Source organism: Amblyomma americanum, chromosome 1, assembly GCF_052857255.1.
Source record: "Amblyomma americanum isolate KBUSLIRL-KWMA chromosome 1, ASM5285725v1, whole genome shotgun sequence".
Taxonomy (NCBI): domain Eukaryota; kingdom Metazoa; phylum Arthropoda; class Arachnida; order Ixodida; family Ixodidae; genus Amblyomma; species Amblyomma americanum.
The window spans coordinates 513,800,510-513,863,486 of NC_135497.1; the positions used below are offsets into that span (position 1 = coordinate 513,800,510).

Genomic DNA, 62,977 nt, shown 5'->3' on the forward strand with positions numbered 1-62,977 from the left:
TAGTACCTTAAATCCAAGTGACTCAAGGTCAGTAATGAGCTTGTGCAAAAATAGATGCAGTGCTTTTGCATCTATCTGTGCGACTGGCAAAATGTGAACAACATCCTTGTTGCTTGACAAAAGGCTTTGTAGCATGAACACATATGCTGTTTTAGCCGGATCGGAACTATTGGCTGTGGAACCTGTAACGAAGCCTGCTTTGTACTCAAAATAGGTTTGAAGATGGATCTCATCCATCATTAATGTCACAGTGCGCTCATGCTCAGCCATTGCTTGCAATACAGTTTTAGCTTAGTTCAAGAAACAAGGATCTTGCTGTTCAAGTGCTGGATTCTTGTGATATGACGAACACAGTCGTCGAATAGTGTCTGGGTGCGGCAGCTTAATTTTAAGCGAGCTTCTGATGAACCTGTATGCATGTGGAGAAATGGTATACAGCAGACCTGAAAACACGAGTACATCTGGTGGATATCGAGGCACATTTTTCAAAACAAGCTCGACTTGGCTTCGCACAAATTTCAGTACCTGTAAGTTCCATCCATGATGTTCTTGAGTAAAACACGTTTTTGGGCAAGTTGGTAACATTCTTGATTCATATTGCAGCGAAGAAGCACACACACACAGAGAAGGAACACGCAAAAAAACACGGACGAACGCTGCACTCACAACTGGTTTACTGCGAAAAGAATTCAAGCTTAAAATGGCTCACGCATCTGCGCACTACAGAAAGAAAACCAAAACAAACACGTGCCACGAAATAACATCTTATCGTATTGCCGCGAAAAGGTTGAATTCCGAAGCGAACAAAAAAACGGATGCATCACTAATGCAGCAATCTGCTTTTTCCTTTATGTGAAAGGCCTCCAGGAGTTCACGTGCCGTTTTATACTTGCTTCTGCCTAGGATTCGAACACTAGGCAGAACTCGATTGAAGATGGAATAGCCTGCCTCAAGAGTAATGAAAGGCATCTGATCAACAAAAAAACCGCCGTTTCAAAAAGTGACTGCTTATCTGCATCAACAGAATCTGGTTGCTTTGCAGTGCGACAAAGAAGGTGGCTTTGCCATCTTACCAGCAGCGATGTTTAAAGAAAAAGCCCTCTCCGCCATCCAAAAGAACTTTAACCAAGTCAAGTTTGACCCGAAGCGGTGCCGCCGTTCTGGAATTCATCTCCTGGGAGAACTAGGTCTCGACACTCTTCGTAAAGCAGTGGAAAAGACCAAAAATGGATGCTTAGATGTATTTTACACTGCGAAAACGCACAAGCCTGCATGTCCGTTTAGGGTCATAGTGTCCGAGAACGGCACCTGGCAAAAGCTTGTTAGCTCCTACCTTCAACGGCACCTTAACACCTTGAAGACTGAGGATCCGTTCCTCATCCGAAGCTCTAAAGAATTGGTCGTCAACCTCGAGCAGGGTCCTTTTTGCGACGTGAATGGTTTTTCAATAGACATAGAAGACCTTTATTATTCAGTACCTCATGGAGAGTTGCTCTCAGTGCTCCGAGAAACAATATGTGAAAGCGGGGAAATAGCCTTCCAGAACGGCGCGGGAACCAGCAGCGATTCTTTCCTGTCTTTGCTGGAATTCTACCTTGCGTCCACAGCTATCTTTTCCGAAGGACATTTCTATATTCAAAAAAGAGGCATTTGTATATGTTCCTCTGTTGCGCCTGTGTTATGTGACCTATTTTTATCCGCGATTGACAAACGCATTCAAGCTAATCTTTCTGACCTTCCTGTTTTAAAAGTGTTCAGATACGTTGATGATTTCCTTATTATTTTTAGAAAATGTCATGGAAGAAAATGCGATGTTGACAAGGAAGTGTTGAGAATTTTTTCGGAGCACGGTGCCGGGTTAAATTTCACGTGGGAATCACCTACAGATGGCCGCATTCAGTTCTTAGATATTGAATTAGATTTCACCAACCTTAATATCTGCTGGATGTACCATCCACGAACCAAAAAACGTCTGTTGCGCTTTGACAGCGCGCACTCTAAAGTTGTTAAGCGGGGCATCGTGTCTTCATGTCTCCACGGAGCAGCGACAAAATCCTGCACGCACCGTATGGCCGCCAGCATCCATGAGCAATTCAGGCGCCTGCAGGAGGCTGGATTCCCCGTAGTCCTTCTACTGGCAGTGTGTGAAAGCCTTCTGCAAAAGCTGAAAGCCCCCAAGGTTTCTTGTAGTGAGCAGGGGAGTGAAGAGATAAAAGGCAAGACTCCAGTCCAGGTAATACCATATTATCATAGGTTTTCACATAATTTCAAGAAGCTGGCAGCGCGTTATAATGTACAAGTAGTTTTCTCTGCCCCATGTAAGCTTTCCAAGGTCTGCACTAAGAAAATGGTTAAACGAGATGACTGCATGACGAAACATCAAAGTTTACGGAATGTAAGGCGAACGTTGTGTACAGAATTCCTATCAGTTGCGGGCGTCATTACATTGGGCAGACAGGAAGATGCTTCAATGACAGGGCCAGAGAACATAGATTATGCGTACGCAACAAATCAGGAAGTAACCTGGCCGACCATTGCAAAGCATGTGACACAGAGCAAGAGAGTGGATGCTATCCAAAAATAGATAAAACAGAATTCTTAACATCAGCTAAAGGAAAAACGGAGCGTGAAGTCATGGAGGCGTATTTTATAAAAAAAGCTGGGAAAAAGTGCGTCAGCGCACCTTCTATTCAATTATTGGACAGTGAAGTTGAATTCCTTGATGGCTATCTGTAGGTGTGAACCATGTCGACCATGTTTACGGTGTTGTGAACCGGAACGGTTCCGCTTTTCCTTTGGGTTTTCCTGCTGCTTCTATTCCTTGGCATTTTATTGACTTTTACTTCAGTTGTTATTTCCTTTCTCATATTTGCATCCCCCCCTCGTTGTTTTAGCGTGGAGCCCTCTACACTCGTGTTTTATACTTCTGGTTTTATCCTTTTTCTGTTTAGGTCTTTCTGTATTTTTTCATATACATATTTCATTGTTTCCTAGTTTCAAACTTTTTCAATTTTTTTCATTTGATTATGTATAGTATCACAGCCCTTATCTGTTTTTGGCCTAAATTTCTGCTATCTCGGTACTTTTCTGGGTACTTTTTGTCGCAAAATTAGGTAAAAATGGCGCTGAAAACTTTTGAAACGTCCTTAGCCACAGTTCCTAGGTCGCTGGCGTCTCCATGGTTGCCACGGTGACCATCGCTGCCATCGCCACGGTGGTTTGTTTACATGGTTGTTTAGCGCGCGGTGCATTGACGTGTGAAAGAAGTGGTGTCGTCAAAGGCATGGAAGGTTAGCGCAAAGGCGAGTGATATTGACCGCGCTAAGTCCGGACTTGTGCCCTAGTGCTGTCTTTATTATGTAAGCTTGCAGTGCGACCGGTTCCAGCTAGTGGTATGATATGGGAAGCTCGTAAAGACTACATTTTGCAAGGCGGTGCCTGCATTGAATGAGTGTGTCGAGAATTATGGTTTCCTTGTGTTCCGCGTAACTGATTCTGACCTGTACGTACTGATACGGCAACCTCGCATGCATAATGTCATCTCTATGCCCTGTGCGATGTCTGTATTCTGTCATCCCATTTGTCAGTTGTGCTATTTACCATGTTCCTATAGTCCTGCATATGTGCCCACCGGCGGCAAGCTATGCGCAAAAAAGGCACTTGTGTACCGAAGGAAGGCGGACAAGAAGTACTGCACTAGCCTGTGAAAGGACATATCTTCCGTCTTACATGTTTGATATGCCTGCAAAGTCTAACCACCAACTAGCCAAGCTGTAATGGATTACTTCGCATTGACGCCCATGTTGCGCAAAGCACACGGTAGGCCACAGCTGCTTTGCACGACGCCGCAGCGTTTCCCGCGGAGAGACCTCACGCAACGCGACGCATCGTGCCACATATGAGCTGTGGTCCCTACGCCGCTTTCTTCACTGATAGGCTTTTAGCGAATTTTGTAGTATGGTCACACCCCCTAACCTTGTAATATCTGTGAAAGCTGTTGGTGAAGTGTTTTTATAACCTATAAGTAGAACTTGTGAAAGTAACATGGTTCTTGGTGTATTTTTTCTAACGTTCAGCATTGGAATGAAGCCAGACAAGGCTAAAACTTGTTTTGCTGGCTCTGTCATTCCTGTAGTGGTTTGTGATAATGTGGGAGGCATGACAGGCTTTCAGCATCTGCGTAGCCAGAGTCAGCACAATGTGGCCTTAGGGTTCGCTTGGAAACGTTGGGTTATTGCATGGTAAGTAAAACATAACACAGAGAGAAAAGTAAACACTCTGAATGAGCAGTTTCTTGCACCTTCTGTGTGTAACATTTTCTGAGCTTAAATTCCTAGACACCATGAATGCATTCCAAATTTCACAGCTGTTGTTTCTGCTGCTGCAGTTAGTAAAAACGCAGACTGATAGGCTAGTTAGTATGGCATAATAAGGATAAAACAGCACAAGGGCGAGACTGTGTCTTATCTTCCTTTGTCCTTGTGGAGGTGCGCCGTTTTAGCCTTATTAGTAAAAGTATGCTGTACATATGGACGTTGGATGCCATGCATGCTGTAATCTGTTGCATGAACTTTGTGCTAGCATATGTAGCTAGAAGGGTTTCTTTTTGACGTTAGCGCTGTATAAGTGAATATAATTTATGCACGTACGTGAACAACATGCTGGCTTGGCCTTATGTAGGTCAATGGATCATTACGAAGTGCATGAGGTGTCACATTAATTGCATGCCTGGTATTACAGCATGTTGCCACTTTTGAGGGGAAAATCTGTTTTTTTTGGAATGGGTACTCAGAAGTGACTAGGCAAGCTACCTTTAACTTCAAATGAGCTTGCACCTTAGATGGCAGCTCTATGGGGCAATGGACGCTAAAAAAAAAGAGTAGCCATGATCTTTTAATATAAAGTGAAGAACCAGCATAAACCAATATCAACACATCATACATGTGACATGCTTCTGTGCATATAGTGAAGAGCTTAAAAATGCATGAAAATGTAAGCATGGCTTGTCTACTTATATTTGGTTATTCCTTGTAGAAGGAAGCATGTTGACAAATTTTTCTATGGTTTAAGGCAAACGTCTAGACTGGAGTGCAATTTCAATAAGGAAACAGTTACAATTGGCCACATATGAGTATGAAGTCTTCAACTTGGAAGGTCTGAAAAAACTGTGTGCCTTTCCTTTCTATCTGCATTCTATTTTTACTTCCGTACTTGACATGCTGCTGAATGGATGGATCTGCTGGTTTCTGAATTACTGGTTCTGTAACATGCACTGTCAGAACATATGCACACCACAAGTATGAGGCAACATGGTTAAAAGTGCAATGAGAAAAGAGCTTATCGATACATTTTTGAAGGTAGACAGCTCAGTTTGCTGATATGTTTAGGTGCGTTTTATATTGTTAAGGCCCAGTAGGTATTAAAGGAGCAGAGGCACCAAAATTTTAGTTGTTTTCTTTCAGTTAGAATGATTCGCAGTAGCTTGGAAAACCTAGACAACTGCATGGATTGCTCCAACAAGAGACAGTATATTTATAACTGTATTTTTCTCTCACACTGTTTAGCTTAAACAACCGAACGACGACTATGAAGTCAGTGGTGCGTTCAGGTCACGTGAGGCATGCAAAGACTGCAGTATTGTCACAACTGTGTTCGTTGTTATTTATATCAACTCGTACACAAACCTGCGAAGAGTTGGAATGACATAAAGTGAACTGGCAACGATTATATCTCAATTTTTTGCATGCCTCACGGGACCTGAACTGACGAAAAATTAAAAGGCTCAAGTGTGTAGCAAACCAAGAGCAATGGAAACCAAGGAGGGCTTTGGGCAATTGTAATAATTTAAATGAAGTGGGGAAATTGCCTTTTGTTAATTTTTACATTGCAGGTATAGTAAAAGTACACTATGCCGCCACAGTGGCTGAATGGTTAGGGTGCCTGACAACTGAGCCCAAGGACACGGGCTCAATCCCAATTGCGGCAGCCGTGTTTCAGTGGAGGTGAAATGCAAGGCGCCTGTGTACTGAGTGATATCAGTGCACGATAAAGAGCCCCATGTGGTCAAAACTAATCCGTAACCCTGCACTATGGTATCCCTTATAACCCTGTTGCCTTGGGGCATTAAACCTCATATTCCATACCATACCATAACTTTGGTGTGTGTTCTGTGTGCTTGGCCATTTAAGCTGCAGTAATTGCTAGCACTCTTGAATTTTGACGCCATCAGATGTGCGTACACGTACTCTCACCTCTCTTCTCACCAGATCGGCACCCATCAGGACCCTCTTTCTTCTCCTCCTCCCCTTCCTGAGTGCAGAGAAGCAGGCCAGATATCAATCTTTCTGGCCGACCTCTTTGCCCTCGTTTCATTAAATTTACCTATCTTAAATTTTCATGAGTATTTGTGTGTGCAAATGCACAATATGTGGTGTTGACGAGGTGCATATCAACTATTACATATGCATGCCACCCATGCTATGATTGGCATGCATGTGTGCATTCATGCCTGTCATGTAAATAAATGTAAGTAGCACAGGCTCCATACAGCGGCCAGAGAGCGCTGCGGAGCAGCACTGCTTTCAGCACTACCGTGGCAGGTATGACGATACTGGGAAGGCGAACACGCTGGCTGCACTACTTGCTCTCAAGTCCTTGCTGCGTTTTGTACATGACCGCCGGCCGTGTTCTTGCTGCATCATGCGCTGTGCTTTCCAATGTCGCAAGTGGCCTTTTCTGGTTTTATGCCTATTAAAGGCTTTTAACAATGCGTTGTTCCCACCGCTCTGAAGGGCTTAATTCAGTTGCGCTTTATTTTATTGCGGAAATTCACTCTTTGGCATCAGTGGAATGTAGGACTCCAATGAGTAGTGCATACCATGGTTGTTAAGGGACGATTATGGTGTATGAAACATGTCAGATACCTATCATCTCTTGAAGGTCTCTTGGTTGCATAGACTCGGCTAACTGTAGTAATTGGCATGCGTTCAAATTGCACTTTTTTGCATATTTTCACGAGGTGGTTAGTGTAGATGCTTGTTGACTAATTCGACACAAATTTGCAGCCATCGCTCTGAATATAAAATAAGATGAAATAAAGCGACAACAGCTAATTTGCACTATGGCGCGGTATGCGTAAGCCGCGCAACACAGGCAAACACTAAAGTTTATGGGACATACAGATTTAAAAAAAGCCCAATTGCTTGGCACTCGATCTAAGCATGCAGCCACAAACTGGAACATGTTCGTTACACTTCCCTGCACGAACTGCACAGTGCACCCCTCCTCCAGCAGGCGAGGAAATCCAGCTTTTTCGTGATTTCGATATTCAGAAAACTTGTGGGCGTCAGTACGTGCTATTGGCAGCAAAGGTTACAGGACGCAAGTTCTCGGATTTAAAAAGAAGTTGTAGCGCTACCTCTTACCCAGTCGCTAGGTAGTATTACCAGTGGAAGGAACGCCCCGTCATGCATTCGTACATTTCAGGTGATATGCTTGCGTGCTGAAATAATCCCACAGTGCTGAAATAATCCCACCCCCTCCTCGCATTACGTTAGCTTCTGATTCCGACAGCATGTACGTGTTTGATATGATCACAAACATCAAAGAAACTAAAGCACGGTGAGAAGCCACACAAACGCCGAAAGTGCGGTTAGATGCCCACAATTAGAAAGTAGCTCTAGCGCTATCAAAATTCTAAATGCATGTTGCAGGAGTTGTAACGTGTATGCAATTTGAAAATGTAGCTTTAAATGCGCGGCAGTATGACTGACGTTGAACTTGACAGAGGTTGTTGACTTGACTCTCCGTACTGCTACAGTCCACCTCTCGGTCGTGCAGCCTACCAGAAAACTTGCACATTTTGATGCCAAGCTTCCTGCCCGGCTGTAATAATTCTGGACGCAGCATAACCGGCAGTAGTGTATTTTGCTTCCTGAAATTTCTTAGGTCGTTTCCGCTAGTACTCGCAATAGTTGCAGTGCCGTGAAAGCATCTGAGAGAGTGCTGCAGCACACGGCGCTTCCACTCCCCCGCCCCACAGTTTTGTGAAAGCTGCGCTAATTGGCGCAGGGCTCGTGACCAAACTTGACTGTACGGAGCCTATAAGTAGTGAACTAGGCGTGGTGTCAAAATGTGTGTAAAGCAAAAAATTCTCGTGTTTACATGTGCTGATGAGTCATTTTCATTGTAATGGCAAGCATGATTATGTTGAAGATTGCAGCAATATATCAGCACACTATGATTTTGAATGGTCAAATCTTTTGACTTGCATCTGTTGCAGTGTAAAGTACACATTACTGCCAATTAACATGATTAGTGTGAGTGGTTTTATTGTACACTGTTGGGAGTGAGGCTTCCAGTCCATCCGAAGTGCTCTGATGAAAAGTACCTTTTATAATGGTACTTGTGGTTGCTTCATGTCATTGAAACTAAACTCGAATAACAAATTATGTGATTTTGAGCCGTATAAGTGAAAATTATGTGACCGCTTTGTTCATGACACTACATTTGGTTTGGTTCTATCCGCTACAATGATAGAAGACTGTGCTGCTTTGAAACAGCAAAGAGACATGCACTGAAGCCTTGGATGCGCAGCAAGAGACAAAGCGTGCATATTGTTGACCATGCAATGTTGACCCTTTTGTGTCGTACGTTTCCAGCTCCTATTACAGTTTTTTTTGCTCAATTTTCTTATGGGCCGATTTAGAAATCTGCTAAACATGGTCGCACGTCTCAGCTTTAGTCTAACCAGGCAGCTTTGGAGAAAGCGCACATATTTATAATGTTTTGGTTTTATTTTCGTGAATGACACTGCTGTATTAATTTTATTGGCGCTTCCTTTCAATGAGTGTGTTGATTATCGACAGCTGCATAAGTGACTATCTTATTTATAATGTAAATTCTAACTCATTGTTTTTTTTTCTAGTTTATTCCCAATATAGGCTATTTTTATTTGCGCCTCTTTGAGGAAGATCGCGATGATGATGATGTTAGCGCTCTTAAAGCGCCCCCTACAGTCAGTGACTGAGCTAAGAAGAAAAAAAACAACATGGCGGTTGTTTACGTGTTTCGAATCGCGGTCGGCGGTCGTTGCGAGTGAAGAATTCGCCGGCGTCGCGTCTTTGTGGCCTGTGTAGATATTTAAATTTGCCCTTTTTGTTTGTGACCAGCAGACCGCCCGTAGAATGCGTGTTTACCTCCCATGCGCCCCTAAAGGTGAGTGAACAGGATGCAAGCGCGTGCCGTCCAGTATTGGCGTCCCAGATCTGGGTGTTTCAAGCTCATTGCGGAAAAGATCTGTACATATAGCTCTTGTTATAATCATCACGATGCAGTGTGTAGGCTGTGATACGTCATCGCCGTGACTATCTCATGGAGCAAGGGTTGGAGAACGTTGCAGCATGTCTTTTCTAGCCCGCCCTCTAACAGTCCAAGGCACTGATCTGGACACCAAATGGCGACAGTACCGATTGACGACTGTTGTGGGTGCTTGTGTGCGAAATTGCATTGATCTGCCAGATCGCAGAGTGAAGCTATTGTCGGCAGAACAATCGCAAGGCTTACCCGACTGTAGCTTGCAACCACCTCAGCGGTCCCAATGCTTGGGACAGAGCGAAGAAATAAAGCTGCACAGTGCGAACGCTGGATTATCGAAAACCGTGCTTACGTCTCGTATAGTAGCTATTGGAATTGAGTATTCTGGAATGCACTGGCAATGCGTACTTCTGCTCTTGGGGCCGAGTGACCCGTCTTCCTTCATGGCGCAGGCAGAGTGTACTGAACGCGTGTGCACACGCTGAGCGGCGCATCTGAAAAAGTGAAAAGTGTTTCCATGTTCACTGCACGCTTTCATCGACGTAGGAGTTCTAAGGTAATCCTGTGAGTTCACGTTCTGTTGGTATACAGTCATATTTGGTTTGTGCAATCAGTGACTGCCCACATACTGTTGAAAAGCGAGATTTTTATTGTCTGCCAAAGATGATGTGGTGGCATGTATAAATTAATATAGCATAGTAACAATGTGACACTGAACACTTTTGTTAAGATGTAATAGCAAGTAATTTCGATGTTTGTGTAAGCCAGTGTGTTTGCCTTCATTGCTAAAGAGACTGAAGCAAGTGTTTGGGTGTTTATGAGTGGGGACAGAACTGGTGTATCAAGTAGGTGATAGACAGGTGCCCAGACCATGCATACTCTGATGCTATGTACAAGTGTCGCATTTTGTCAGACTTCAGCTGCGAGTGATTCTTTGTGTCCTGCATCTTTTTGTTCAATGTAAAGAAAGTTGGTAATAACAAAGCAGAGTAGCTCAGAATGGAATAGGCTTGGGCAGGTTGGTAATTCATTGTAACACAGTGAGCATAGCACGGGAAGAACGAGAGGGGACAAGCACTATTCTTGTCCTGTTTCCTCTTCGTCCTGCGTTCTTTCCGCGCTATGCTTACTGCGTTACAGAGCAGCTCAGTGCGGCCAGACTTCACGGGATACCAAGGAGGACACATTAGAGTTGGGTCATAGCGATGATAGGTTACGTCATTCTAATGAAAAGGGGCTGCTTTTGCTGAGGATGAAGCTTTTATAGGCTATAATAGGCCAAAAGGTGAAATGGAAGTGTCATCATCCTGGCCGTTTTTACAAGCAACCTGTGCCAAGTTTTTGAGCGCAGTGCACCAAAGCCAGACAACATTGCTATTCACTTTCTAACAGTAATCACGGAGCCCTTCTCTATGTTTATATCACGAGTTTGAATCGAGTGCTCGGAAAAATTTGTAAATCTGATTTTATTTTTGGTGAATGCAGCAAACATCAACATAACCAGAAGACCAGACGTTAGATGGAGTTGTGCTGGCATGGTCATACCTGCCAGCCTAATTTAGAAGACTGTCAAAAAATGGTCGCGCATCTTAGGGTTTAGTTGTAATCAAGCAGAGTAAGGAGGAAAAGAATCTGGAGTCGTTTTTGCTGTGAATTTCGTGACTAGAGGAAAGGGGAAAAGAGGGAAGGTAGTGCTGAAATTAACTAGTGTTCAGCGTTAGTAAGGCAAGTCAGGAGGCATGCTGGGTGCATTCCGGTAAGTTGCACGTTGTGAAGACAGCTGTGCCAGACTGCACCAAGCGCGCATCAACTCCACTGGCCGCACTGTGCTCTGCTGGTTTTGCACCGGTGGCTGAAGTGGCGGGCTGTGTGATTTTGAGCTTTGTTCGGAACTCCCTACTTGTCTGCAGATGGTATAGCTGTGAGCGAAGTTCTCAAGGAAGCCAGTGAAGTGCGAATGCATGTGAAGGCTGCTGGTGATACGGTATGTTGTAACCACCTGCTGGGCAGTGGGACTCGTAAGAGCTTTTGCATGACATGCATGCAAATTCGAGAGCCTATTGCAGCAAGTGCAGGAGGGCGGAATTATGGGAATTTTCGTGCTTTAGAAGAAAGTGTTATATAATGCCTAGCATTTGTGTTTTCAAACCTGTTATGAGCTCTGTGTGCTGTTGTAATGCTTTTGTTAATATTCTGTTCATCATCATCATCATCATCATCATCAGCCTTACTACACCCACTGCAGGGCAAAGGCCTCTCCCATGTCTCTCCAATTAACCCTATCCTTTGCCAGCTGCATCCACCCTTTGCCTGCAAACTTCTTAATCTCATCCGCCCATCTAACCTTCTGCCGCCCCCTGCTACGCTTACCTTCTCTTGGAACCCACTCCGTTACCCTTAAAGACCAGCGGTTATCTTGCCTTCGGATCACATGCCCTGCCCAAGCCCATTTCTTTCTCTTGATTTCGACTAGGATGTCATTAACCCGTGTTTGTTCCCTCACCCACTCTGCCCGCTTCCGATCTCTTAAAGTTACACCTATCATTTTTCTTTCCATGGCTCGCTGCGTTGTACTTAACTTAAGCTGAACACTTTTCGTTAGCCTCCACGTTTCTGCCTCGTAGGTGAGTACCGGTAAGATTATGCTGTTGTACACTTTCCTCTTGAGGGAAATTGGTAAACTGCCACTCATGATCTGCGAGAATTTGCCATATGCGCTCCACCCCATTCTTATCCTTCTAGTTATCTCCCTCTCATGATCCGGATCAGCTGTCACTACCTGCCCTAAGTAGACGTATTCCGGCACAATTTCTAGGCTCTCGCTGCCAATTGTGAACTGTTGTTCCCTTGCTAGACTGTTGAACATTACCTTGGTTTTATGCATGTTAATTTTTAGACCCATCGATCTGCTCTGCCTGTCTAACTCGTTGATCATGATTTGCAGTTCACCTCCTGAGTGACTCAGCAAGGCAATGTCATCAGCAAATCTCAGGTTATTTAGGTATTCTCCATTTATTCTTATTCCCAACTGTTCCCAATTCAGGCCTCGAAATACCTCCTGCAAACATGCGGTGAACAGCATTGGCGATATCGTGTCTCCTTGCCTGACGCCCTTCCTTATTGGAATTTTATTGCTGACTTTATGGAGGACTATAGTAGCTGTGCAGTTGCTATATATATCTTCCAGTATTTTGACATAAGGCTCTTCTACCCCCTGATTACGCAATGCCTGTATGACTGCTGAGGTTTCCACTGAGTCGAATGCTTTCTCGTAATCAATGAAAGCTATATATAGAGGTTGGTTATATTCTGCGCATTTCTCTATCACCTGATTGATAGTGTGAATATGATCTATTGTGGAATATCCTTTACGAAAGCCTGCCTGATCATTTGGTTGAATAAAGTCTAACGTTGCCCTGACTCTATTAGCGATTACCTTAGTAAATACTTTGTAGGCAACGGATAGTAAGCTGATCGGCCTGTAATTTTTCAAGTCCTTGGCGTCTCCCTTCTTATGAATTAAGATAATGTTTGCATTCTTCCAAGCTTCTGGTACAGTCGAGGTCATAAGGCATTGCGTATACAGGGTGGCTAGTTTTTCTAGCACGATGTCCCCTCCATCCTTCAACAGATCTGCTGTTACCTGATCCTCCCCAGCTGCTTTTCCCCTTTTCATTGCTTCTAAGGCTTTCTTTACTTCATCTTTCGTTACTGGCGGGATGACGCATTGCTGTGCACTGCTGTCTTTCTCATTGGCGCTCTGATTACATTGGCTACTGTACAGCTCAGTGTAGAACTCTTCGGCTACGTTAACTATCTTATCCATATTGCTAATGACATTGCCCTGCTTGTCTCTTAATGCATACATCTGGTTTTTACCTATGCCTAGTTTCCTCTTCACTGTTTTTAGGCTACCTCCATTCTTTATAGCATGCTCGATTCTCTCCATATTAAACTTCCTTATGTCGGCTACCTTGCGCTTATTTATTAACTTTGATAGCTCCGTTAGTTCTATTCTATCGGTAGTGTTAGATGCCTTCATGTTTTGGCGCTTCTTAATCAGATCTTTCGTCACCTGAGATAGCTTCCCGGTATCTTTTCGAACTGTCCTACCGCCTACTTCTACTGCGCACTCCGTAATTATTGATGTCAGGTTATCGTGCATTGAATGAACATCAAGATCATCTTCCTCAGTTAAAGCCGAGTATCTGTTTTGCAGCGCTATCCTAAACTCCTGTGCTTTCCCTCTTACGGCTAACTCGTTAATGGTCTTCTTCTTCGCTAGCTTCTTCCGTTCCCTCTTCAAGTCTAAGCTAATTCTAGACCTTACCATTCTATGGTCGCTGCAACGCACCCTTCCGAGGACGGCCACATCCTGAATGATGCCAGGTTTAGCGCATAGTATGAAGTCGATTTCATTTTTAATCTCACCATTGGGGCTCTTCCAGGTCCACTTCCTGTTTTCTCGTTTGCGGAAGAAGGTATTCATGATCCGTAAATTATTTCTATCCGCGAATTCGACTAATAACTCTCCCCTGCTATTTCTAGAGCCTATCCCATAGTCACCTACCGCGTGGTCGTCAGCCTGCTTCTTGCCCACCTTCGCATTGAAGTCGCCTATCAGTACAGTGTACTGCGATTTTACTCTATTCATTGCTGATTCTACGTCCTCATAGAAGCTTTCAACGGTCTGGTCATCATGGCTGGATGTGGGCGCGTAGGCCTGCACCACTTTCAGCTTGTACCTCCTATTCAGCCTAATTACTATTGCTGCTACCCTCTCGTTAATACTGTAGAACTCCTCTACGTTGCCAGCTATATCCTTATTAATGAGGAAACCCACACCTAGTTCTCGTGTATCCTTTAACCCGCGATAGCACAGTATGTGTCCGTCCTTTAGTACTGTATACGCCTCACCTGTCCTCCTAACTTCGCTAAGCCCTATCACATCCCATTTAATTCCCGCTAGTTCCTCGAACAGCACTGCTAGGCTAGCCTCACTAGCTAAAGTTCGAGCGTTAAACGTTGCCAGGTTCATCTGGGCGCGCCGTACCCGAAATTTTAGGCAAATGGACCACGGAGTAGGCACTCCTGGGACTGTAAGTGACCTAATTGGCTCTTGCATGGGTTTACACATGTGTAATACTAGGTGTTTGCATGAACCTGACAATGTCGGTTCAAGTTGGCCGTTCAGGCTTGTGTAAATGCTTAGTAATCGTTGGGTCGGGCTATGTCAACCAAATTGCAAGCGTTCTTTGCTCAGCCCCATCTTCTTGGCAATGTGCACACAAGCATCGTCAAGTCATAGAGTCAGATCATTCGGAAACTGTTTTGTACTGGCACTTCTGGGACAGAGGGAGCATGCCACAGTTGTGGGTGGCACTTTTGCATGTTCTGTCTTGCTTAACACTGGGCATTACTGTACCTACGCCGGTCCTTACTCACCAAGATTAAGTTCAGGAAAATTCGCCATCAAGTACAAGTGTTCTTGTTGAGGCCTTTTCCCGACTTACCTTGGGTTCCTGTAAACGAAGCTGTAGTAGTAGACTCCTGCCATACTTAGGCATATGCATCATTAGTGGAAACCACTGCTGTATGGTTCACTTGTGTCCCTTAAGGATACGTTTGTTGTTTACAAGCACATGATGTTAGCTTTATATTGGCTGCATCAACGAGATGTTGGCTCTGAATTTATCGTATGGAAGCTCATTTGCCATTTTGCTGGATAAATAATCATGTTCTTAAATGTGGCAGGTTTTGATTGCTGATATTAGCACCATTGCATTGCTGAGTGATAGTAACAAACTGGTAGTCGTGTTTGTGCAGTAACCTTTTCTGTGGCACTGCTGTGCCAGCAATAGCTCAGCAAGTCTAGTAGGCAAGTCTGATGCGTCTTGCAGAATGTTTTAGAAGTTTGGAGGCATCACAGAACACCTTTGTGTCATGCTGGTATGCAGAAGGGTTGAAATGCGGGCCAGTTGGTGCATTGTACCTTGAAAAAAAAACAGTCACAAAAGACAAGGGACAAGAGAAGGAGTGTTCACGCCACAACGACAGGACCAGTCGTTGGACCAGTCGTGAACACTCCTTCTCCTGTCCCTTGTCTTTTGTGACTGGTTTTTTTTCATGCTGGTAGTGTGAGGTGCTGTAACTTCGTACAAGTGAGCCAAATACGGTTTAGCATTGAAGTATTATTAGGATGGTTTTTGTTGGCTTTTCTCAGAAAGGAGCAGGAGGTATGTGCACACTTTTCATTTCTACACTTTTCACATCCATTTTAGAGCGCCACTCTTTGCCACCCGTTCTTGGATTCCACGTCGTAGTCGGCATTACACGCCACCTGCCACGGCAAGAGCGGATGAATGGAAAACTGGAAGGTGGCTGCCACGGGAAGATCCCGGAGGGCGGCTAGTAGCGTAACGCGCCACCTCCCAGCTGTGGCAGGTAGTAGCAAAGCGAAATGCCACCTATCACTGAATCTTGCCGTGGCAGGTGGCTCTCTTAAATTTTGTACCTTAGCATATTGCAAAACTAAAATACATAAACAGCTGCGCTTAAAATTCGCATTACCGACTATCGCAATTGGCTGTGTATACATACAACCTTTGTCCGTAAAGTTCCGAGACTTAGTCCATTAAAAAAAATGCGTTGAAATCATTGAAATCATTTGTGCAGCACCCCTTCGAAATAATCTCCCTTGCAGTCTATACACAGCTTCCAACGCTTCTTGAGGTCTTGGAAACAGTTGGAAAACGCTTCTTTTGGCAGGGCTGCCAGCTCCTATGTCGTGGCGCCTTGAATGGCCTCCCCACTCCCCATCCAGCGACCTTTTAGGGCTCTCTTCACACGAGGAATCGGGAAAAAATCGCATGGGGTGAGGTCAGGCGAGCATGGCGGATGGGGAACTACAGTAATGCTGTGCTTGGCGAGAAATTTTGTCACGCTGAGAGTAGTGGGCGGCCTTGCGTTATCGTGGAGAAGGCTCCATTGTCCAGATGCCCATAAGTGAGGGCGACGGCGTCGCAGTGCATCACGCATGTGTTGGAGCACGCGGATATAAAACTCCTGATTCACCGTCTGCCCTTGTGGGACGAACTTGTGGTGTACGACACCTCAGGCATCGAAAAAAACTATCAGCATCGTCTTTGTTTTGGTCTTCTGTCGCTGCACCATTCTCGACGCCGGAGAGCTTGTGGACCGCCATTCGGCGTTCTGCCTCTTTGTTTTGAGGATCGTATTGAAAACACCATGTTTCGTCTTCAGCAATGATGGTGTCGACGAATGCCAGCATCCTTCTCTGCCTCAGAGAGTAAATCAGCGCTCACTGATGCCCGCGTGTCCTTCTGGTCCTGTGTGAAAGAGTGCGGCACAAGTCTGGCATTCAGCTTTTGTTTCCCCAAGTTCTCACATAGAATTTGGTGGCATGTTGTTCTTACTAATGTCGAGAGCATCTGATAGCATGCGGATTGTAATGGTGCAGTCTTGCTGTATGATTTTCCTGATCCGAGCCACGTTGTTTTCATTCTGTGAGGTTTAAGGGTGCCCCTGCCTTGTGTTGTCTTCCACAGACGTTCTCCCCGAAACGAACCTCTTGTGGAACTCGAAAACTTGTGCCCGCGATAATGTCTCATTGCCGTAAGCGCCACGAAGGAGCTGCTACATCTGTGTGGCTGTCATGCCAAGCTTCACACAGAATTATAAGCTTACACGTCCATCTCTCCACATTCACTCACAGTAGAATGTGCAGACGACAAGTGACAACGTATTTACATGTAGTGCCATCTAGCGGCTCCCTCAGCAACTAACATAAATAGCTCAGGTTAGCCCGAAAAGATTGTGCTACACATGCGCACCAACATTTGTTTTGGGGAATTATTTCTAGAGAAGAAAATAAATCAGTCTCGAAACTTTACGGACAAAGGTATTTTTTGCCCGTGGTTTACTGCTGCTACAATAGCACACATGGCTCAGTCTGTGCACTCTACTGCGTGCTAGCGCGTGGTATGCTTCAAAAGCAAGGGTTCGGGCAAGTTGTTTGTTTTAGTTAAGGTTGGTCGCAGAACAAAAAGGGATGACACGGGAACCAGACGCATAGCACTGACCATCGAAGAGTTGAGTCAGTGCTGTGTGTTCGGTTCTCGTGTTTGTGCTGTCTTTATTCGTTGCAATGTGATCAACCTTAGCTTCAAAAGCAGTCTTCACACTCTGTACAGGGGGAGTGCACATGCAACTGCTGCACAGAAAAGGCCTTAATAAGGTAATAAACTTTGTCCATTTCGCGCTCGTGTCTGTGTACAGCACCTGGTGCTAACTGCTCGCTACACTGCACATTTCAATTTAGGCGCCAAATGTACTTCCTTGTGATGCATGGTGTAGCGAGTACTTTTCTACTTGGCATGTAACAAACTGTAGCTGTGATTCAAAAATATCATTGTAATGCGTCAGCATCAGAACCCCCATGTTGGAATAATTCGTCCATCCATCCGTCTGAAGCCTCAGGTGGCAAAGTGGAGAGAGTGGAAAGAGAAGAGAGGGTAGGTGGAGATGGTTGGCAAGCGGTTGACAATCACAGTCGAGGGGTGGGGAGAGTGGATGTGTCACAGATAGCTGGATTTCATTAGGTGAGTGGAGTGGGCGTGTCACGTGGTGATTGATGGGACCCATTCGTAGTCTGAACCTGTCAGCAGCTGCTGCGCTCCGTCTGGCAGGAACATAATGCTGGCGCATACTGTGCCGCATGAGTCACATTGATGGTCTGTGATTTATTTTTAGCCTTAATTGATCAGCATTTAACACATGTACCATTCGTGATTAAATTTTATCGGTTTTCATGCGGCACGGCAGGGACCAGCTTCGCGACATTCATGCGTATGCCATCTTCACGTTTGCTACAAGTAACAAGCTCATGCATTTTGTACTATATTTCATGATTAATTTCAAAAAAACCTAATTAATGTAACAGTTGTGATGACCCCATAATGCGCAGGTCCACACGGGACGGAGAGGCAAAGAGACACCGTATGGCTCAGTTTAAACAAACAGGTATATTCAATAATTACACATGATTAAGATTATACATCAGAGGCTGGGGCGTCCGAGCTTACGTGCCGAAGACTTCATGGGGGCGATGGAGTGGCTCCGGAGTTGGGCTCGAGCGGTTGCTGGCAGAAGCTGCACGCCGTCGGGCTTCGGCGCTGAAGGCCCTCTTGGCGAACGATGTCGTCCTCAGCTCAGACTGGACTGCATCCGTTTACATGTGCTTTTAAGCACTTGATTAACAAAGGACTAAGGGCGGTCATTTCCAGTGGCCCGCCCAAAGCATCAATTCTCCAATCCAAAATAACATGCGAGATGGGGACCACCCCTTGGGTTGGGCTTAGCCTCGAACCCAGAGTCTGTTAACAATACAAACTAAATAAACAAGAAAAACGCCACCACTCTCTCTCAAGTGAGAGTATACACAGGCTCTCTCTTCGGAGCTAATTCACTAGCGCCTGTCTTTCCACATTCTTGGCGAGTACTGCCTGTCCGCCATGACAGGTGTCCGTCACGGCCCTTCTGGGAATGCGCTTTTGTTCACGAGGCACGGCGGGAAGCTGTGGGTGCCTTCCCGGCGATAGCCCACGTCGAAAGGGGAAGGAGGGAAAGAATGTTGTCTTCGCGGTAGCGCATAGCGTCGGCTGTGGTACGGCGCGCTCTGGCCCGCTGACAGCTCCCTTGTCCTGGAATGTGCCCGGAAATTGGGGAGGATAAAGCCTGTTTCCCCGCGGCGGCGGCGGCGGGTCCGGTTGTTCTGGTGGTCACTCAAAGAGCATGGCTGGGTAATTGATGATGCCGCTGTCACGGCGGCGGGTCCCTTCGTTCTGGTCGTCACTCAAAGTGCATGGCTGGGTAATTGATGATGCCGCTGTCATCTGGGTCTCCGTCTACGCCGCGCCGTGGAACGCGGAACCTCGCAGCACACAAGGAATGTCACACTCGCTCACCCTCCAGAAGAATGTTCTCCGAACATTTGAGTCCCTGCAGCTCCCCTTGTCTTTCTGAATCGCCTCGCACAGTGCGTCCGACAAAACACTTTTCGCTGCACTCAACACCACTGCACAACACCAATGCCTCCGCTGTCATAACTGGCGTCTCCAGGGGCAGCACTGATCTTCTTTTACAGATAAACATGAAACTCAGCACCCAAGCCTCTCCTTTCTAGTCCAAACTGGACGAAATAAATTTACCACAGTTACAAAGGAGCTCCCACTTCTAGCAGGATCACGGCACAGACAAAAATATAGATAACGAAAGGAAGTAGGGCAGGTTCTGCATGCGCTCCGCATGCTCTCCTGTGAAGGTGTTACTTAATGACAGAAAGGTTTAACAATATATTAACTCCGATAACTTAACACATACGCATTGTGACATTCCGTGTGTGCTACGAGGATCCACGTTCGACGGCGCGGCGTAGACGGAGACCCGTGACAGCGGCATCATCAATTACCCAGCCATGCTCTTTGAGTGACGACCAGAACAACCGGACCCGCCGCCGCCCCGGGGAAACAGGCTTTATCCTCCCCAATTTCCGGGCACATTCCAGGACAAGGGAGCTGTCAGCGGGCCAGAGCGCGCCGTACCACAGCCGACGCTATGCGCTACCGCGAAGACAACATTCTTTCCCTCCTTCCCCTTTCTTTGTGGGCTATCGCCGGGAAGGCACCCACAGCTTCCCGCCGTGCCTCGTGAACAAAAGCGCATTCCCAGAAGGGCCGTGACGGACACCTGTCATGGCGGACAGGCAGTACTCGCCAAGAATGTGGAAAGACAGGCGCTAGTGAATTAGCTCCGAAGAGAGAGCCTGTGTATACTTTCACTTGAGAGAGAGTGGTGGCGTTTTTGTTGTTTATTTAGTTTGTATTGTTAACAGACTCTGGGGTCGAGGCTAAGCCCAACCCAAGGGGTGGTCCCCATCTCGCATGTTATTTTGGATTGGAGAATTGATGCTTTGGGCGGGCCACTGGAAATGACCGCCCTTAGTCCATTGTTAATCAAGTGCTTAAAAGCACATGTAAACGGATGCAGTCCAGTCTGAGCTGGGGCTCCATGCTTAGCATGTAATGTGATGCTACTTAGGCACTAACCTGCCCGGTCGATGAGTAAAGTAATGCAAAGTTTGTTCTTTTGTAAATTCAGTTCTGCTTTTTCCAGTTTAACTCTGTATATGTATGTTGTAAAATTATGCTCTGCTGTCATCATCTACAAGGTCGCCTCCTGTTCATCTTCCAAGCCGAACGACACTAGAGGAAGGGTTTGTGAACCATCCTCGAAGAAACGGACGACTACTGAAATTCTACTGCATACACGCTCAGGACGACATCGTTCGCCAAGAGGGCCTTCAGCGCCGAAGCCCGTCGGCGTGCAGCTTCTGCCAGCAACCGCTCGAGCCCAACTCCGGAGCCACTCCATCGCCCCCATGAAGTCGTCGGCACGTAAGCTCGGACGCCCCAGCCTCTGATGTATAACCTTAATCATGTGTAATTATTGAATATACCTGTTTGTTTAAACTGAGCCATACGGTGTCTCTTTGCCTCTCCGTCCCGTGTGGACCTGCGCATTATGGGGGTCATCACACTGGTGCCAGAAGTGGGGTCTCAAAAGCAAATGTCCTCTGAATGCTGTGACATTCATGACTTCAAAATTGTAATCAAAAGGGAATCACGGGACTGATTGTGGGACTTTTACCCCCATTTGAGAGGCTTGAGGCACTGGAGGGCTTGAAAAAAAAAATGACTGTATCTGAGGGAGCTCCCACTCCACAGCCGTCGCTCGGAGCAAGCATGCTGGCATTAGGAAGCGTCATTCCGACGTTTACGGGAGATAAGACAGGGGTTTCAATCTGCGATTTCTTTTCCATGCTAGAAGAGATTGGGAAAATGGGGGGATGGTCCGATGCTCAAATGCTGGGAATGGCGAGGTGTAAGATTGCAGGAGCTGCTCATGATTTTGCCTGGCGAGACGAAAAAGTAAAATCCACAAAATCATTTGCGGAATTTAAGAAGCTCGCGTTTGAGCATTTCGACACTGAACCACGTCACGTGCGAGTACAGAGGTTCCGTGACGCCGGACAGATGGTAGGGGAGGACGTGCGAACATTTGCGTCGCGGCTTCAGCGCCTAGCACGCGATACGTTAAGAAGGGAGGAGGAAGGAGACCAGCTAAGGAAGAAATACGCGGAGGATATACTTAAAGAGGAAATGACCGCTTTGTTCGTGGCTGGTCTGCAAGACCCCGTGCGCCGGTTCGTGCTCTCGCGCAAGCCGAGCAATTTCGACCAAGCCGTGGAGGCCGCATTGGATGAGGAACGAAATGAGGCGTTAACGACAGCCGCAGCGAGAGTACGCGTCATAGAGAGAGCGGTGCTCAACCCTGAGGTTGCTCTCTTGACAGAGCGGTTAGATCGCTTGGAACAGCTGCTAACTCAGCAGGTAGAACGCCAGGTTGAAGCGCGCGCTCAACAGCGCCTATTCGCGGGAAACCGGAGACCGCCACAAAGCTACAGGCGCGGTATGCGAGATTTTAAAGAAATCGTATGCTTCGCTTGCCAGGGTCGCGGACACATCGCCAGGTTCTGCCAAAACGTGCGCCGTGGGGAGCCACAAAGAGAAGCAGGCGAGACACGCCCTAAGCAAGCCTACAGCGGGGCTCCAGATACCGATTCAAAAAACTAGTTAGTCCTCCCCAGCCTGAGGAGCGTGGGGAGGGAGCAGTAGATGATGAGGTGGTGGTAGTTTGTGTGGCCGACGAGGCATGCCCTGTTGTGCGTTGCAAGTTAAATGGTTGTTGTATGGAATTGTTGATAGATACGGGGTCAAAGGTGACATTGCTTAAGGAGAGCAGTTTTAACACGCTTCGAAGGAAGGGGGACCGCGAGGTGTTGGAAGCGTCTGGTGGTATGGCAACCAAATTTGTAGGCATAACGGGGGATCCTCTTGGCATAAGTGGACTCTACCGGTTACACTTCTCTCTCGGCGGAATTGCATTGGAGCACCCCTGCTACGTATGCCCGGACACGGTGTCTCTGCCAAACGGAGTGTCAGGTATATTAGGGCAGGATTTTTTGAGAAAAGGGAAGGTAGTAGTCTCATTCTCTGAGGAAGAGGTTAATGCGGGCGGCTCAAAAGTTCCGTTTTTGAACAGGAGAGGGGCTGAGATTCGCATTACCGATATTGACACCCGTCAAACAGTGGGATCATTGGAGAAGGTATATTCGCGGGTTGCCGTCCGGCTGGTCGAGGAGGCGGTCGTCCTTCCTTGGTCGGAGCACATTTTGTACGCGTTTGTGCCTTCAGATGTAGAGAGCGGCGCCGTGGGAGTGCTTGAGCCGGTCGACTCTCTCAGCAATGGCCTGAAGGCAGCCGCGTGCCTCGTGACAGTTAATGACGCCCACAGAGTGCCCCTACGGGTGGTTAACTGTAGCCAGCAGCCACTGAGCCTTCCCAAGAACAAAACATTGGCTTTCTTCACCTCTGCGATAGAGCAACGTGAGCCCACCGATACGGTACTCGCAACTGTAGAGCATGCTAGTCCTTCGGCTGCTCCAAAGGTGTCGTTCGATCTTTCTCACGTAAAATCCAGGGAGATGGAGGCTCTGGCTGGTTTGCTGAACGACTACTCGGAGGTATTCGCCGCGTCCAACCTGGATTTGGGCTGCTGTGGCGTTATAAAGCACAGGATAGAAACCGGCACTTCATCGCCCGTTTACCAGCGTGCGTACAGGATTCCTTACTCCCAACGTGAGGAGATGGAGCGGCAGGTGCAGGACCTGATTGATCGCGGCATTGTTGAACACTCAAAGTCACCCTGGGGAGCACCAGCACTATTGGTGGAAAAGCCAGATGGCTCGTATCGATTGGTAGTGGACTACCGCAAACTAAATGCCGTAACTCGCATCGATCCATACCCCATCCCCAATATACAGGAGACGCTTTCTCAGCTGGGCTCTGCCAGGTACTTCACGGTAGTGGACATGGCGGCGGGATTCTGGCAGATAGCAATGGATCCGGCAGATGCCGAGAAAACGGCATTCAACACGCCCTCAGGGCACTATGAATGGAAAAGAATGCCGATGGGTCTGGCCAACAGCCCTGCTGTCTGGCAGAGAACCGCTGATGTTATCTTGGCAGGTCTTCTGGGGAGGCTGTGCTTCGTGTATATGGATGACATTATCATATACAGTGACAGTTTTGATAACCATTTGCGCGATATTGAGCAGGTTTTGGTGCGACTAAGAGCAGCGGGTCTCAAGCTGAAGCCCTCTAAGTGCCAATTCCTCAAAAACGAGGTGAAATACCTCGGGCACGTTGCTTCAGCTGACGGCGTGCGACCGGACCCTGAGAAACTAAGGTGTGTCTCGGATTTTCCATCCCCGACTAGCGTCCGCCAGGTCCGGCAGTTTCTCGGCCTGATCGGTTACTACCGAAGGCACATAGAGGAGTTCGCCAAGCTCGCTAAGCCGCTCACCGCCTTAACAGCCAAAAATGTCGCCTTTCGCTGGGACGAAAACGCGGAGAATGCTTTTGGGGCCTTGAAAAGGAAGCTAATGAGTGCACCGCTGTTGCGCCACCCGGATTTTAGTTTGCCCTTCGTTATGGCCACAGATGCGTCAAAGTTCGCAGTTGGTGCCGTGCTATCTCAGGTTATCGAGGGCAAAGAACATCCCGTTGCTTTTGCTAGCCGACAGCTGAGCCCCACAGAACAAAAGTACGGAGCTACGGAAAGGGAGTGCCTCGCCGTTGTCTGGGCAGTAAAGCACTTCAGATGCTACCTTTACGGCCGCAAATTCAAGCTAGTCACAGACTGCCATCCTCTGAAATGGGTGATGAGTGTCAGGGACCCTAGCTCGCGACTCGCTAGATGGAATCTACACCTGCAGGAATACTGCTTTGAAGTTGAGCACAAGTCAGGAAAGACACATCTGAATGCTGATGCACTCAGCCGCACAGCTGCCGTGGCAGCTATAGATGAGTTTGTCCCCGTAGTCGACCCCGCCGAATTACGCACAGAGCAGTGCAAAGATCCTGACCTGAAGCGAATAATCGAAAGCTTAGAGGGCGCACCGTCTCACCCCGAACAGCTAGGTTATTTCATTGACAAAGACGGCACCCTGTGTCGGCGCACGAGGCCAACCAGGAAAGGGAGATTAGAGAAAACCGCTTGGGAGAGAGTCGTCATACCTCGGTCGTGGACAGAAAGGGTTCTTCGCGCGTTTCACGATGCGCCATGCGCCGGTCATTTTGGCGTAGCGAAGACACGCAGGCGTGTGGAGCGTTTGTACTTTTGAAGTGGCATGCGACAGGATGTTAGAGATTACTGTGCGAAGTGTCATTCCTGTCTCGAAAGAAAAACACCCAAGGGACGAAGACCAGCTCCAATTCAGCCGTTCTCTGAGGTTTCGGCTCCCTTCGAGCGGACAGGTATGGACATAATGGGCCCATTGCCCACGACCACTTCCGGAAACAAGTACATTTTAGTATTTGTCGATCACCTTTCAAAATACGCGGAAGCGGTAGCACTCCCAGATCAGAAGGCAGACACGGTTGCAAGAGCATTTGTCGAACAGATCGTGCTCCGACATGGACCCCCGAGGCAACTCTTGACAGATCGGGGAACGAACTTCGTGTCGCAGCTAATGAGGAGAGTTTGCGAGCTGCTTAAGATCGCTAAGAAGCAGACAACACCGTACCATCCGGCTTGCAACGGCGCGGTGGAGCGACTGAACCAAACCGTGGCCGGGTTCCTGTCGCATTTTGTTTCGCGCGACCAGCGGGACTGGGACTTGTGGCTCCCGTATGCAATGTTTGCCTACAATTCCGCAGCACACGAGAGCACGGGCGAATCGCCATTCTTTCTTCTCTACGGCCGAGACCCGGACCAGCCTAGTGAAGTGCCAGAGGGCCCCCGTCGTGTCCCATACGCTTCACTGGACGACTATAAGGTTGAGCTAGAATCGCGCTTGCAAGGGGCGAGGGACATCGCAAAGGAGTCCTTAAAGAAAGCGGCGAAGCGCAGGAAGGAGGTGCACGATCGCAGTGCTAGAGACGCGCCGTTTGATGTGGGGGACAGCGTGTACATTGAAAACTGCCAAAGGCAGATTGGGCTAGCTCGTAAGTTCCAGACGAAGTGGAGAGGACCGTGCGAGGTTGTCGAGAAGCTTTCTCCGGTAAACTTCAGAGTCCGAGACGTGAACCGGCGCTTGATAAGGATACACGCAAATCGCCTCAAGTCGGCACCGGTTCAGTATTCACGAAATGAGGAAAGGGAGAGCGCGGATTTTGATGGGGACAGAAGTGAAGCGGAGCGCGCAGATAGTTCGCAAGAAACGCCCTCTCCTGCATTTGTTCGGCAGGCGCCAGAGGTGACGGCCGGAATGCCACCGGATTTACTTCATGCATTGCTAGAAGAAGAAGCGCGCGAGGTTGCCGCGCAGATAACGCCAGGGGAGGCTCCTGCCACGAGCCCTCGCGAGTCCCAAAGCAGACAAAGGGTCACAGACTTACTTAGTATGACTCATGAAGGCCGATATCCGCTTCGAAATCGGAAAGCTAAGTCGGACTAATGGTGTAAACAGAGCGGAGTTGTGAACTGGTCAGAATTGTGTAATGCCGCAGCTCATAACATTGCTATATGCGTATGTGTTAAGTTATCGGAGTTAGTAGTTAAACCTTTCTGTCATTAAGTAACACCTTCACAGGAGAGCATGCGGAGCGCATGCAGAACCTGCCCTACTTCCTTTCGTTATCTATATTTTTGTCTGTGCCGTGATCGTGCTAGAAGTGGGAGCTCCTTTGTAACTGTGGTAAATTTATTTCGTCCAGTTTGGACTAGAAAGGAGAGGCTTGGGTGCTGAGTTTCATGTTTATCTGTAAAAGAAGATCAGTGCTGCCCCTGGAGACGCCAGTATTGACAGCGGAGGCATATGGTGTTGTGCAGTGGTGTTGAGTGCAGCGAAAAGTGTTTTTGTCGGACGCACTGTGCGAGGCGATTCAGAAAGACAAGGGGAGCTGCGTGGACTCAAATGTTCGGAGAACATTCTTCTGGAGGGTGAGCGAGTGTGACATTTCGTGTGTGCTACGAGGATCCACGTTCGACGGCGCGGCGTAGACGGAGACCCGTGACAGCGGCATCATCAATTACCCAGCCATGCTCTTTGAGTGACGACCAGAACAACCGGACCCGCCGCCGCCCCGGGGAAACAGGCTTTATCCTCCCCAATTTCCGGGCACATTCCAGGACAAGGGAGCTGTCAGCGGGCCAGAGCGCGCCGTACCACAGCCGACGCTATGCGCTACCGCGAAGACAACATTCTTTCCCTCCTTCCCCTTTCGACGTGGGCTATCGCCGGGAAGGCACCCACAGCTTCCCGCCGTGCCTCGTGAACAAAAGCGCATTCCCAGAAGGGCCGTGACGGACACCTGTCATGGCGGACAGGCAGTACTCGCCAAGAATGTGGAAAGACAGGCGCTAGTGAATTAGCTCCGAAGAGAGAGCCTGTGTATACTCTCACTTGAGAGAGAGTGGTGGCGTTTTTGTTGTTTATTTAGTTTGTATTGTTAACAGACTCTGGGGTCGAGGCTAAGCCCAACCCAAGGGGTGGTCCCCATCTCGCATGTTATTTTGGATTGGAGAATTGATGCTTTGGGCGGGCCACTGGAAATGACCGCCCTTAGTCCTTTGTTAATCAAGTGCTTAAAAGCACATGTAAACGGATGCAGTCCAGTCTGAGCTGGGGCTCCATGCTTAGCATGTAATGTGATGCTACTTAGGCACTAACCTGCCCGGTCGATGAGTAAAGTAGTGCAAAGTTTGTTCTTTTGTAAATTCAGTTCTGCTTTTTCCAGTTTAACTCTGTATATGTATGTTGTAAAATTATGCTCTGCTGTCATCATCTACAAGCTCGCCTCCTGTTCATCTTCCAAGCCGAACGACACTAGAGGAAGGGTTTGTGAACCATCCTCGAAGAAACGGACGACTACTGAAATTCTACTGCATATACGCTCAGGACGACATCGTTCGCCAAGAGGGCCTTCAGCGCCGAAGCCCGTCGGCGTGCAGCTTCTGCCAGCAACCGCTCGAGCCCAACTCCGGAGCCACTCCATCGCCCCCATGAAGTCGTCGGCACGTAAGCTCGGACGCCCCAGCCTCTGATGTATAACCTTAATCATGTGTAATTATTGAATATACCTGTTTGTTTAAACTGAGCCATACGGTGTCTCTTTGCCTCTCCATCCCGTGTGGACCTGCGCATTATGGGGGTCATCACAGCATATAGCAATGTTATGAGCTGCGGCATTACACAATTCTAACCAGTTCACAACTCCGCTCTGTTTTCGCCATTAGTCCGACTTAGCTTTCCGATTTCGCAGCGGATATCGGCCTTCATGAGTCATACTAAGTCTGTGCCCCTTTGTCTGCTTTGGGACTCGCGAGGGCTCGTGGCAGGAGCCTCTCCTGGCGTTATCTGCGCGGCAACCTCGCGCGCTTCTTCTTCTAGCAATGCATGAAGTAAATCCGGTGGCATTCCGGCCGTCACCTCTGGCGCCTGCCGAACAAATGCAGGAGAGGGCGTTTCTTGCGAACTATCTGCGCGCTCCGCTTCACTTCTGTCCCCATCAAAATCCGCGCTCTCCCTTTCCTCATTTCGTGAATACTGAACCGGTGCCGACTTGAGGCGATTTGCGTGTATCCTTATCAAGCGCCGGTTCACGTCTCGGACTCTGAAGTTTACCGGAGAAAGCTTCTCGACAACCTCGCACGGTCCTCTCCACTTCGTCTGGAACTTACGAGCTAGCCCAATCTGCCTTTGGCAGTTTTCAATGTACACGCTGTCCCCCACATCAAACGGCGCGTCTCTAGCACTGCGATCGTGCACCTCCTTCCTGCGCTTCGCCGCTTTCTTTAAGGACTCCTTTGCGATGTCCCTCGCCACTTGCAAGCGCGATTCTAGCTCAACCTTATAGTCGTCCAGTGAAGCGTATGGGACACGACGGGGGCCCTCTGGCACTTCACTAGGCTGGTCTGGGTCTCGGCCGTAGAGAAGAAAGAATGGCGATTCGCCCGTGCTCTCGTGTGCTGCGGAATTGTAGGCAAACATTGCATACGGGAGCCACAAGTCCCAGTCCCGCTGGTCGCGCGAAACAAAATGCGACAGGAACCCGGCCACGGTTTGGTTCAGTCGCTCCACCGCGCCGTTGCAAGCCGGATGGTACGGTGTTGTCTGCTTCTTAGCGATCTTAAGCAGCTCGCAAACTCTCCTCATTAGCTGCGACACGAAGTTCGTTCCCCGATCTGTCAAGAGTTGCCTCGGGGGTCCATGTCGGAGCACGATCTGTTCGACAAATGCTCTTGCAACCGTGTCTGCCTTCTGATCTGGGAGTGCTACCGCTTCCGCGTATTTTGAAAGGTGATCGACAAATACTAAAATGTACTTGTTTCCGGAAGTGGTCGTGGGCAATGGGCCCATTATGTCCATACCTGTCCGCTCGAAGGGAGCCGAAACCTCAGGGAACGGCTGAATTGGAGCTGGTCTTCGTCCCTTGGGTGTTTTTCTTTCGAGACAGGAATGACACTTCGCACAGTAGTCTCTAACATCCTGTCGCATGCCACTCCAAAAGTACAAACGCTCCACACGCCTGCGTGTCTTCGCTACGCCAAAATGACCGGCGCATGGCGCATCGTGAAACGCGCGAAGAACCCTTTCTGTCCACGACCGAGGTATGACGACTCCCAAGCGGTTTTCTCTGGTCTCCCTTTCCTGGTTGGCCTCGTGCGCCGACACAGGGTGCCGTCTTTGCCAATGAAATAACCTAGCTGTTCGGGGTGAGACGGTGCGTCCTCTAAGCTTTCGATTATTCGCTTCAGGTCCGGATCTTTGCACTACTCTGTGCGTAATTCGGCGGGGTCGACTACGGGGACAAACTCATCTATAGCTGCCACGGCAGCTGTGCGGCTGAGTGCATCAGCATTCAGATGCGTCTTTCCTGACTTGTGCTCAACTTCAAAGCAGTATTCCTGCAGGTGTAGATTCCATCTAGCGAGTCGCGAGCTAGGGTCCCTGACACTCATCACCCATTTCAGAGGATGGCAGTCTGTGACTAGCTTGAATTTGCGGCCGTAAAGGTAGCATCTGAAGTGCTTTACTGCCCAGACAACGGCGAGGCACTCCCTTTCCGTAGCTCCGTACTTTTGCTCTGTGGGGCTCAGCTGTCGGCTAGCAAAAGCAACGGGATGTTCTTTGCCCTCGATAACCTGAGATAGCACGGCACCCACTGCGAACTTTGACGCATCTGTGGCCATAACGAAGGGCAAATTAAAATCCGGGTGGCGCAACAGCGGTGCACTCATTAGCTTCCTTTTCAGGGCCCCAAAAGCATTCTCCGCGTTTTCGTCCCAGCGAAAGGCGACATTTTTGGCTGTTAAGGCGGTGAGCGGCTTAGCGAGCTTGGCGAACTCCTTCATGTGCCTTCGGTAGTAACCGATCAGGCCGAGAAACTGCCGGACCTGGCGGACGCTAGTCGGGGATGGAAAATCCGAGACACACCTTAGTTTCTCAGGGTCCGGTCGCACGCCGTCAGCTGAAACAACGTGCCCGAGGTATTTCACCTCGTTTTTGAGGAATTGGCACTTAGAGGGCTTCAGCTTGAGACCCGCTCCTCTTAGTCGCACCAAAACCTGCTCAATATCGCGCAAATGGTTCTCAAAACTGTCACTGTATATGATAATGTCATCCATATACACGAAGCACAGCCTCCCCAGAAGACCTGCCAGGATAACATCAGCGGTTCTCTGCCAGACAGCAGGGCTGTTGGCCAGACCCATCGGCATTCTTTTCCATTCATAGTGCCCTGAGGGCGTGTTGAATGCCGTTTTCTCGGCATCTGCCGGATCCATTGCTATCTGCCAGAATCCCGCCGCCATGTCCACTACCGTGAAGTACCTGGCAGAGCCCAGCTGAGAAAGCGTCTCCTGTATATTGGGGATGGGATATGGATCGATGCGAGTTACGGCATTTAGTTTGCGGTAGTCCACTACCAATCGATACGAGCCATCTGGCTTTTCCACCAATAGTGCTGGTGCTCCCCAGGGTGATTTTGAGTGTTCAACAATGCCGCGATCAATCAGGTCCTGCACCTGCCGCTCCATCTCCTCACGTTGGGAGTAAGGAATCCTGTACGCACGCTGGTAAACGGGCGATGAAGTGCCGGTTTCTATCCTGTGCTTTATAACGCCACAGCAGCCCAAATCCAGGTTGGACGCGGCGAATATCTGCGAGTAGTCGTTCAGCAAACCAGCCAGAGCCTCCCTCTCCCTGGATTTTACGTGAGAAAGATCGAACGACACCTTTGGAGCAGCCGAAGGACTAGCATGCTCTACAGTTGCGAGTACCGTATCGGTGGGCTCACGTTGCTCTATCGCAGAGGTGAAGAAAGCCAATGTTTTGTTCTTGGGAAGGCTCAGTGGCTGCTGGCTACAGTTAACCACCCGTAGGGGCACTCTGTGGGCGTCATTAACTGTCACGAGGCACGCGGCTGCCTTCAGGCCATTGCTGAGAGAGTCGACCGGCTCAAGCACTCCCACGGCGCCGCTCTCTACATCTGAAGGCACAAACGCGTACAAAATGTGCTCCGACCAAGGAAGGACGACCGCCTTCTCGACCAGCCGGGCGGCAACCCGCGAATATACCTTCTCCAATGATCCCACTGTTTGACGGGTGTCAATATCGGTAATGCGAATCTCAGCCCCTCTCCTGTTCAAAAACGGAACTTTTGATCCGCCCGCATTAACCTCTTCCTCAGAGAATGAGACTACTACCTTCCCTTTTCTCAAAACATCCTGCCCTAATATACCTGACACTCCGTTTGGCAGAGACACCGTGTCCGGGCATACGTAGCAGGGGTGCTCCAATGCAATTCCGCCGAGAGAGAAGTGTAACCGGTAGAGTCCACTTATGCCAAGAGGATCCCCCGTTATGCCTACAAATTTGGTTGCCATACCACCAGACGCTTCCAACACCTCGCGGTCCCCCTTCCTTCGAAGCGTGTTAAAACTGCTCTCCTTAAGCAATGTCACCTTTGACCCCGTATCTATCAACAATTCCATGCAACAACCATTTAACTTGCAACGCACAACAGGGCATGCCTCGTCGGCCACACAAACTACCACCACCTCATCATCTACTGCTCCCTCCCCACGCTCCTCAGGCTGGGGAGGACTAACTAGTTTTTTGTCTCGGTATCTGGAGCCCCGCTGTCGGCTTGCTTAGGGCGTGTCTCGCCTGCTTCTCTTTGTGGCTCCCCACGGTGCACGTTTTGGCAGAACCTGGCGATGTGTCCGCGACCCTGGCAAGCGAAGCATACGATTTCTTCAAAATCTCGCATACCGCGCCTGTAGCTTTGTGGCGGTCTCCGGTTTCCAGCGAATGGGCGCTGTTGAGCGCGCGCTTCAACCTGGCGTTCTACCTGCTGAGTTAGCAGCTGTTCCAAGCGATCTAACCGCTCTGTCAAGAGAGCAACCTCAGGGTTGAGCACCGCTCTCTCTATGACGCGTACTCTCGCTGCGGCTGTCGTTAACGCCTCATTTCGTTCCTCATCCAATGCGGCCTCCACGGCTTGGTCGAAATTGCTCGGCTTGCGCGAGAGCACGAACCGGCGCACGGGGTCTTGCAGACCAGCCACGAACAAAGCGGTCATTTCCTCTTTAAGTATATCCTCCGCGTATTTCTTCCTTAACTGGTCTCCTTCCTCCTCCCTGCTTAACGTATCGCGTGCTAGGCGCCGAAGCCGCGACGCAAATGTTCGCACGTCCTCCCCTACCATCTGTCCGGCGTCACGGAACCTCTGTACCCGCACGTGACGTGGTTCAGTGTCGAAATGCTCAAACGCGAGCTTCTTAAATTCCGCAAATGATTTTGTGGATTTTACTTTTTCGTCTCGCCAGGCAAAATCATGAGCAGCTCCTGCCATCTTACACCTCGCCATTCCCAGCATTTGAGCATCGGACCATCCCCCCATTTTCCCAATCTCTTCTAGCATGGAAAAGAAATCGCAGATTGGAACCCCTGTCTTATCTCCCGTAAACGTCGGAATGACGCTTCCTAATGCCAGCATGCTTGCTCCGAGCGACGGCTGTGGAGTGGGAGCTCCCTCAGATACAGTCATTTTTTTTAAGCCCTCCAGTGCCTCAAGCCTCTCAAATGGGGGTAAAACTCCCACAATCAGTCCCGTGATTCCCTTTTGATTACAATTTTGAAGTCATGAATGTCACAGCATTCAGAGGACATTTGCTTTTGAGACCCCACTTCTGACACCAGTGTGATGACCCCATAATGCGCAGGTCCACACGGGACGGAGAGGCAAAGAGACACCGTATGGCTCAGTTTAAACAAACAGGTATATTCAATAATTACACATGATTAAGATTATACATCAGAGGCTGGGGCGTCCGAGCTTACGTGCCGAAGACTTCATGGGGGCGATGGAGTGGCTCCGGAGTTGGGCTCGAGCGGTTGCTGGCAGAAGCTGCACGCCGTCGGGCTTCGGCGCTGAAGGCCCTCTTGGCGAACGATGTCGTCCTCAGCTCAGACTGGACTGCATCCGTTTACATGTGCTTTTAAGCACTTGATTAACAAAGGACTAAGGGCGGTCATTTCCAGTGGCCCGCCCAAAGCATCAATTCTCCAATCCAAAATAACATGCGAGATGGGGACCACCCCTTGGGTTGGGCTTAGCCTCGAACCCAGAGTCTGTTAACAATACAAACTAAATAAACAACAAAAACGCCACCACTCTCTCTCAAGTGAGAGTATACACAGGCTCTCTCTTCGGAGCTAATTCACTAGCGCCTGTCTTTCCACATTCTTGGCGAGTACTGCCTGTCCGCCATGACAGGTGTCCGTCACGGCCCTTCTGGGAATGCGCTTTTGTTCACGAGGCACGGCGGGAAGCTGTGGGTGCCTTCCCGGCGATAGCCCACGTCGAAAGGGGAAGGAGGGAAAGAATGTTGTCTTCGCGGTAGCGCATAGCGTCGGCTGTGGTACGGCGCGCTCTGGCCCGCTGACAGCTCCCTTGTCCTGGAATGTGCCCGGAAATTGGGGAGGATAAAGCCTGTTTCCCCGCGGCGGCGGCGGCGGGTCCGGTTGTTCTGGTCGTCACTCAAAGAGCATGGCTGGGTAATTGATGATGCCGCTGTCACGGCGGCGGGTCCCTTCGTTCTGGTCGTCACTCAAAGTGCATGGCTGGGTAATTGATGATGCCGCTGTCATCTGGGTCTCCGTCTACGCCGCGCCGTGGAACGCGGAACCTCGCAGCACACAAGGAATGTCACACAGTCCTTATTTTGACATCACCTTATACTGACACCACAGGCTGATTGTGACCATTTAGATTGAACTAGCGAGAAACTATTTTCTGCAAAAGAAGTGAGATACTACTACACGTGAACAATATTGACAAAGGCTTTGACCCTACAGGCACGTTTTGTTCAAATGAAAGAAACTTTTCTAATCTTCAAGTATTCCCATCATTATTGTGTTCGGACAATAACTGGAAGTTGCAGCAAAAATGCTGTTAATGAACATGCATTGAACACCTTGTCAGTTGTGCCCATGTGATGTGGGTATTGCAATTAATAGACAAGTTGGTTTGGTTTATGAGGTTTAACGCCCCAAAGCGAATCAGGCTACGAGGGGCGTCGTAGTCGAGGGCTCCGGTAATGTCGACCACCAGTGGTTTCGCACAGCACACGGACCTTTAGCATTTTGCCACCATCAAAATAAATCACCGCAGCTGGGATCGAAGCGGCGTCTAATGGAATCTATTGAATTTCAACGTTACACACACAGATTAGTTTTTGCTATGTGCAAGTTGTATTTAATGTCTGTACTAGGAAGGGTAGCTTTCTAAAGCCACAGATGGGCTTGTAGGGCATCGTAAACATCCATTAGAATCAATGTTTTTGTACAGTGATCACACAATGGCAGCGTATCTATGACTGCAAATGTTTAAATCAAGCGTAGTATCTTGAAGCTTATTAAAAATAGATCGTATGTAAAATTACCTTCCAACTTCTCAGAAGTACCACATTCGTGGAGAAATGCAATTGAAAATTGCCAAAATGCCTAGGAAAAGTAATTTTGGCAGCCAAGAAAGGAAAAGGAGCACTTTATGCGAGGACTGTGGAAGGATGAGTTGCACCCAATTGTGGAAAACGAGGAACCCTAAGAAATGATATGTGAAGGTGTTGCAATTCACATTTCGTGCATACTGGGCTGCCTTGCATTACGACAACTTGTCCAGGTTGACTGCCACAAGTCAAGGAAAACCCCTGATACATACAACCGCAGCTTTCTGTTAGACATTTTATTTGCAACATTCGTTATCTAGCTGACAGGTTATCAATATCCCGAGGTGAATGTGAGGTGCAGGATGAAACGGGTGCCATGTCTGGATACTGGAGAAAATGTGGTGTGATGAGCCTTGGGAGCCTTCCTCTTCACGTGGCTCCAGGCAGTTTTGCGGCCACATATTACGGTTGACAGTGCTTCATTCTGTAACCTAATACCACAGTTACTTGCATAATGGATGCAGTCTGTGGGAAAAAATTTGAATGGTAATTTTGGTGCATTTATTACATGCTGTAAAACTTGGTGTGGTCAATTAAACTTCCCCAAATTTTGGCGACTGAATTAGGCAAGGCATTTATTATGCAAGTGCATCCATTATGTAAGTAAATATGGTGTACGAAAGCCTGAAACAAAAATAGAAATAAGTATCTGCATGAGTGGAACAAATTCCTAGCAAGTTTGCCACAGCACCATACCTATGACTGCCAAGCAAATTATTTTATGAAGTGCTTTACTATTGTGAGGGAAGGCCATTCTCAACTAGTTCTACCACGGCAATATAAGTCCGTGTGACACATTGCACCAGCAATGTTCCGAAAAATGAGTAATACTGTTTGTCTGCTGCAGCAGTATTGTCTTTGTTAAATAAGATGAATGGTAGTTATGTGCTCCACGATAACTACATATTCTCAACTGTCCTCTAAAAGGGCAGTTCACTGTGACATCACGACATGACAGAGGTATGTATGCAGCATGGAGTGCCACTTGATACTGCTTTTCCTGAAGTGCACCACATGCAAACAAAAATGATAGTGAATGCAAGGCAGGTATGAACAAGCAACAGAGTGCACTAATTGCCTAAAGATGAGAAATGCTTGCTAATTGTCAAGAGGTTCTCTGTTGAGCAGCACCAGAGAAAATTTACTCACACATGCAGATTCTGGGTGGGGAATGAGGGGCCTGAAATATCTTATTTTTAAACTGTGGGGTTTATATTTGAGAGCGACACATGGGCTATGAGGGACACCATAATGGAGGTCTCCGGATTAATTTGCACCCCCTGGGGCTTTTTAACATGTGCTGACTTTGCACAACATATTGGCATTCTTGTATTTTTCCTCCACTGAAATACAGCCGCCACGGCCAGGATCAAACCCTGGGGTAAGCAGTCTAAAGACGCCAGAGCCACTGAGGTGCCATAGCGGGATGAGTTCTCCATTCCTAGGAGGAAAATTTCGGGAAGAAAGAATGACTAGAAAGGAATTACTTGAGGCCTGTAGTGTACCCTTAGTGGTGCTGCTTGACATGGGATATCAGTTCCCTTGTTATGACCATGCGGGCTTCAAGAAAATTAGCAAATGGCACTCCTCTTCCCTGCTGTGTTTTGAGCTTGCTATGCTAAAGAACTTTGTCAAAGCAGCCCAGCAACTACCTCACAAAATAATCCTCACCTGAAATCTGCCATCTTCAGTTGGCAGGGTCTACAAACAGCCAGCACATTCAGGTGCTACTTTCTGCATTAAATATTTTCCCTCATCAAATCTGCAAAAAACAAACACAAGCAAGGCAAGCACACAACTTGTAAAAAAGCTACATTTTCTCTAGTCAAGGACAAGTGAGAACCTGTCCCTATGACCAGTGTGGTTCAGCCTAAAATTTGGATGGCTAGTCTGGTGTAAAAATTTAGTTCTTTATAAAGTTTTGCAGCCCATTCTGCTCTGCACACAAAGATACAGCAAGCTTCCTGCAATGCAAGCATGACAAGGACTATGTATTGCTGGACTGTATCAACAATGCCTAGGATTAGAATGCCTCCTTATAGTTAGTGGAGGTGCTGGCTTCCCTCAACCTGAACCCGCAGCTCTGCAGCTGTACATTGCCCCAGATGTTAGCATGGCTCAAGTCAGCAACCTGCAAGCCCGTAGCATTAAATGGAGTTGTACTCAGGATCATTGATATTGCCACTTGAATGACAAGGTAGGCTCACTATAATTCAGGGCACCAGGGTTCTTCCGTTACCTGACTGCACTTTATACAAACAGCCCGCTTTGGCCTGCTACATTAGAATTTTATAAGTTCCACCCAAATACTGTCTGGCATTGCACAAACCTTTTGCTTAAATAGTTTTTACTAAGTGAGAATGAAACATACAGTTAGGAAAGAGTTAGGCAAATACTTCAGTACATTACCAGCAATGCATTCATATGCACTTAGGCTAAGTCTTTACTGTAAGCTTGCCTATGCCACAGCAACTGGTCCATCAAAACAACAATATGGCATTTGCTGCACTTTCCTTGGAAATTGTTCAGTGCAGTCATGCTGCGAAAATAAAATTCAGACTCTTTGAGAACAGCCATACACATCACTGGTGCTCCCTCAGTAACGGCATCTCTGGTGTCCGAGTCATCATCGGCAGCTTGTGAGCATGTCTCATGGACATTTTCAGCCAGTTTTTTTTAAACCTTAGTTCCCTTTGTGCTGTCCAAATCATCAACAGCTTGTAAGCTGAAAACAGTGATGAAACATGCTAACACTTCATTTGCTGCACTTTCCTTGGAAAGTGTTCAGTGCAGTCACGCTGCGAAAATAAAATTCAGACTCTTTGAGAACAGCCATACACATCACTGGTGCTCCCTCAGTAACGGCATCTCTGGTGTCTGAGTCATCATCGGCAGCTTGTGAGCATGTCTCATGGACATTTTCAGCCAGTTTTTTTTTAAATCTTAGTTCCCTTTGTGCTGTCCAAATAGTCAACAGCTTGTGAGCATGTTTCATCGCTGTTTTGAGCTAACACATCTGCTGTCCTGTGCTTTTTGACCTTAATGGCATGTTATACCTGGGCAGAAGTATTGCAACAATGTGTATTGTGAAAGTTCTGGTTAACAGAAAAGTAACAGCTGAGTTTAATTTGCACATGCTTCCTTAGACTGCATATATACGCAACCAAAAGACTGTTTTCTCACCTCAACATATTCTAGAATTTAACTGGGCTTGCATTGAGAGCTTGCTATATACTTTATGTCAGCTCCACCTGTGGCACTGTTGGAGATGCCTCTCATGCTCTTCAACACACACACCATCCAAGCCACTGCCACACCGCTGTACACTATGTTACACATCTATGTACACTACATGCACACCCTTACCAGCAGCACACGTGACAAGGTTGGAGGTGCCTCTCGCGCTCTAACGCACACACCATCCAAGCCACCGCCACGTGGCTGCACACCATACCACACATCTATGTACACTCCATGCACACACTTACCAGCAGCACACGTGACAAGGTTGGAGGTGCCTCTCTCTCACACACCATCCAAGCCACCGCCACGTGGCTGCACACCATACCACACATCTATGTACACTCCATGCACACATACTTACCAGCAGCACACGTGACAAGGTTGGAGGTGCCTCTCGCGCTCTAACGCACACACCATCCAAGCCACTGCCACATGGCTGCACACCATACCACATCTATGTACAAGTGCAGGCAGTACAAAAAGGAACATGTGGTCAAGAACAGTTATTCCAATTTATCAATTCAGTGAGCACTGCTGTTCCGCTTTTCATGGAAGACAACTGAAAAGCATGACATACTTGTTTTTTTAAGACATGTTGGGTAAAGCACTGGCTCGCTTTGGGGCATGCTTGCGTGTTCCCTTTCATAATGGTTGCACTTGTATGTTACACAAGCAACAGCACAAATTAAGTTCGAGATGCCTCTTATGTTATAACAGATGCACTATCTATGACTTCCCTTATTTATACTTGCTATTTACTGTTTTCAGTCAAAGCACTCCATGAACATTTTGCTACACAGGGATAAACTGCACATTTCTCAGCTTTGGACAAAGTTCAATCCGCAAGGAGGCATTATTTTACTTTTTTACTTTACAGTAATCATGGTCATTTCCGGTATGAATAATCAAGACTTCTTCGTCCAGTCCATGAGAGAGAAGCTGCCGTTTTACTGTTTCCTGCTGCAGCATAGTGGGAGGACGGCCCAATGCAGGCTTGATTTTGCCATATTTCAGTGCTCCATACCGCGGCTGCTTTTCAACGTTCTTATTTGCAGGCACCAGCCGTGGTTTTTTTTCTGTTGGCTGCTTTGCGGTTGCAAGGCTATGCTTTGCAGCAAACTTTGTCAGGTCTTCGTCTATCATCTTTTGCTCCTCGGCAGTTTTCTCTGGAAGCTGGTTAATCAGCATTTGGAAGGTAGACCCAGCTTTCAATTTCAGCACATTAGTTCTTTTGTGGTGATATTTTTAGTGTGGAGCCTTGCTGAGTGCTCTGCATAATATGTTGATCACTGGCCATTAAGGAGCCTGCATCATCGATAGCATAGTCTTGGATGCCATCTTTGGAAGGACAATTGGAACAGGTGGCCTGGCTGCTCTGCAACTTGCGCGACTGCAGCTCCATTAAAGCAACAGCATGCATGTGCTTGCACATGTGCGCATGCATTGCATGGTCCACATGTGCATGTGAACATGTTGTGGCAAGCCTCACACTGCTTGCAATGAAGCTCACAGCCACTGCATGATTTGCTAGTCCTTTGCACTGTGTGCTTGAAGTTCACCAAGCTTTGTGACTTTACATGCCACTGGCCATCTCCCACTCTCTCAGTACTGGTCTTACAAAGCTCAATCCCCGCTTTATGCCTCCCAAATAGGGCAGATTTGCGGTGGTCTGCTCCTCCTTTCATAAGTGCAATAGCCCTGTTGTAAAGCTTGTCAGACGTCAAATAAAAAAGTACTTTGATTAATTTATCCTGTCGCCCATTTATCTTGCCACCAAAGTGAGAGTACTTCAGTGTCTTGTGCATTGACTCCAAGTGATTATTTGTTGTTAATCCAATGTACTGCCGATAGCAGTAAGCCCACTGACATGCCCTCTTTGCGTATGTTTTTTCAAAATATTGCTACGGTTGTGCTTGTGCTTGGAACGCTCGTGCTTGGTGCGCTCGCGCTTGGAACGCGAAGAGGACGAAGGGCGTTTCTGCTGCTGGGCTTCGCGTGCCCGGTTGTTCGGCTGCGTGGCTGTAAGCTGTTTCCCTGTAAATATATTTTTCCCTTTTGGTGTGCACATCTTCACGTTACATTATTGGTGGAGGTGCTGGGTACAGCCACAGCAAGCACGGAACTTCGCAGCGGTCGTCAGCTCGCCGGCTCTTCAACCATGACCAGCGAAGGGGCCGCTCCGTCGGCGTCCGCCAACCCGGCGTTCATCATTGCCCATCCGAGAGATCCTGGGACCTACAACGGAACGGACGGCGTCGACGTGGAGGACTGGCTCGCAATGTACGAGCGCGTGAGCACACACAACAGGTGGGACCCGACCCTAAAGTTGGCCAACGTCATCTTCTACCTGACGGGCACTGCCAGGGTATGGTTCGAGACCCACGAGGATGAACTCACCAGCTGGGATCTCTGCAAGCGCAAGCTTTGTGACCTGTTTGGTAAGCCATTCGGGCGTCAGCTCGCTGCGAAGAAGGAGCTCGCATGCCGTGCACAAACGTCCACAGAGTCCTATGTATCATACATTCAGGACATATTAGCTCTCTGCATGAAAGTCGACGCCACTATGTCAGAGTGCGACAAAGTAGGTCACGTGCTCAAAGGCATCGCAGATGACGCCTTTAACCTTCTTGTATACAAGGACTGCGGAACGGTTGACGCAATCATCAAGGAATGTCGCCGGTTCGAACAAGCGAAGAGCCGCCGAATTTCTCCGCAGTTCACGCGGTTGCCGAATACGACTGCGACGTCGTCCTGTGTAGACTCGACTCCACCGAGCCGTCTGCCGACATCTGAGAGCCTGACACGACTTGTGCGCCAAGAAGTAGAGGCAATGTCCCCCGTTGCGTTTCATCCACCCGCAACAGACAGTACTCCAGCAGTATCCCTTATACAGGCTGTCGTTCGCAAAGAATTTGCCAATCTTGGGATTCAACCTGTTTGCTCAGTTAGTGCCCCATATGCTCGCCGCATGTCCCCGGAGCTCGGTTCTGAACGTGCATACTACCCTCGACGCAGCCGCAATCCAGATGAATGGAGAACACCTGATGACAGGCCCATCTGCTTTAACTGCTCCCGAGTTGGCCACATATCTCGACACTGCCGACGCCGTCCGTCCTCGACCTACAGCCGCTACCCGCCGGGTTCTGCATATTCCCGCCGCTCTCCCTCGCCCTCGGAAACGACCTCTTCTGGCCACAACGCTCAGACCCCGCTTACCAACCGTTCGTCGTCACCTCAGCGCCGTCGATCTCCATCGCCCCGACCTCGCCGCCCTTCGTCGCCGGCCCCATATGCCCGCTCCCGGTCGGAAAACTGATGGCTGCAGCGTCTGGGGGTGATGCTGCTCTGACGACCCGACCAGAAAACCCTCCTTTAACTCTTCATGCTCATCGGAACATCCTTAACGTCGACGTGGACGGGGTCCCTGTTACCGCTCTGATCGACACTGGAGCGCACGTCTCAGTCATGAATGCTCGTCTTCGCCGTCGCCTAAGGAAAGTGCTCACTCCTGCCCCCTCAACTGTGGTCCGTGTTGCAGATGGCGGTATGTCTATTGTCGTCGGAATGTGTACTGCTCGTGTTTCAATAGCCGGCCGCCATACTTCTGTGCTCTTCACTGTCCTCGAACACTGCCCTCATGACATCATTCTCGGCCTTGACTTTCTCACCGACCATTCCGCCCTTATAGATTGCGCCACAAGCATCGTTCAACTCGCTCTACCTGTTCCTTCAGAGCCACCGGATCCAATTGTTCACCTACTGTGCACCGCCGACTTTGTCCGCCTGGACCCCGATGCCGCCACTTATGTCCGTTTCTCCTCGGTCCCGCCAGTTCCCGATGGTGACTACATCATTACTCCGGTTCCTGATGTGCCCTTTACACGCAGTGTTGCCCTTGCGCATACAGTTGTCACCATGTCGGCAAATCAAGCGTCCCTTCCGGTTCTCAACTTTGCCTCTTACGTTCAGCCGCTCCCACAAGGTATGTCGCTCGCCACGCTGTGCCCTGCTGCCGAATGCGTCGTATCGGCGGTGAGAAGCGTCCCACCCTCGTCGAACTGCCGCGACTCTGACGTCCCACCACCTGATGAATATGCAAAAATGATTGCTGCTGACCTCTTACCAGGGCAAGCTCACGACCTTCGGTATCTTCTGTCGTCTTTTCGCGACATCTTTGACTTCGATGACCGCCCTTTGGCTCGAACATCTGTGGTCACGCATCGCATCAACACCGGTGACGCAGCTCCTATTCACAGACGACCCTACCGAGTGTCCAGTACAGAACGCACCATCATACAGCAAGAGGTGGACAAGATGCTCAGTAAAGACATCATAGAGCCCTCGTCGAGCCCTTGGGCCTCACCAGTTGTGCTGGTTAACAAGAAGGACGGCAGCTGGCGCTTTTGCGTTGATTACCGGCACCTCAACAACATAACAAAAAAAGACGTCTATCCACTCCCAAGAATAGACGATGCTTTGGACTGCCTTCACGGAGCCAAATTTTTCTCTTCAATTGACCTTCGGTCCGGGTATTGGCAAATCTCTGTTGATGACAATGACCGCGAAAAGACGGCATTCGTCACACCGGACGGCTTATATCAGTTTAAAGTTATGCCATTCGGTCTCTGTAATGCGCCAGCTACCTTCGAAAGAATGATGGACTCCTTGCTTCGCGGCTTTAAATGGTCCACATGTCTATGTTACCTCGACGATGTTGTGGTTTTTTCGCCCACGTTTACCACGCACCTCGAAAGACTGGAGAGCATTCTTTCTGTTTTCCGTCGAGCCGGGCTCCAGCTCAATTCGTCGAAATGTCAATTCGGTCGCCGCCAACTCACCATTCTCGGACATCTAGTCGACGCTTCTGGTGTCCGCCCGGATCCTGTTAAAGTTAAAGCCGTCAAGGCCTTCCCTATTCCCCAGTCGTCTACGGATGTGCGCAGCTTCGTCGGCCTCTGCTCGTACTTCCGCCGTTTCATCAAAAATTTTGCCGGCACCGCTCGCCCCCTGACCGACCTTCTAAAGAAAGACACCCCTTTTACCTGGGGCCCTGCCCAAGAGGAGGCCTTTTCTTCGCTAGTCGACTTACTCACCTCCCCACCTATTCTGGCCCATTTTGATCCGTCGGCTCCGACTGAAGTTCGCACAGACGCCTGCGGTTATGGGATTGGCGCCGTGCTAGCCCAATGTCACCAAGGGCAAGAACGCGTTATTGCATATGCCAGCCGCCTCCTTTCTACAGCTGAGCGAAATTACTCAATTACAGAGCGCGAGTGTCTAGCTCTTGTTTGGGCCGTAGCTAAGTTCCGACCGTACCTGTTTGGCCGTCCATTCTCCGTAGTGACCGATCACCACGCCCTTTGTTGGCTGTCTTCACTGAAAGACCCCACAGGCCGGCTCGGACGTTGGACGTTGCGCCTCCAAGAGTATTCTTACACTGTTCATTACAAGTCAGGGCGTCTCCATCAAGACGCCGACTGCCTGTCTCGGCACCCTGTAGAGCCGCCTGATCCTGGAGACAACGACCTCGGCCCGTGCCTCTTCGCTATCTCCGATCTGGTTAACATCGCGGACGAGCAGCGACAAGACTCTTCCTTGCGTATTCTCATTGATCGCCTCAACTGTGCCAGCCGAGATCCTTCATTGAAACTGTTCGTCATTCAGGATGGCGTCCTATACCGCCGCAACCTTCGTCCTGACGGACCTCCGCTCCTGCTAGTCGTTCCCCAGCGTCTCCGTTCATCTGTCCTAGCGGAACTACACGACCTACCGACCGCAGGCCACCTCGGCGTCTCCCGCACATACGATCGGGTCCGACGCCGCTTCTTTTGGCCTGGTCTGTACCACTCTGTTCGGCGTTACGTTGCCTCCTGCGACCTCTGTCAACGCAGGAAGAGACCATCAACGTTGCCTGCTGGCCTTCTACAGCCTATTGACGTACCTCTCGAACCATTCTACCGTGTTGGACTCGACCTTCTCGGACCTTTCCCGACGTCCTGCTCCGGCAACCGTTGGATTGCTGTCGCGACCGACTATGCGACCCGGTACGCTATCACGCGTGCGCTACCAACAAGTTGCGCAACCGATGTCGCCGACTTCCTATTGCAGAACGTAATCCTTCACCACGGCGCTCCACACCAATTGCTGACGGACCGCGGCCGCTACTTTTTGTCCCGAGTAGTTGACGATATCCTCCGGTCCTGTGGCACGCAGCATAAGCTCACTACAGCTTACCATCCCCAGACGAACGGGCTTACCGAGCGCCTCAACAGGACTCTGACCGATATGCTATCCATGTATGTCTCGCCCGACCACCGCGATTGGGACGTTGCCTTGCCTTATGTAACATTTGCTTATAATTCGTCGCGGCATGATACCACCGGCTATTCTCCTTTCTACCTTCTGTTTGGTCGGCATCCTGCGCTGCCATTGGATACATTACTACCGAGTTCTACTGCCTCGACCACAGAGTATGCACGTGACGCCATCTCCCGAGCAACTATGGCCCGTGAAATCGCCCGAGACCGGCTCACCGCATCTCAGACCTACCAGAAGTCAGTTTACGACCGCCGGCATCGCCCAGTACACTATCCGCCGGGCTCACTCGTCCTCCTTTGGTCTCCTTCTCGCCATGTCGGTCTCTCTGAGAAACTTCTACGTCAGTACAGTGGCCCTTATCGAGTTCTCCGTCAGGTGACCGACGTGACCTACGAGATTACACCTCTTCATGCTCCGACGTCGTCCACTAGCCCTTTGACTGACGTCGTTCATGTAGTCCGTCTCAAACCGTACTACACGCCTGCTACATCATCCACTTAGCACCGGGACGGTGCTTTTGCCGCCGGGAGTTATGCTACGGTTGTGCTTGTGCTTGGAACGCTCGTGCTTGGTGCGCTCGCGCTTGGAACGCGAAGAGGACGAAGGGCGTTTCTGCTGCTGGGCTTCGCGTGCCCGGTTGTTCGGCTGCGTGGCTGTAAGCTGTTTCCCTGTAAATATATTTTTCCCTTTTGGTGTGCACATCTTCACGTTACAATACCTGATGAAGCCATCCAGCTCTTCCAGCTCCTTTGGAGCAAGGCGATTAAGCTGCTGCTCTTTGGAATAAATGCTAAGAAACGCAGGGAGCAACTGTTGAAACTCTGTCTCATCTGTGCACTTCATCAGAGTGTGTAGCATGTCCCTTATTGTATCCCTGCAGTCCTTGTTTGTGACCGTATTCAGGCGCGCGCCCCAGTTGTGCAGCACGTGCCAGCTGCAAAGCAGTCGACTCTTCAGGGTACCCATCACCTGCTCCCATGCATTGCCATAAACAGGGGCATCATCAGACATAAATGCCTGACACTGTACTGTGTTTGTTTGTTTTTTTTTGATGGCCTCGAAAAACCTCACCATGGTGCCCATGTTCACCCTTTTTGAAATCACATAGGCACACGGGATACCAGATCCGTCTTCAGAAATTGTGAGCAGGGTTGTCAGTTGAAATTTGTACTTATTTGTGCCATGGGTGGAGTCAATGCACAGTTTCTCTGTCCCCAATTTAGAAAGTAACTCTCGTTGTGGGAATGTCATTAACGCTAGCTCAAGGTCACCATCATGACTGTTGGGGTCACCCTTCTTCATGTAATACAACAGTGGTGACTCGTTTTCCGCCCTCATTTCTTCGACCCATAAGTCAACACTTTTAAAATCGTCTGGATTTCTCTGCTCTTCTTTGCCAATCCTAAACTTATCTGCAATGTTGCGGAGGTCCTTAGTGGTCACAAGTTGCATCCGTGGGCTTGATCCACTTGTGCCTGCTCGGATGTTGTGCACAACGGTTTTTGCGGGCACTCCTTCTGCTAACCGACCTGAAAATTGTACAGAAAGAAAAAACTGTTAGCATCTCTGGTAAATTTGCTTACTGCCATGTAATAAAGTGACAGATACTTCTTGTCAGATTCCTTTGTCTTCAGCCTTGTTCCTTTTTTACAGATGACACAAATTACATCATAACTTTAATTTCACTTTTGTGGCACTGCACAGCACACGACAAAATGCTTGTTTCACAGCCAGATGGTATTCATTTTATGTGCTTGAGTGTATAAACATGCATAGAATGCAAAACAGGAAAGTTATATACAGCCTGTTATAAATGCAGGATATAAAAGCTCTGAAAATGTGGACAAGAAAAGAACAAGGACATCTGGTTCTCATTCAGTCCCGTTTCATTCTACATATTCAGAAAGTGCACCAATTGACCTGACTGCACCTTTAAAGGAGTAGACAAACCAAATTTCTGAATGCGTTCTTTGTTTCTTTGGACTGGAGCACAATACTGTGCATGAGGCGCAATGTAAAATCCTGAATAATTTCTAAGTGAATATTTTTCTCAAGCTGTTTCGGCTTCAGCAACCGAATGACTGCTGCTAAGTAAGAGACTATTTAAGGGTGTGCAAGTTATGCATAAACTGCAATATAATCTGCTTGTTCTTTTTTTTGTGATTTGAACTCTTGTCCAGGCTTGTGTTTAGTGGTTTTTGAGGAATGGAAATGGCACTGTGGGCACCTGAACGTGCCATGAGGGAAGGCAGGAACGTGGGAGTGAACGAAGCAAGGGAAAGCCGTAGTGGAGGGCTCCGCAATAATTCCAACCATCTTGGAATCTTTGGGCACTGACAATGTGCAGCACATGGGCACCTCTTGCATTTCGCCTCCATCGAAACGCAGCTGCTGCGGCCGCGTTCGAACCCGGGCATTCCGGCTCAGTAGCATTCAAACCACTGAACCACTTCAGCGGGTTAGGCTTGCATAACAAATGCTGCGAATTAAAACGACGAAAGCAGTGACCATCAAATCATCTGTGACGTCACAGCCACCGTTCAGCTGTTGAAACCGTAACAGCATAAGAGAAAAACATTCAGTTATTGTCGCTTGTTGGCACAATTCACATGGTTGTCAATATCTTCTCATGTGCTGTGCATCGTTGCAAAGACTGAACGTACAGCTAAAATTTGGTATCTCTACTGCTTTAATGCAGCCTGTTATAAGTACTCTAAACGGCTTATTAACATGGGTTCACGAAACAAAAATTTTCTGCACGTAGTACAAAATTTGGAGAGGATAGAAATGCAGTTATGGTCACGCAAAGTAATACATGAAAAAACAAAACCTTTAACTGATACCATAATAACCTTTAACTATTTATGTGGCAACAGCGGACACTGGTGTCTCCCACCTGCACAACTTTACAATTTGTGTATAGCTTGTGAGATGGCCATTGCCACTCTAGGACCGGAAATTCCTCATATGAACACTGCACTGAACTATAAATGTATTATTTTTCTTTTGTGTCATGGTGAAAGCAATATCAGCAGTTAAACTTCGTGCTCATTTCTGACGAGTGATGTTTCCAGCTGGCATTTCTTGGAAGCGACACAATCTTTATCCGGGCTTCCAAGAACATTTTTGTTATATTCCGCATGTCAACAGGAATGTCGGGACCCTGTTTGTGAGTGGATTTCGTAACTGGATGCACACTACTCTGTTTTATGTTTGAAAGTGTGGGCGTCAGTGAGGAATCATTACGATTAGCAATGACTCTGTTCCAGGCATACATTTTTAATGCAACGAAACTCTGCAGCGGCGTTAACCAGCAGTGATCCCAAAAATCCCAGATGATGTCTCTGTGACATCAAATAAAAATAAAATTTCGAAGGTGCAGGGAATTGAGCCCAGGACTTCCAGATTGCAAAGCGAGCGGGGAACCCACAGGCCACAAAACCATGTTGCGTCTGGGCGAGCAGAGGTGAACCAAGTTTATGCGTTACCTTACAAATGTATGCTAATGAGTAGGTGTGTAAATAGAAAGAGAAAAATTTGAAATGAAAAGGAACTGAAATAAAAATGCTTTCACACTCATGTAAGTAGTTTAAGCGCCCTTAGTAATTTTTCTTGGTATTGCATTCACCTAGTGACCTAACAGGTTTTCATTGTTCATAGTTAAGGGGGATCCGATAACTGAGGAGACCTTAGAACTGTTCTTCAGCTTTCTAGACGATTAAAAGCAAGGCACTGAATGATTTGGGCAGTGGCTTTCGAGCACCCTCCACTTTGGTTCTCACGGAGACATTAGATTGTGCAAAGCCAACACCAAAGGAAGCTGCAGGATCTCTAAATGCATGCTCAACCAGTTGGCGATGGTAGGGAAAATGACAATGGGATGGGCTGCTGTAAAGCTTACTGACATTCCTGCGAGCATTAGTAATGAAGTGACAACACAGTGAAATAGTCCGAATTAATGAAAGTTCACTGCAGACGAACCTGTCTTGTGAGAAAAAACATGCCCCTTATACAACCGTTAGCCTGGTAGCGTTGTTGCTCTTATCAGAACAAAATGCCTACGCTTTCGACAGGCGGCCAAAATGGGGGCTAGCATTTAATTTTTTATTTGGCTCTTGATGCTGCAATTGTCATTCAAGACGCATTTCATGGAGCTCAAGCCAAATTCTTGTGGCTGAAGTTTAATGTCAGCCGACTGAGAGACAAACCTAGGATAGTCAATGAAACCAGCAGAAAAAAATTGGCGGTGGTTTAGCTCTGGTTAAACCTGGTGTGACGCGATAGCTACAGCTGGCCGAGTGGAACTCGCTTAGTCGAATTGCAAAGTCAGTCTTTCGCCGCTCCGTTTTGCTGGGCGTTTCATCTTCACCTTCGTCCCACTTGACATGGCGCATGCGCACAAATGTTGCAGCTCGGTTTCGCCTGCTCTGCACCATGTGGCTGGTCACGTGACGAACCACGTGGTCATGTTGCGGTGGCCATGGTCACGTGCCACCACCACGCTAAAGGCTCGAAATGCTACCGTAATGTAGCTATCGCTACAAAAGAAAACAGACACTGCAGTGGTTCAGTTCTAGACGGCATTCCTAATCATGTTCAATTCGAAAGACTGGACAACTTCCACAAAGCATCTCTAAACTTAACAGCATGAAGTTCGTACGCGCAATGCGCCTGCAATGTGCCATTGTGGATCAATTGTTTTTCACCCTTCCATGCGACCAAGCAAGCTCAAGTGTATTGCACTATAGTCAGATACAGCTCAAGAACAAAGTGGCGCATGGCCCTCAAAGAAGACCCTCCATTCAATGGTATCAGCTGATTTTCATGACCCAGCAGTTAAGCCGCAACTAATCCCCGTTCATCTGCCACCATCCTGCAATGCTACTCCTTAGGATTAACGTGACATCATAAGAATTGGTCGACACCACTGCCTAGAAGGCTTCCTTTGAGGGGCATTGGTCACTTGGTTCTTAAGTTGTATCCTACTATAACTTATTCTGCCCCCTCGTTTTGTGGGACATACCTTTTCCCACTTTACAATAGGTGTTTTCATGTGTCGTACCACCTCTTTTGTGCCATGAGTGCATTGCAGGAGAATGAAAATTCATTGTAATGATCACTCTTCAGTTCAATGAACAAATTATTTCCCTAAATTTCTAGTAATGCACTTTTGTCTCACACCATATTGCCGCGAATATTTGCAGTGTTTATTCGTTTTTCAAATCTGCCGCGACACCACCTTATCACTTTGTTTGCAACGCAAGACGCGACTAGATTTATCTCGATTGATCGCAGCCAGGCAAAGCTGATTCTACGTTGTTCCGGAATGTTCTAGTAACTCTGCGCCCTTTATCTCGAATGTTCGCTATCAGCTTTAAATTGAGCACGGCCGACAGCGGCGGGCATTCTGTTCGACGACCGCCGAGCACGCTTGTCGCTTCGCCGCCGCCGAGTGATTCAGTCCATTTTGGGTGCAAGTCAGCCCAATAAACAGTTCTTTTAGAAGATCCTTTCGTCCGTATTCATCGCTGCTTCGACTGCCGTCACCACTACGTGACAATATGAAGGGTTGATAGAGTGTAGCCTCTAAATGTTTTTACATTCTGGTACAGTGAACACTGCATGCACAAACACTTTGTACAAGAGGAGTGGCTAACCTGCAAGCACTCTGGCCTCATCCTGGGACAGCCTCTGGTGGCAGACTTCATTGAAGTGTCCGTAGTGTTTCTTTTGAAACACTACATATACTTTGCTGTCTTTCTCCGTAACCTCTAGAGTTGCAAAGCAATGCTTGCCAATTCTGCAGCTTCCTTGCCCCTTTTTCTGCCTTTGGCGCTGTTCTATAGGAAGCTCTTTGTGCGTGCCGGAACGGTGGCAATGCAGGTAGCGTTTGAAAACGCTTGATGCGCTTTCTTTCCTTCCTGTTGAAGCTATGAAATGACAGCAAGTTCTGCTTTCTTCTCCATCTTTCCAGGTGCAAAATTCTGAAATGGAAAAATTATAAACATAACTAAGCACTCCACACAGTAGAAGTTAATTATTGGTGCAAGAGCACTATTCTGATGCGTAAACACCCGAGCAAGATTTTGTGAAGTATGTGGGTCTGTGCCAAGAGCATAGCAACGGCAACATAGCAACCACAGTGTCATAGCAGCATTACAGCATAGTTATGACGTGATCAAAGTCCATGACTAAAAAAGTAAAAGAAAAAACAGGCCTAAACATACATGTGCTTCATTTTGATAAAAATGTACACAATGACAGTGCATGAAAAACGGCATAAGGCAACATTAGAAAGCCAACAGTGAAGTAACAAGACAAGGCAACGTTCATGCAATTCTGCTTTTGCATGTTTATAGAATTTTGGCAAAAATTCTCTTTTTTTTTTGTGCATCACACCACTTTCATTTTTTTGAAAGGCAAGTGCAAAGTGAAGTTTGCTCTTTTTACATAGACTAATGAAAAATGCAAGCACTATGGATTGGGAACACGGGCAATACTCCCGCGCTACTACTGGCGCTCTGCTTGTGCCAAGTGCACATGACAATCACGGATTTAGTTGACCATTTTTTGCCTTTTGCCAGTAGTGCAGAACTGCGTTTCCCAGCTTATTTTTACTATTAAAAAATTGATCAGTCATTCACTTACGGGTTTTTCATGCTACTGGTGCATGAGCAACAATTTCTGGAGAATATTGTTTAATATACTAGGTTAACTGATTACACGAACTGTTACATAGTCTACCTCTGCAAAGCTCATTCCTGCATGGCAACCTTTTACGTGGCCCTGTCCTTGGACCACAAATTCAGGGCAGCTTTGTTGACTTCCAGAGGCTAGAATAACACTGGGCATTCCTCCTGCACACTTCTGTGTGTTGCAACTGCGATGGCTACAGCACTGCCAAGCCAGTGCATGCCGCGACAATGTCGTGTTGTCCTGTATGTGTGTACCTCTGTCACATTGCGGTTGTGATGGAGATATGAAGTGCAGTTCGGTCAAGACATCGCAGGTGCAACAGAGCATAAGCAAGGCCTGTAGCACCGAGTCTTGCTGCTAGGATAGGCTGCACGAGCAGTTTTTTTTCCTGCAGTGGCTAATTTAAATATGAAAGAGAGCCCCTTATGAAGGACCTAGGATACCAAAAAAAATCTGCAAACACACTTAAGCGAGAATGCGAAATCATTGAGTCACGGCTACGTAGCATGACTAAGCAAACTTTGTACAACCTCTGTACACATTGCATTACTTAAGTGCTGAGTCATGCTATGCTTCATAACCATTATGAGTCGCGGCTATGACTACGCATACTTTACGTCGCTTGTATGATGATTATCGATTTTTATGGCGCAAAGGCATCTATGGCCAAGGAGCGCCATGACACAAGGTATTTTTGACTTCTCAGGGTGGGGTCAAAGACCCCGTTTCCAAGCAGTTCACCCCAGATAAGGCGAGCACCAGGCCAGGGGAAAACTTGTACTCATTGTATCACCGGTGAGTGCCCGGCGGCACTGGGGATCGAGCCCCGCACCTCCCGCATGCGAGGCGGATGCTCAACCACTTGGCCACCGCGGCGGTCATTACGTCGCTTGTAAAGTGCCGAGTCATGATACATTGCAGAATGACTGACTACAATCATGACTTCCATAGGTCATAGTACGCTGCGTCTCAAATTTGACTAAAACGCGCATGTCATCGCGAAGTTTTTATGCGCAAAACCACGTGCACGTTTCACCGGGTGAGTGTAAGCCCGTAAATAAAAATAAAAAACGAACGGGCTTTGTATTAACACACTTCAAAAGCGCGCACTCGAAAGGTCAGTAAACTGCAACTTTTAAAACAGTAATCGAAGCTATAACGAGCGTCCGACTGCCTCCCGCTCTGCCCCTTTGTTGTCGTGACCACTGCGTGCATGCATGCAATAGCATCGACTTCGTTTCTTACCTGTATTAGAGTCGAAGACTAGATTCTCCACTTCTTCCTCGAAGTTGTGTTCGTCCACATGGTGCCGCCGCAGGTCACGAAGAATGACAAAATGCTTCGGACACAATTCGCACGAGAACGACCGTACCTTCATCGTCAGCGCTTCCTCGTCTTTTACATGCTGCAAAGCTCCTTCCCCGTGAACGTTCCTTACGTGTTTTCTTAAATTACTAGTGTTGGAGAACGCCTTGTCGCAAAACTTGCACCACTTCCGTTCGGAATTTTTGCCGGTGGTCGCTGAAGCAGCACCAGCGCTCGCGTCCGTCTGCATGCTTGAGGCGAAAGGAAATGGCGGGAGAAAGAGAGATGCACCTTGGGATATGGGCACCTATCGTACCAAGGAACGCGGCGCAAGCAAGGATTTTCGCAAAGAGTTGAAATTCTCCCTATCGGTTGAAGCACAATGCTCCCCAAACGTCCCCACAGAGTGACGTCTGTTTTCAGTTGGCCAATCGCAACGAGGATCATCTTCCTCTGAATAGCCGCTCCGCGTTAAACCTGGTCTAGGTCGCCTGGACCATGCAGGGAACCATGCGTCGCTTTCGCTCTATGCATACAAGGTGTCCAGGCTAACTTTAGCCAAGGGTTAAAAGATCAAATATTTGAGGTAGGTCGGGGAAACCACTTACATACAGCTACCAACTGGCTTGCGCATCATAGGCAATTTTTCGTTTTGCAACTAATTAATCAGCAATTAAGATAATTTTTTCTAAATGCATAAATATTCACTTTAGACAGCAGATGTGAATAGCAAATTTGGAGAGCGCCTTCATAAAATTTATTCCCGGGTTCGAACCCGACCGCGGCGGCTGCGTTTTTATGGAGGAAAAACGCTAAGGCGCCCGTGTGCTGTGCGATGTCAGTGCACGTTAAAGATCCCCAGGTGGTCGAAATTATTCCGGAGCCCTCCACAACGGAACCTATTATCCTTTCTTCTTTCACTCCCTCCTTTATCCCTTCCCTTACGGCGCGGTTCAGGTGTCCAACGATATATGAGACAGATACTGCGCCATTTCCTTTCCCCCCAAAACACCATTATTATTATTCATAAAACCCCATTTTATTTATTTGTGATAAAGAAAGCCTCACCTATATCTTTTTTTCGAGCTCCAAAGAAAGCCCGCGAAATGCAAAAAACAAATCACGTGACTGGCGCATTCGCGCGCCACGATTGTGCTGCTCTCAAACCTGGCTTGAGTGAAGGAAATCAGCTGCGGGTATGGCGCGACGACCCGATTGCTCCGACAGGCCGATATGTCGACGGTGGTTGCCATGCCCGCGCGCAACTTGCACCGTTGCACTTGGAGACTGGTTCGCGCAGGCGTTGCAACCACCGTAGACATATCGGCCTGTCGGAGCAATCGGGTCGTGGCGCCATACCCGCAGCCGATTTCGTTCACTCAAGCCAGGAATGAGAGAGCACAATCGTGGCGCGCGAATGGGCTACTCACGTGATTTTTTTTTGTATTTCTCGGGCTTTCTTTGGTGCTCGGAAAAAAGATATACGTGAGGCTTTCTTTATCGCAAATAATGGAATGGGGGTTTCTGAAGGACCCCGCCGCGGTGGCTCAGTGGTTAGGGCGCTCGACTACTGATCCGGAGTTCCCGGGTTCGAACCCGACCGCGGCGGCTGCGTTTTTATGGAGGAAAAACGCTAAGGCACCCGTGTGCTGTGCGATGTCAGTGCACGTTAAAGATCCCCAGGTGGTCGAAATTATTCCGGAGCCCTCCACTACGGCACCTCCTCCTTCCTTTCTTCTTTCACTCCCTCCTTTATCCCTTCCCTTACGGCGCGGTTCAGGTGTCCAACGATATATGAGACAGATACTGCGCCATTTCCTTTCCCCCCCAAAAAAACAATTATTATTATTATTATTCTGAAGGTGCTCTCCAACTTTGCTATTCACGTCTGCTGTCTAATGTCAATATTTACGCATTTAGAAGAATTATCTTAGTTGCTAATTAATCAAGAGCAATACAAAAAAATTCCTACATGCGCAAGCCGGCTGGCAGCTGTATGTAAGCGGCTTTGCTGGCCTACCTGAAATATCTTATTGTTTAACATTTAGAAGTACGGAAAGCTGAGCAAGCTGGTTACTGTTATCCATGGTAAAACAGCGCGGAAAAACCACAAGGACGGAACAAAAACGACGACACGAGCGCTGACTTTCAACTGGTGATTTATTACGCACGTGTGTACATATACTATTCCCGCCAAGCACTACACAGAACAAAAAATATTCAAGAAACACTGCGTCATCACTGAACACATTAAATCTACCTTGCTGCAAATGCATGCTCCAAACAGGTGATTTCGTGGTTAGCCAATGATAATGAGGGCTTGCTAATGCATGCTGCACCCCCCTTGTCAATATGATATGCCTCTAATATTTCCCTTACTATCTTATCTTTATGTTTGAAGATGACGGATGTCTGATGAAGCAATGGGGCGCACGTGTGCTTAGGTTGCCTGCAGTGCAGCGCCAAATTCGAACTGGCTGCCCTGTCCAAAGAATTGTAATGCTCCCTCAGCCGTTCGTTAAGACATCGCCCAGTCTGGCCAACATACCACCCACCGCATGAAAGGGGGATCTTGTATACTACACCTTCGACGCACTCAACCCTCCTCTCTGCGTGTGCTGTGGTACAACCACCACCAATCCTCCTTCCTAGTAGGGACTCTCGCTTCCGCTGCACAGCTCGGCAAATGTTGCTTAATTTTCTGCGAGACGAAAATACAACATCAACTAGAAATTTTCGCCCCACTTTCTTCAGACGGTGTGATAATGCATGGACATAAGGGATGACGGCAATCTTCCGGCGATTCGTGACCTCATCTTCCCGAGGAGCACGCTTATGCTCCGATTTGATTTTGGCCTCGTGTCGTCGTGTTTGTTCCGTCCTTATGTTTTTTCCGCGCTGTTTTACCATGGATATTGTTTAACCCTTGGCTAAAGTTAGCCTGGACACCCTGTATATCTCTTCCATCCGTTGAATTCGTTTGAGAAGTTACGTTAGGACTGCGACTACAAATCTTTCAGTGTGCATCGCGCGGATAAATGCCGAAATAAATCATATAAACAATATTTCCTCGTTGACCCTCCCAATTCTTCTTTAGTTACAGTGTTCCACCTGAAACAAGAAAAAAAAATGCTGGCAGCTAGGCTATGTGACTTAAAAATTCACCAGCTCCCGGTGGCTCGAATTGAACCTTATGCGGTTTGAGTAAACGCGACTCTTAGTCAATGCAGCCCGAGTAGCCGACGAAGAACGAGCTTGACGCTTGTTTTGGCAGAGAACGCGCGTGCAGCCCTGCAGCTGAAGGCGATGAAAAATGTGGCAAAGGTCGCATTGCATGCATGCACGGTGACGTTGCCACAACTCTGCGACGTGGTGAGTACACTTCCACACTTAAACCATATGTCTGCGTAATGAAGTATTTGATGGAACACCGTCTGGCGAGGAGCGAAGATTGCTGAAGTAGCACATACGCCAGACAGCATTTGGGGAAAAGAAAACAAGATTTTTCGACAACCGTGCGGTTCCTTGAAAAGTTGGCCAGTGTAAAGAGTCGATCACACTTGTCTAGAGCGCTCGAGAGGTGCCGTCCGGGAGAAGTAAGGCGACATTCTTAAGCGGGTATGGACTTTCTCTGATAATGCTTACGCTCGAGAGCAGCCCGATAGACATGTGAACCGCACCGGCATCAGCGCCTTAACGCTAGCAAAGCAGTTGTGAAAAGATTTAACTTCATTTGCTCCGTAGCACTCCGCCAGAGCGCTCTAGACAAGTGTGATCGACTCTGAAACGCACGCAGTCTCTGGAGTTTGCTTAGCTTGTCATCCTGCAGTCTTTGTTCGATATAAGCTTCAAACGCTGGCTGGACGTGTAAACACGTGCAGCGAGTATTTAAGATACAATCGAGCTCACTTATAACGGCCGCTTCTAACGAACGTTCGCTTATTGCGAATAGGGTTAATGTCGCCCTCAAGACAATTATTAGGCCAATGGCACTGCGTCTCAGACACAACGAACAACCAAGGCCGCACAACTCGGTTAGAGCGGACAAGGATGATACGCACACTCCCACCCCGCGGTCGAGAAACGTGCCTCCGGCTTCCCGCAGAGCGTGGAGATTGGCCACCAAGAAAAAGCTATAAAAAAGAGCGGAGGCGTATTCAATACTGACGAAGCTGTACACTATTTTCAAGATACTGCCTCAAAAACGCACGCCGGCCTTCAAGAGCAGTACCTTCGCCGGAGGAAAGAGCAGCAATCTTCGTGTTACCGACCTACGCCTGAGCATCGACATCAGCGGACGGCGGCTGCGCTTTATCGTCGGCAAGTCTCGCAGATATTGGTCTGTTCAGAGGTATATACGTTTTGTACGCTACAGGCGCAACACAAAGGCCTGCTCCTTCTGGTAGAATTTTCTTGCCACCATTGTCCTCTATTCCGCCAGAATAGGGGCTGCAGGCATGGTTGTTGTGGCGGCTAGTAACGTTCAGGAAGCCCCCTCATGTTTCCTTTATTGACTAAAAAAAAGCAGCAAATATTGCTCAGTTGACCCCAGCTATTGATATCTAATATCTGTGTACTTATCTGAGCAGAGGCGCCCATTACACCACCCGATTTTCATTATTTTGTTCTTCTCTATATTTTTTGCGCTACGGACGGACGAGGTATGCCTGTAGCAAGGAAGCTTCCTTCCATCAATATGTTAATTTCCTTCCACCAGTCATTATCACCAATGAAGCATCACCGCCTCTGTAACACGCGGTTTTAAAAGTTCTTTTGTACGCGCGGACATATTGCGTTTCTTTTCAATTATGACAGATGGCGCCATAACACAAACTGAGAGTGAATGAGTACACGCTTAGCGGCCATCTGCAAGAGCGCCAAGGATTGAGCTTTGCTATAAACGGAGTATGCGCAGTATGTAAAACAAAATATCGGGCATCGTGATATTAAGATTTCTAGTACCAAAAATCTTGCGTAGTAAAAGTGAACGGATTCATAATCAGCTTGCTGTCTAGTTCAATAGAGGCGTTCAATATAGGCCAGCAGCTCTGCCATGGTTAAGTGATAAGTAATCCCATTGGAGGGCTCTGTAACCGATAAGTCAGGCGGAGAAGTAGCGGTGCTGCCATGGTGTGGAAAAAACTGACGGGCCGCTTGTTGTGAAAATGTAACCTCATCCCCATTCAGCGCGAGGCGAATGCTCTCTGTGTAATCTGCAACCTGAGAAGGGCGCTCCATGGCGTGAAACACTCTCCAAAGATGTCGATTGTCATGCGCAGAGGACAGGCGGGCACACCATGCAATCCAGCGTTGCCTACCTAGCCGCTTTGCGGTAGCGCGGTGAAGAGTGGGAAGAGCCGATGGGTCATCGGGGTGAAGAGAAGCATAAAGATTAGTCTGGTGACGACAAGCCCACAGATTCAGGTGGTGTATATCCGGGTTTGGGTCGTCTTCATTTACAGTAGTTGTAATAGTCCAAGTCGTGAGCACAGCAGAGAGAGTAGACAGTGCTGATGAGGGGTTGAATGCAGATAAACGATTGTCTGCGCGTACAGATTCTCATGATGTTTTAGGCGTACGCTGCAGCGCATTTTCCGTAGACGCGTAGGAGTGAGGGAGATAAAAATAGGGCTGTGATCACTACCCCAAGTATCTGAATCAACAGCCCAACGAGGGTTACCGGGGCATAAACACCAAGTCAAATCAGGTGAATACGGGCCACCTCGTGAGCGGGCAGAGGTACTCGGGTGGTTTGAAAGTTGAAAGGAATGATCTGAAAATCTGCCTTGGATGTGTGCGCCTCTTGAGGAATCCGATGGGTAACCCCACGAAGAGTGTGCGCCGTTGAAGTCTCCACAAACTAGAATAGGAATACCAGAGTTGGCAGAACGTAGAAAACGAACTCATCCCAGATTGGGAGATGCGGAGCCAGGACGGCCATAAAAAGAAACTAGAATAAGGGCTGTGCGTGCAGGTTTAACTAGAAGGGTGACAACCTCTTGACGCGTGTTGCACCACGGTGAAATGTCGAGCGGCGTATGCGGAACTGAACTGTGAATATAAAGCGCAGATTTACCTCGGTTGATGGAGGAGGCGATCAGGGATTGAAGGTGAATGGTATGCGCAGAATCCTGAAAGGCGTGGAAGTGAATTATGCTCTTGCAGTAGGAACACCCGTGCCTTCAGCTTTCCGTCGCGAAGGCGGATGTTCCCTTCAGAGGCCTTATTAGAGAAGCCTCGACAGTTCCACTGCGCCGCCATAGATGATGCGCTATCCATGGCGAGGCCGAAGAGCTTCTACGATGAGGGATGTCATCTGCTTCATGAGCGCTAATATCTTACCCACTGTCGGAGTACTCACGGCTAACAGGTGGTCGGCACCTGATTGTGGCCCAGTGCTTACTCGAGGTGGTTCCTGTAATTATTGCTCCCGAGTTGTTAAAATTATTCGAGAGAAGTGAGAGCTACGCTGTTCCGGGCGCTGGGTGAGTTCGTCTAGACGGCGGCGAGCCTCCGCAATGGCATTGTCTAAAGCTGTGTCTTCATCTGCAGTATCCACATGTGATGGATGCACTGGTCGTTTTGGTGTGCCATTTGATCCGGGAAGGTTAGCCGCTTGTGCATATCAACGCAGGTGAGGAGACGTATGGTGAGCAGCGGGATCAGATAAAGGAAGTTCAGGCCTCTCCCATGTCTCTCCAATTAACCCAGTCCTCTTCCAGCTGCGGCCACCATATCCCCGCAAAGTTCTTGATCTCATTCGCCCACCTAACTTTCTGGCGTCCCCTGCTACGCGTCGTTTTGGGGGGAAACTCTAATCTGAAAGCTCAGAGCACAATCCACCGCTTGTGAAGGTCTCTTCTCCGCAAAAAGAGTTACACTCGGGAGAAGCATCCTTTAGCCATGCAGGCACACTTTCTCTTGGAATCCACTCCGTTACCTTTAAGGAATAGCGGTTATCCCTGCCCAAGCCCATTTCTTCCTCTTGATTTCGACTAGGATGTCATTCTGCCCGCTTCCGGTCTCTTAACGTTGCACATATCATTTTTCTTTAAATAGCTGCCTGCGTTGTCCTTAACTTAAAGGAGCTCTGATAGGGGCTCTAGATAAATAGATAGATAAAGAAGAGGAGGGAAAGGCAGGGATGTTAACCAGAAAGGGGTTCCGGTTGGCTACCCTGCACTGGGGAAGAGAGATTAGGGGACTAAAAGGAGGAGGGAAAAGGGGATAACACACACACACGCACAACGCTGTCACAATTTGTCACTCAATCCAGTCGCTCTCAAGTAGGCAAAGAGTGCCTTGTGTGCCTGAGGGCAGTCGACTGCTGTGGCCACGGACCGAGGATCTTTTGCTCTGTTAATGGCCGAGGATCGAGGCGGTCCAGGGCACAACACAGTGTATGTCTTGCACTCGCAAATGCAGGGCACTCACAGAGAAGATGAGCGGTGGTCTCCTCACAACCACAGCTTTCACAGGCAGGACTGTCGGCCATCCCCATCCGGAAAGCATAGTGGTTGGTAAAAGCAACACCGATCCATAAACGGCATAACACAATGAGAAGGGCTCTAATTTTCGTAATATGCCTGTGATGTAAAAGGACGCCCGGTTTCACGAATATCCTCCGGAAGAATTTTTTACGCGCTTTTGTAGAAGCTGAGTTATATCTGTCGTTAAAATCTGAATTTCAGCACCTCCGCGCCTTTCCCTCTAATCTCGTCACTTGGTCGGCGCTCCTCCGAAGGCCCTCCCGCCGGGGCCGGAGCTTCCTGATCCACCGGAGCTACGCTGCACGTTGGCAGCGGCAATAAAAATGCTAGCTGCTTGATGTCTGAAAGAGTCTAACCAATAGCCATTTCTGAACAAGTATACGCCGCAGCGGTGCCACAGAGGAAGGTGCGAGCATGAAAAAGTCGCCGGAAAGGGCTCGCCAGCTTTCGCGCGTGATTGTGGGTTCTCTGCTGCGGGCAGAAGTGTATATTTGGCTCTGGTGTTCATGACAACACAATGCAGTGATTTAGCGAGTTGATGTCTTTGGAAGGTGTTTCAGAGCCCCTTTAAGCTGAACCATTTTAGTTAGCCTCCACGTTTCTACCCCATAGCTAGGCGAGTACCGGTAAGATACAGGATAAAGATGAGGATCAGGTAACAGCAGATCTGTTGAAGTACGGTGGTGAGATTATGCTAAAAACAGCATCCTCCCTGTATGCGCAATGCCTTATCACCTCAAGCGCGCCAGACGCTTTGTAGAACGCTAACATAATCTTAATTTATAAGGAGATGTCAAGCACTTTAAAAATTAGACCGATCAGCTTACTGTCCATTGCCTACGAGGTATTTACTAAGGTAATCGTTAATAGAGTAAGGAAAACTTTAAACTTCAATCAACCAAATGATCAGGCAGGCTTTTGTAAAGGACAGTCGGCACTATACCATATTCACGCTATCAATCAGGTGATAGAGAAGTGTGGATATTATAACTAACCCCTGTATATAACCTTTATAGATTACTAGAAAGCATGACTCAGTGGAAACCTCAGCAGTCATGCAGGCATCGTGGAATCAAGGTGTAGAAGAGGTTTATATAAAAATACTGGAAGATATCTATACCGGCTGCACAGCTACCACAGTCCTCCATAAAGTCAGCAATAAAATTCCAATAAGTAACGGCGTCAGCCAAGGAGAGACGATCTGGCCAATGCTATTCACCGCCTGTTTACAGGAGTTATTCCGAGGCCTGAATAGGGAACACTTGGGGATAAGAGTCAGCAGAGAATACCTAAATAATCTGCGATTCGCTGATGGCATTGCCTTGCTGAGTCACTCAGGATGAACTGCAAATCATGATCAATGAGTCAGACAGACAGAGCAGAATGGTGGGTCTAAAAATTCACATGCAGAAAACCAATGTAATGTTCAACAGTATAGCAAGGGAACAGCAGTTTACAATTCGTAGCGAGGTCCAGGAAGTGGTAAGGGGATATGCCGACTCAGGGTAGGGAGTGACTGCAGATCTGGATCACGAGAGTGAAATAACTAGAAAAATAAGAATGGGTTGGAGCGCATTTGGCCGGTTCCCTCAGTTCATGAATAGCAGTTTACCAATATCCCTTAAGAGAAAAGTGTACAACAGCTGTATCTTACCGGTACTCATCTATTGGGCAGAAACGTGGAGGACAACGAAAAGCGTTCAACTTAAGCTAAGACAACGCAGTGATAGAGCAATGGAAAGAAAAATAATAGGTGTAACGTTAAGAGACAGGAAGAGGGCAGACTGAGTCAGGGAACAAACGCGGGTCAATGACATCCTGGTCGAAATAAAGAGCAAGAAATGGTTTTTGGCAGGGCATGTATTGCGAAGGCAATATAGCCGATGGTCCTTAAGAGTAACGGAGTGGATTCCAAGGAAGGCAAGTGTTGCATGGGGTGGCAGAAAGTTAGGTGGGTGGATATGATGTTAAGAAGTTTGCGGCCATACGGTATGGGCGCTGTTGGCACAGGAGAGGGTGAATTGGAGATATGGGAGAGGCCTTTGCCCTGCAGTGGGCGTAGTCAGCCTGAGGATGATGATTACGACCTGTACGATTGACCATTCAAAGCTGTCAGCGATCACCACATACTTGCCAACTTGAAGGATCCCTCCGGCCGCTCACTCGATGGAGCATTCGTCTCCAACAGTTCGACGTCACTGTAGTATACAAATCTGGGCCAAAGCACTCCGACGCAGACTGACTGTCACGAGCCCCCCCTCGACGCGCCACCAAATTAAGACGACCATAACGACGCCTTGCTGATGCCATTAGGCTCCACTGATGTCGCAAGACGGTTAGCAGCGTTCAGACCCCGAGTTATAACACCGTAAGGTTTGTTATACCCGAGATTAACACATGAAAGGTCGTTACATCCGGTGGCATACTGAGGTTCCCTATATCCGAGGTAGTGTACTAAGTTCGTTCGTAGCCCGACGGGCTGGTTGCCACTTTACTTGCCCACTGTGGCAGGTGGGCACCTGCTACTGGCGGATAACAGGCGGTGCTCACCATTTTCGTTTGCACTGATCAAGGTCTGACGCGAACGCATTAATAATTAATAAACTAACAACTAATATAACAACTGAATAAGTGTGCCGGAAGTCACGCGCTTTTGCAAGGCCACCGGCGCAGACAATAGTAACGCTGGGCGCAGCGGCGTCTTCTGCATTGTCTGCTGCGCATGCGCAAGCGCGCTGAGACGACGGCCAAGTAGGGGAGCCGCAGAGGGTAACCGGCTTCAAAAAATGTGACGTAACCGCCTCTCCAGTTTTTTCCTTCCTCCATGACCAGCATTAACACGGCGCTGCAATGACGCTGCACGCCGGCTCGTACGCATCTCGTAAGTAGAGGCGGGGCCTTCCGGATTGTCTAAACAATTCGCTGTGCTAAACGGCGTGACAACTTGGCGGCTCAGTATAGTTAAGGCATTAAGCTGCTGATCAGCCCGGAGTACCCAGGTTCGAACCCGACCACGGCGGCAGCGTTTCGATGCAGGCGAAACGCAAAAAGCACCCGTGTGCTATGGGATGTCAGAGAACATTAAAGATCCCCAGTGACCTCATGTGCTACTGCACGATATTCACGCCCTCCTTTGTGCCTTCCCTTATGGTGCGGTTCGGGTGTCCACCTGTGACTGAGACAGTTACTGTGTCATTTCCTTTTCCCAAGAGTAAGAGAGAACTTTCATTTCCGCCGGAAAAGATGTATCTCCCCGCCCTCGGCACGCAGGCCTGGGAGTTGCGTGTCCGCAATTAGAGGCTGGCTGGCAGTCCTGGACTGGTAGCGGCCTCTTCCACCAGGTGAATGGTGTTGCGCTGGAGCTCAGGGTGCGGGCTTCTTAGCAGGGTTTCCCAGGCTTCTCTACTATCAATATTTTTGCCCGCCACGGGAGAACTTGGGCACTCCCA

At 48.3% G+C, this 62,977-nt stretch overlaps 1 protein-coding gene and 1 long non-coding RNA gene across 2 annotated transcripts; both read right to left on the minus strand.

Moving 5' to 3' along the window:
- Positions 1–34,697: 34,697 nt before the first annotated feature.
- On the minus strand, positions 34,698–37,150 carry LOC144106921 (uncharacterized). Its single transcript, XR_013309160.1, has 2 exons — positions 36,148–37,150; positions 34,698–35,100 (listed from the first exon to the last, which is right to left on the minus strand). It is a non-coding gene; the product is annotated as an uncharacterized LOC144106921 (long non-coding RNA).
- Positions 37,151–37,231: 81 nt separating this feature from the next.
- LOC144128493 (uncharacterized) lies at positions 37,232–52,126 on the minus strand. The gene is made up of 4 exons (XM_077661932.1): positions 51,979–52,126; positions 49,695–50,021; positions 44,756–45,566; positions 37,232–37,274 (listed from the first exon to the last, which is right to left on the minus strand). The coding sequence occupies exons 1-4, from the start codon at positions 52,109–52,111 to the stop codon at positions 37,232–37,234; spliced, it is 1,314 nt and encodes a 437-aa protein (XP_077518058.1). The 5' UTR covers positions 52,112–52,126.
- Positions 52,127–62,977: the final 10,851 nt, after the last annotated feature.

What these genes read in the sequence shown, in the direction of transcription:
- LOC144128493 (XM_077661932.1), bottom strand. Translation starts at nt 52,111, where the DNA reads ATGAAGGTACGGTCGTTCTCGTGCGAATTGTGTCCGAAGCATTTTGTC. An exon ending in AGTCTTCGACTCTAATACAG is followed by an intron (nt 50,022 to 51,978) that starts GTAAGAAACGAA and finishes TTTCCATTTCAG; the next exon opens with AATTTTGCACCTGGAAAGAT. An exon ending in GAGCTGGATGGCTTCATCAG is followed by an intron (nt 37,275 to 44,755) that starts GTATTGTAACGT and finishes TTATTTTCGCAG; the next exon opens with CGTGACTGCACTGAACACTT.